Consider the following 71304-nt stretch of genomic DNA (forward strand, 5'->3'; position numbering starts at 1 on the left):
ATGCTTCCGGCATATTAAAATGGAAATGGCATGGTGAATCATCTTTAAACACGGGACTGCTTAATGATGTGCCTCCTGAGATTGAGCTGTCTGATTATCGAAGGCTGCCAAGTTCTGGTAGTGAGAGCCCTTCTGGGCTTCTCAACGGAGAGGGCGTGAAGGTAGAAGCAATTGCTGATTTAGACCTATTTTTTGAAAGGCTGTATAACTACTACTGTGAAAAAGGACTTTGGTGCATAATCATCAAGTGGGTGGTTGAACTGCTGAGCCTGGGTTTCACCATATGTTTCTCAGGGTTTTTCCTGTTATTTGTTGATTGGAATGGCCTTCGAAAGGTAAAGTGTGGGATAGATGCATTTGGGTCGGGAAAGAACTGTGATCTGGCTAAAGAAGCTCTTCATTCACACCCATTAACTCCTTTCACACTTTCCAAAGGTATTATTGTTGGGTATTTGGGAATATTTTCCATCTATTGGATCTTCTGTTTTCTGAGGTTCTTTACCCAATTGAAAGACACTTTGGAGATCCGCCATTTCTATTATAATAGGTAATTTTGATGATGGTTATTTATGTATTTATTTATATATTTTTAAAGTAGTTGGTTTCTAAAGCAATTACAGTGCATACTCACCAAGTTTGTTGTTTTCTTCCTTCTGCAGTCTCCATGTGACGGACCGGGAAGTTCAAACTACATCATGGGCATCAATTCTTGGGAAGGTTGTTCAAATACAAGGGTCACAGCAACTTTGTGTGGTGAAAGATCTCTCAGCACATGATGTGGTAATGCGAATAATGCGCAAAGAGAACTACTTAATTGGGATGCTGAACAAAGGTGTCCTTGCTTTCCCAATTTCTTGGTGGATCCCAGGAGCTGGTCCTGCCGTGAACTCTGGAGAGGATGGAAAGAAAAATTATTTAATGTTGACAAAGACTCTTGAATGGACTTTGAATTGGTGCATACTTCAGAGCATGTTTGACAGGTATATTTTCAGTGATTGATTCGAAGAAGGTGCATTTAGTATCAATAATACATTATAGTTATTTTTTTTTTTACATACATGAGACCTTGTGCATTGCTCTGTGGATAATGTTTCCGCATTCACTCACTTGAAAGTCCTGACATCTTCTAAAGAGATTGTTCTTTAAGAAGTCAAGAGAACTTATTCTATGGTTGGATCTAGGGATATAGAAGTCAGAATATAGAGTGAGAGAATTATCTGTGGAATAGCGCCTTTACTGTCTTCCCTCACCCCTTGCCCCCTCCCCCCACATCAGAAAAAAGAAAATCCAAGCAGTCGAATGTTTGAGTCATTTAAATGGGGAGATGCTAATACTTCTCACTTTTTTGTACCCTCTCCCCTTAGTTACTTTCCTTTATAATCATATTCTCTTTGTACCTTAGAAACAGCCATATCAATGTTTCTCTTCAGTTTAAGTACCAACTGCAAATGTTATCAACATTTGACAAGTTGAAGAGTAACCTTCATGTTTTTATATCCTTCAAATCTTATGTCTAAATGCTTTCAAATGTAAATGCATATAGAATAATTCAAATGGAGAAGACGAACAATGACAAACCTGTGTTAATTTTTTAGGTTTTGGTAGGGTGCATGAGTAAAGCCTCATGAAATTTATTAAAAATGTGGTAGAACCTCAGTCGATTTTACTGCTCTGTATATTACTAGATCACCATTCATTTACAAAAGATGTGCCCAACTGTCTCATATAGAAATTCATTTTTCTAAAACTTTGCTAAGGTTTTCTAATGGGTAGGATTATGATCTTACAAGCAAGCTTGTCATGTTAATCGCTATTATTCTTGTTTATTACCGAATTTTTCTGTCATTAGATTATCCAATTTATGGTAGGGACTGCAATGTGATTCTTATCTTTAAGCTATTTCCACCGCCGGGGAGGGGGGGAGGTGGTTGTTTGGGGTGGTTATATATCATTATGATTGGCAGCTGCATGATAAATTTTTTTTATTATTATTATATGAACATATGGCTTTTTAGCTATCACTCACTCAACTTGCTGCTGTTACTCTACTAAGTTATGAATACAATTGCTGAATCACTCTAGCTTTTCTTTTCTTTTTTTTCTACATTTTTTCCTTTACTGCTGAATCACTTGATTTTGGTAGAATACAGAATTAATCTAAATAATAATATATGAATTGCTTAACTGTGTACCGAGCAAAAAGAAAAGAAACCTTTGGCCCAGCAAACTCATATAATACAAGGGAGAAAATAAGAGATAACACAACTTATATAAAATAATGTTATGGTTCTGCAGAAGTCAAACAGATGGACACTGAATTAGAAAAGTTCAGCAAATATATGGGGCATGGAATGGGAGGGGCATAAATTATTACTTTTTTGATTCAGCTCCTGGTTGTCATCCTTCTTGTTTTGGTTCATCCATGCATGAAATGGAAGAAATTTCTTGTTAGGTGGTTTACTTAATGGTATATTTTGCATCAAATATAGATGATTTTAACATTCTTGAAGCTTTTCTAGATTTTTCATGGAGGAAAATGCAACCAACATTTTTATTCTCATTATTTCGGCTTTAGAACATGTAGCAGAAAGTGCTACAGAAAAGAAAGAAATTGGGTATGTTTGGGATCTTTTCATGTGCTGATCCATAATCTGGTTTGCAGAAACTTTTGTGTCCGGAGGGACTTTATTTCTAATCCTTCTTCATTAAAGAAGAGGCTAATGGCAGTTGGGCTTGGGATGCTTCTATTGTCACCATTTCTTGTCATATTTATGTTGGTATACCTCTTCTTGAGGCATGCTGAACAGTTCTACAACCATCCAAGTACTGCATCATCCCGAAGGTGGTCTACCCTATCAAAATGGATCTTCAGGGAATTCAATGAGGTACAAGTATAATCTCCTTCCTCCCCCTGAGGGCTGCCTGTAGGTGGTTAAAACTTAAAACCCCTAGTCAAATTCCTTGTTCCTCTTGTGCTAAGTAATCCTCTATGCTGACTATTCTGTTGACCTTGTAACAATTATTAGAAATTATCTCAAAATTTTTGCCAGTGTATTGATTATTTTGATTATTTCTATCTATACAGATGGATAGGTTCTCCAACACCTGAGATTGATTCATTATGATCTTCATTGCCCGAACATATGTTTGAAAGTGTGTCAAATTTTATTTTAGCTCCTAGAAATTTACTATGTGAGTGGGCGAGCCTTGGCGCAACGGTTAAGTTGCGCTATTGCAATCTGTTGGTTGCGGGTTCAAAACTTGGAAACTGCCTCTCCGGCGAATCAGGGGGTAAGGATGCGTACATTTGCCCCTCCCAAACCCTGCAGTAGTGGGAGCCTCGTGCACTGGGATGCTTTTTTTGTTTAAAAAAAAAATTTACTATATGAAGTTTTATGATTGGTATTTCATATGTTATTTTCAGACACCAGTGGCATGAATGGCAATTTCTATTACTGCAGGTAGCACTAGTAATACTTAGAGTTCTAGTTTTGTGCCCTTGCAGCTCAAGGACAGTTTTCCTTTTGGTAGAGGATGAACCTGCGAATTCTATTGCAGATGATGAGTAGGCTAGAGGAAGGTGTGGAAAAGTATATGGGCTTGTAGCCTATGATGCGGGCCCTCCTTTGGTCTAGGCCTTGTAATGGTGTCTAAACCCTTGTCAACAGATTGCAAAACACCATCCCAAAGGTAGGATCACAGGTTTGCAAAAGGAACCAGAATTTAAAGAATATTATATCTCCCAATCAATTTAACAGATGTGGTTGAAATTTAGGTCGAATAGGGTTTTCTATTACTATCAATTAATCCCAAAATTGGTGTTGATCCAACTGTCGGATTGTAAACCATAGGGTAGTTTCAGAATAGCAGTTAATAGTGTTCCTAAAATCTAGGAACTTTGATATCAGTCAATCAGCAATTCGGATGACCACCAAATTCTGGTCGAACCACCTTTTTTAGCATAGAGAATCTCCTCCTAATCTCCGCTAGATCTAAGGGGTCAGATTCCCCTAGATGACAGTCTCAATTGGAAGCAAAAACACTCCCAAAACAGGGGTGCCACCAGCTATCAAACAGCAGCCAAATGATGTAAAAATAAATCCCAGATGTTACCCTGTGAATCACGCTTATATTTAGTGAATAAAAGGTTATTGAATCCCACAGAAAATTTAAGAAAAGAGTTGAAGAACAAAGGGAAGGGAAGAAGATCAGATTCCCCCCCCCCTCCGATCAAACTCAGAATCTCACTGAGGTTGCTGCTGTCTCTCACAGCTCCATTAAAGCAAAAAAGGCCAAATTCTTTATTCATCATAATCATGTGGGGAGCCCTTAGGCTCTTACACCTATAGATAGAGTTGAGTAACCAACTGGGACAGTAAAAGAGAAATTAAAAAGGAACTCTCCAATCATAAGGAGATGTTAAAAATGTCATAATATTGAGAAGAAAGGAGCTAGCCTATGAAGAGGGGCATAGACATTTCTTAAAACGTTTGTGATGTAATTTAAGTTGGCAAAGAAGGTGGAAGTGGAGATAATAAATAAAAAATTGTGTGCAGAGAGGATAAAGAGGGGATGGATCTGTGGGAAAATTGATGAGTTTGGGGGGGGGGAGGGTTTAGGGAAACCTAAGAGTAAGCATCACCATGCTACGGTAGAAGGGCAATGGGAGAGACTACTTATGCCATTGTCTATTTGCAGGAGCAAAGGATATATTACAGATAAAACATAAAAGAAAATTAAACCTGGTATGAGGAAACTAGAGAGATGGGATTTAGATAACCTTAGTTTTAAAACTATCCTTATTTGTTCTACCATACTAAACAAGATACTTCCTGGATTCTTTAAACCCTGTGCAAGAGATTGGAGGGACATTCAGTTTCAAAGCAAAATCTCACAATGCATCTCTATTTCTGGTAGAAATTTGTGTTTTATCTTTTGAATTCCTCTTTTACATTGAAGCCTGAAGGTGATTGAATAGGCCAATATTTCTTAAAAGAGGGGGGGGGTAAAAGAGGAGAGAGAGAGAGAGAGAGTAGACCAGTTCAAAGTAGCCATGATGTTATTCTTTGAAAGTGAGCATGGAGATAATTTTTAGGGATATATTCCTTAAAGATGCGACTAGGTAAACTTCTGGGAAGTTTGATGAGGTGCTGAGACTCCTTTAAGTCATGTCTTCTCCATGTTAAGCTATGTATGGCGCTATTACTTTGGTTCTGAGATTCCATCAATCAGAATTGAATTACTTTGTCATTGATGCACTTGATTAATTCATTCAGACTTTGGGCCCCGTGTTAGTACAGGAAGGGGATCTGAAAGTTTGGACTACTACTCTAGCTGGTGCTTTTGTGATCAATTCGTATTAGGATTCTTTGACCTGAAGTCCAAATTCTCCTGCGAATTTTGTCAAAATTGCGTAAAGAGAATATTTTAGCAGCAGGGCATCTACAATTTATATTGTAGAGGAGATTCCAAATATACGTTTCTTATGCAAGCAAGGGGGAATTAGTGAGTCATTGCTAAAGTTTGTGGAGTTTGCTTTCATTTGCTCTTTTGCTAGATGATTTGGGGAGTAATAGAATAATATTCAGTGGCATTGTCCTTAATAAAAGAAGGGATTGAACACTTAATTCTCATGGTCACTGTTTCTGCTGCATGTAAACTAATTTTTATGTTTTCTCTGGAGATTGGGAGGATTTAAGCTCATACTGTGAGTGTATTTCCTTATCTTGAATTGATGATCATTATCTCATTTATCATCCTTTTTAATTTTTACCTGAAAAAAATGTTTAATCTTGATATTTTTACTTTAACATATCAATTCAATTTTTTAACCTTGATAATATACTGTCTCGTTTGTTCACTTCAGGTTGACCATTTGTTCAGACACCGAATCAACAACAGCTTAGTACATGCTGATGATTATCTGAAACAATTTCCCTCTCCTATTGTTTCTATTATAGCCAAGTTTATCTCTTTTGTGGCTGGTGGTTTTGCTGCTATTTTGATCATAATTGCATTTCTAGAAGAATCTCTTCTAGAGGGCCAGGTAACAATAGTAATTTTCACCATTATCAGATAGTGTTGCAGGGTTTTTCTTTTTGGGTGAATGCGACTGTTGGTTATTTATTTAACACTCGCTTTTTTGGAATAATTAGATATATGGTCGTAACTTGTTCTGGTATGCTGCTGTTTTTGGAACGGTTACGGCTATTAGCCGAGCTATGGTGACCAATGAGCTTCAGGTCCTTGATCCACAAGGGGCTATGTCTTTGGTAGTCCAACATACACATTACATGCCAAAGAGATGGCGTGGTAAAGAAAATATCGATATGGTCCGGATGGAGTTTGAAACCTTATTTCAGGTAAGCTTTTTAAGGTGCTGCTTAATGCTCCCCCCCCCCCCCCCCCACCCCAACTATAGTTACTTGTTTAATTACGATTCAGTTACATTCTTTTACTGTATGAACTTCGTTTTAAAGTTTGCACATGTTATTCTTGTGTTCTAATGTTTCTTGCCGTTAGTCTCTTTGTCAGGACCTGTGCCTTTATCACAATTTCTTACTTTTTGGGCATTAATTATTTCCATGGATAACCATCAAATTACTTTGAATAAATTCACCCTTGAACAGATTCAGATATGCCTAAATCCTTTCTATCAAATTTTCTTTCAAAGGAATTGATTAATCATTCATGGTTGAAGGTTCCCCCACACCCCCTAATGTAAGACCTGATCCCAGAAACACAAAAAGAAAATTATGTATTTTCCCTTTATTATATTAATATTTGTATTGTATTGAATTCAGGGACAGGGACAAAAGAAATAGGGAAAATACTTAATTTTCTTTTGTGCAGGCTGACTTGAATTAGCTTTCATCGAAAATTTTGAACCGTAGAGAATTCCCAAGAGACAGACAGCTGGCCTTCTAATCTGTTTTGAGTTGTATCCAGGAAATCACTTTGTGGTACATCAGGGGGCATTGAAACCCATTTCATTGGACAACTTGCTTGACTGTGGGGGGCACTGCACTGTAGACCATCTGCTATCACAGGAAGCGTTAAGGACAATCCGAATATTGCACCAAAAACTCTGCTTGTGTTGTCAATCAACAAGCTACACTGACTAGTCACATCATACTTGACTGTGAAAATATTACTTTGAGATTAGAATACATTCTACCTTGAACTTCACTAGGGTGGGTATCCCCAAGATATTTCTTGGTCATAAAATTATACTGTAGGCTGTCATCCTCAGGCAAAGACTAGTTGGGCTCACTGAGAAAGCTGGTTCTGACTTCTGACATTAGTTAGTCTTCTTCTCTGGGTTGACATATATTCTCCCAGTTGGTCTAGTAGTGGTTTTCTTATTCATCGTCTTCCTTCAACACAACTAAGGTTTTACTGGAGAACTCAGCCCCATCCAAGATGCTAGAGATGCAAACATGATTAGATTTTCTCATAATTACTGCAAATTTTAAGTCCCTGATTGAAGTTCTTTTAGCTTATGAATTCTATGGTTATTATCACCCACAAAGACTGAAAATAAGTCCTGCAAATTTCACCCAAATTTGGATATGTTATATCAAATATTTCTTCTATTCTTTATTCACTTTTTTTTTCTTTTTTTTTGGGGTGGGGGGAATGTTTCACACTGTTTAGATTATGATTTTTACAATATTTCCTATTCATAGCTGCATCTTCCAAGAAAGACTAAAATCTATGTTGGTGTTTTTTGGCGATGCAGTACACTGGAATGATGTTATTTGAGGAGATGGCGTCTATTTTTCTCACCCCATACTTGCTTCTATTTGTTGTTCCAAAGGTAGTATTGTTCGCTTAATTCAACAAACTAATACTTTTCTCTGTGCAACATAGTTCAAAAACTCGGGTTTCGGCCTGACCGAAATTTTCCGAAACAGTTCATTTTTATGCTGTGAGTTTCAGTTGGCCATTTCGGGAGGCAAACAGCCAAAATGATCGAAATTTCGATTGAAATGACCAAAACAGTGCTGAGTCCTTAATTCACCTGTTATTTCGTCCGTTTCATTGAAATCACCAAAATGGCGAGTTCTTGAACTATGCTGTGTGATACACAACACCTCTCTCTCTCTCTCTTTAGTTATTAATTTAACAGCTGCTGACCTAATAAATTCTGTCCATTTTGCAGCGTGTGGATGACATTTTGCAGTTCATTTCTGATTTTACAGTGGATGTTGAAGGCATAGGTCACGTTTGCAGGTTTATGTTCTTCCATTTTTTTAAAAACCTCCTTAGTTGAATCCATCACATCTGGGGCCTTCTGCTATCACCAGCCAAGTTAAGCACAGCATTCTGCCGCTTCTTGCTCTTAATATTGAAATTTCTAAAATTCAACTTTTTTTCTCTCTTATTTCAACAATACCAGCTTAAGTGTCTTTGACTTTGAAGCCCATGGAAACAGTAATTATGGTTCACCATACAATGCATCTCACTCTCGAAGAAGCTCCCAAGGGAAAATGGAGAAATCATTCCTAAGGTATGCTTACCATGTACTTTTTAGAAAGAAGTGATCTGGTAAACTATCATCCTTCTAATTTGCTTAATTTTTTTTTTGGGCGAACTAATTTGTTTAATTTGCACTAATTATGAGTATATATAAACTAGCAAAATTTGCACAGAACTCATGGTTGAGCTGTAGTATATCGTTTCTTAAACTGTTGATATCCAAATGCTGTTAATCTTACAACATTTAATAACTATAATTATTGTGCTACCTATTTATCTGTATCTCCTTCTAACCCCCCCCCCCCCCCCCCAAAAAAAAAAAAAAAAAGGTTCCTCTGACTAATTCTTCTTGGCATTTGCCCAGCTTTCAGAGTAGCTACCCTACCTGGGAACCTAATGCTCAAGGAAAACAGTTCCTGTCCATTCTTAGAAATTTCAGGGAGCAGAAATGGCAAGGGCAGGGAACTCAACAGGCATATTCGCCTCACAGGACATGGCAAAGGAGTGAAGGTGACATGCTTAGTTTTTTTTCAAGGGATGTACTTACCAATAATAATGGGGGTCTTCCCAGAGCAGGCTATCAGTTGGGTTCATTCTGGCCAATCGGTGCAGAACAAAAGAATCACCCTTATATACTTGATTGGTATTACACATCTCAACCCCCTCATATGGCCAGTAATTCAGAAGATGCTCCAAATTTACAGTGTGAGATAACAGTAGAGCCATCTAGAGATATCTGGAAGCCATTTACCAACCCTACTGCACAATATGAACCAAGATTTGATGCAAACTGGGGTTATCCTCCCGAGGACCGGATACAGAGTCAGTTGGGAGCCTCCACCTCAGCCCCTTTCTTCCGGGAAAGTGTGCTTCAGCAAAATGACTCTGGTGATGTTAAGCCCTCTACTGATAGCCATTGGTGGGCCCGAAGTGAACCACATTCAGTGGGGCCCCAGACAAGTTTCCTTGAGCCTCCTAATTTTGTCCATCACACTTCCGATGATCCCTATGTGCATCACACTTCTGACGATCCCTATGTGCATCACACTTCTGATGATCCCTATGAAAATATTTCGGATAGAAGCTCGGTGCAGGAGCAGCACTTGGACTGGAGGCAGTCCAACTCATTGTCTAGGACAGCATATGTGGACGACTACGGGGATGATGGGGATTTCAATCTCCCATTCAATGTTTACAATAAGCCATCAGGAAACTTTACTATGAGTCAACAGCCAACCAGCAGTGAGTGACTGCTTGCAACAGAACCTCTTGTTCTCTTTTCAATATGCTCACAGCATGTGTTTGGATTGCTTGCTATTCAAGTGCAGCAAGGTGATCTGTGTGATACTCAAAACATGAAGCTTCATATTCTTTGTTGTATATAAATTCCATTGGAATGACAGTTCCTGTATGGTTCTGCTTCTGCCATTGTGCCTGGTAAGGTGGCCAAAGGAAAAAGGAGCCACCGTAAACTTGTGACAAATGTAAACAGATAAATTATTATTCAACTCAATTCATTCCTTTTCAAATAATTTGGTTTATTTGTACTGTTGTTGATGCCCCTTGTGAGTCATTGCTTGTCGTAACATCCAATTCAAGATCCCAAATTTATTTTATTTGTGTATCCAAAACTGGATTCTCTTAAGAATCTAAGAATCCACCAGGTGCTATAGTGCCTTTTTTTTTCCTGGCAAGTTCGTTACAGTCGGCAAAAGAATTGACTGTGCTCTACCTCTCTGCCTTCTTGATCGAAGTTCACATGACAAGCTGCTCTGTGCACTAAAGCTTGCCAAACAATGGAAGGATACAGGGTCTGAACCTGAAAGGTGTATCTAAAACAATAAGTATTTAGCCTAACAAAAAATGTAAATAGATGTTGAATATATCATGCATATTAGTTATTAAATAGTTATCTAAAATTAGCACATAATCCAGATTAAAACTATGCCCTTGGGTAAAGATTAAATTAATGCCTCTTGTGGTTGAGTCCTTATTTGATTTCATGAATGGATTTACCTCCAAATATGATGCACAAGTGTCTATTTGGTTGAAAGTGAAGCTAGTGAAAATAAAATAAAATCAATATTTTCCTTCTCATTTTTTTTATGATATTAGTTTTTTTTTTTTTTCTCACTTTAATCTCAACCAAACACCCCATTGTAAAGTTTCTTTTTTTCTTTTCTCATTTCATTTTTTATCAATTTGACAACTAAAAATTGTTATTCAACTTCACTTCCCTTCAAGTCAATTCTATTCAAATGGGCCCAAAAGAAGTGATTCAAAATAAGATACTCTTCAACATTAATCATGAATCAGGGTTTTGATTTGTTTAAAATTGGGTGCAGCTTTTTATTTGTTTAATTGAAAGTGTTTAAAATTTTATAAATATTTATACCTTAAATGGATCCTCAAAGGCCTAAAACCCTACTAGTAGTTGTGGGTGTAATGCTGCAATGATTTTAGTTTGCATCAGATTCTTCATTTTGTGTATAGCTAGAATTACCTTTTAGTTTTTTCAATTGTAAACCACGCAATTGAATGCACCTATAAAGAGTGATATGAAGCTAATTAGAGGAACTAAAAACAAAAAAGAGGTTGACCATGGGAGAAGAATAGTAAGAAAATAAATAAATGGCTTTGGTTAACAACAAGAAGAAGCAAGAGTTTACATAAAATAAGATAATATGGAAGGACCACTCTCTTCTGGTGATCGAGCTGATCTATATAGAATTAGTCCATGTATCGATAAGTTAATAACTTGCATACTTTGTTTATCATGGAAGATGCTGAGGTATATTCCAATTCTACCTTTTGGTCAGATCCTACATGCTAAGGTATTTCTCCTCACATGAAATGACCTTGATGTCCTCTAATATATGATAATGTTTTGTCGCACCACATTGGTGTGTTCTTCTATGCCGCTTGCTCAAAGAACCCCTTTTCTTCATTTAAAATGAAATCTAATGGAATGTTACAGTTTTGAGGGGTGGTGCATTGTGATGGTAAAAAAAAGCTCGAGCTGCTTGCAAGAAACACAGGTTTAAGTCTGAAATATTAATAGCCAGGTCTCAGCATGCTTATTTATAAATTTTTTTCCATCATGACCTCAATAACTATCATGTGAGATCTAGAAAATTTTGATCACTATTCGAAGAACCAAGGGCAAGAAAGGGAACACAATTCGGATTTTGGAATAACTGAAAAATTATGGTTCTATTAAAAATTCACTTTACTTCGCATTTAAATCACTTGGATTTAAAAATTAAAATAAAAATTACATTTAAAAAGCATCATCACTAATTTTTCTTCCAACTAAATGAAGCCTTAAGGGAAATAAATATCTATATATGGTGCACCATAAGTTGGGATAAGAAATCAAATTTGAGGTGACACATCCATGACAGCCCCAATCTATCTAATGAAGAATTTACCAGACCATTGACTGTTATAGAAGAGGACAAGGCATTTTGGTAAGGTTATTTGGTACAAGTATGTTCCCATAAATCAAACCGATTTATCTCCCCCCCCCCCCCCCACCCCGACCCCCAAACCTAAGAACTAGGTTACAACATGGTGGTATTAAAAATCATTCCATCACATTCTTAATAATTATGCCATGTGGTAGTTAAGTTCGAGCTTAAATTTGATGGACATGTTAATCAAATCATCATTTAAACATTATGTCATTATAAGCTTCATAAATTTTAAAAGACCTTGAATACGATATACATGCATATTCTTGAACTAAACTATCATGTTTAATAGGTGACCTATAGGCGTGGGTTTCCAAAATTACCCAACAATGATTCATGGTTAAATAAAAAGGAAACTAGTTTTAAGTCTGAGAGTGTGGCCTATACCAGCACTTCCATGTGTCTATCTCTCTCTTCCTCAAAACAAGGGGCATAGGTATCTTTACATAGACTCACGGGAGTGTTGACATAGGCTACACTCCCCAATAAAGTTCTTTTTCAGAGAGAGAGAGAGAGAGAGAGCATGGGGTGGTATTTTTGTCTTCATAAAGGGTAGGGTGGTCATTTTGACCCATGTGTCAACACAGGGGCCACATTGCCTTTTGCCTTTTAGGGTTCTTTCAACCAACCCCCCCCCCCCCCCCAAAAAAAAAAAAAAAAAAAAAAAAGGGGGTTGGGAAGGGGAGGGGGGAACCTTCCTTTCAATGTCAGAGTGCAACTCACATCAAATTTTTTATTATTTTCAATTACCTACTCTGAATATATAAATCTCATATTCCCATGTGGATGATGTGGTGTATAGATTCCTCCCCACATTGGCAGTGTAAAGAACCATCTCCCAAAACGTAATGGGAATGAATGAAACCTTTTTCCTTTTTTATTATTTTATTTTCTTTTACAAACAAAACTTTCCAATCATGTCTTATGGATAAACAGAATGTACAATTTATTTATTTATTTATTTTGGTAGAAGGGAATGTACAATTTAATTACTTCAATAAAAGAAAGCAACCGTATCTCCAATTTGCCCGTTCTTATTAATAATATGTGGGCTGTCTAGCTACCAAGTTACACCATGATCCAAGGAGAGGACCACAATCTTAACTTCTGGTCAGTGCTGGCTTTCTACTAAAGGAACTAAGCTGTGTGGGATATTATGAGGATTTTAATCACATTATTATGCATCTGACATCCACTAACACCAACAATTTTTTGATCGTTTGTTACTTTCGTTGGTGCAACGGTAAGGGTATTCTATTGTGACCAAGTGATCACGGGTTCGAGTCTAGAAACAACATCTTTGCAAAAGCCAAAAGTAAGGCTGGCGAGAGCATTGTGCACTGGGTAATATTGCCTAAAATGGAACAGTCGATCTCGATTCCATAGCTGGATTTCTAAGGTTTAGGCCAGTTCCCAATTGATTCTGGATGATCGGAATCGACTGGACCCGATTTGGATCCCGATTTCAGGTTTTAAAAGCATGTATTCAAGTGAATCAGGAAACAGTCCAATTCAATTCGCAAGACGTATGGGCTATTTACTGGGCTTGGCTGGCCAAACCTATTGGAAAAAGGGTCTTCTCATTCTAGGCCAAAGCCCATCCCGGCCCAGCCAATGTATGAACCAGGCCAAGCCAATCAGAAATAGGAATCCAGAACCGCTTATCCGAGTAGGAAAGAGACGGAACAAAGTAAATATAATAAAGCCTTGCGCAAGCGAGTGGCGTGTAAGAGTGGAGCTTCCTCTGACTCTGACACTAACCCGTCGTTACGGAGAGCGGCTACCGACACCCAATTAGGCGATTACCCACATCTCTTCTCTCTTTTGATAAGATTCTCTCTCTCTCTCTCTCTCTCTCTCTCTCTGTGCAGAGCAACAAGTAGTACAACTTGGCTGGCATTGAAACTACGTTGGATGTTAGTATAATTTTAAGCGTTCGTACTGAAAACGATGCAAGAACTAAAATAAAGGATCTTCCGTTTTTAAATTCTTTATGCGCTTCCTTCTCCAATCTCCACCATGGGTATGGATCTCTTCTAATCTATGCATGCCGTTTGGTAGTTCTGAGATAGAATTTTGAATTGAGAACTTCCTTTCGTCCTCAGTCTGAATTCTCCAGATCCGAGTTGTAATCTAGAAGGGGTTTTAAGGTCTGGAGTTTTAGAGATCCTTAGATGGGGAGCTCAGAGGAGAGGGTGGTGGCTGTGATTATGGTGGGCGGGCCGACTAAAGGTATCACAATTGGGTTTTGTTTTCTTACTACTTTTTTTTCTGGGTTTTGGAGGGAAAGTTGTGATCTTTAGATTTAAGGGTTCTAGTTTCGCTCTTTCAGATTTTGCTTTGTTATCATGTTTGGTTATGTTTGATTGTTGCAGGTACTCGCTTTAGACCTTTGTCTTTGAATATTCCAAAGCCTCTCTTCCCTTTGGCAGGACAGCCAATGGTACACCATCCGATTTCGGCCTGCAAAAAGGTTGGTTCTATCTTCAACTACTCTGCAAATATATACTTTGGGAGATCAAATCTTTCTTCTTGTTCATTGCTTCGCTTCGGAATTGAGATTGTTCAGCATTCTTGTAGATCCCGAACTTGGCGCAAATATATCTCATTGGCTTCTACGAAGAGCGGGAATTTGCCTTGTATGTCTCCTCAATCTCTAACGAGCTCAAAGTCCCAGTCAGGTAACGTCATTTGTCGCTTGTGTTTTTCCTACTTGGATTGTCCTCTTTCTAAGTTCATCATTGTTCAAAAGAAAAAAAGAAAAAAAAGTCACATTATATTCGTTCGTGGATCTTACCCGCTTTGTTACTGCTACTGCTACTGCCTTAGATACTTGAAAGAAGATAAACCACATGGTTCTGCTGGTGGGCTTTACAACTTCAGAGATCTGATTATGGAAGACAACCCGGTTTGGATCTTGGAACCATTATTACCTTTGTTTTGTCATGAAAGAATTATATGAAGGCTTTGAATAATTGGCCAATTTAATCTCAATCGAATCTGACTTTACTTTTCACCCCTTGATGGCAGTCACATATCTTCTTGTTAAATTGTGATGTTTGCTGCAGCTTTCCTCTGCCAGAGATGCTTGGTAATTCTCTTCTCTTCCTACCGATTTGGTACTCATTCAATGACTTCTCTCTCTTCCTACTGATTTTGTACTCATTCAATGACAAGTTCGTCTTTCCTTTTTATCTCATCAATGCTCATTACTTTCCCTTTCTTAATCGCATGTACTGTTTCCTTATTCTTCTTTCTGGTTTATGATTTATCTTTTATATTCTGACTATGTGAAGAGGCCCATAGAAGATATGGTGGTATGGGGACAATTTTAGTAATCAAGGTTGGTCCAAACTGTCATGTTGCTAGAATTTCAGTCTTTATGTATAATTAAATTATTCTTCACCATGCCAGGTTTTTCTCTTCTTTGTGCAGGTTTCTGCTGAATCTGCCAACCAGTTTGGCGAGTTGGTAGCTGATCCTGTCACCAATGAACTGCTGCATTACACGGAGAAACCTGAGACTTTTGTATGTTGAATGCTGTAAAATTAGCCATCCTTTGTAGCATTCCCTTGTGTCATATGATATTTTTGACTTAATGGCTAGTTCTGAGTTTCTATACCTCTTTGTCATGTGGTTTCTATTTCCATGTTTTGCAGGTGAGTGATCTAATAAACTGTGGCGTATACATATTTACACCAGATATTTTCACTACCATTCAGGATGTTTCCATACAACGAAAAGACAGAGGTTGGTAATTGGAGGTCTTTGGAAATAGTCTGATAATGTGGCTTAATTTTCTCGCTAGTGAATTTGTGTTTTTCTTCTATATAAGCATTGTTTTTGAGCATGTTTAGCTCTGGAGAAGAACCTTTGACATGGAAGTGAGACAATATTTGATTGTTCTCCCCTCCCCTGAACTAACTTTTTAACATATTATTTGCATAAACATAAACTTCATGGCCTTTTTATATTTGGGCTTTTTCTTTTTCTTTCAAAGTGGATGGGAGGGGGGGGGGGACTGTTTAATAATAAAAATATAGAAATAGGATAGGTATAATTATCTCTTGTAGTAAATATCTGATTTACACTTTGTTATTGCAGCTAATCTACGACGTGTGTCCAGCTTTGAAGCCCTCCAGTCAGCAACAAAGTATGTGTTCTTTGTCTTCTGAACTATGCAAGCTTCAAATGTTTGGTTCTTCTAACTTTGGGTTTTAGAGATAACCTTACACATTGAGTTACTAGTTCCCGTTTGATTAGCATTTTAGGCCACTGACATTCTTCTTCCTGATTATATTTGTGGAATCCGATGTTTATACTAGCTGTGTATATATATATATATATATATATAAAATAATCCCCTGTGACACATAATTTAATTCTTAACATCCTCTACACCAACTAGAACTCTGTAGGATATGTCGCTGATTCATGGTTATCCCTTTGAACACCTGAGTTAACTCACTCATCTACCACTACATTGGCTAACATAGGCATGATATTCAGTGAGGATGCCAAAACTTTGGGCGTGCTTAATTGGTTAACTTCCGAAGTGCAATACTCTCTGTTAATATCTATCTAATCAAGATTTATCCACTGTCCCTTTGCTTTAGAATTCTGGGGTGCTCTGTTTGAACAGATGGGATTGTAATGGGCATAGTTCAAAAACTCGTTTCGTTTCGGTGTTTCGGGCTGACCGAAATATCCGAAATTTCGGATATTTCGGTCGAAATTTTGCATTTTTCTGTTTTGTTTCGGTAGGCCATTTCGGTGGGTTTAGGCCAAGTTAAGGCCTGAAACTTCATGGAAACCCTATTTTAAGATATATAAACACATTTAAATGTTTGAATTGCAAAAATAGTAACCCAAAGTGGTATTTTGGATTTGCACCATTGATTGGCAATGTATGGTTGAATCCTAATGTATAACTTAGTTAATTACACATACACATTGTTTAAGACTTTAAGTACTAGAGAACATAATAAATTAATGATTAATAAGCAATTTAAACAAGTAAATTGACTTGGAAGTTGGAAACATAAAGTGAATGACTCATAAGTCATAACTTAAGTCATAATATTAAGTACAATAAGTAAATAACAAGTTAAGAAGATGATATCAATATGACAATATCCCCAATAGTCCAATACAAGTCAAGTAGTCATCTAGTGACTCAAATGTTTACAAATATTCTAATAATAATTACTCCAACGTCCAGGATTGACCCCACTCATAGTCCGATGGAGCCGATGTGCATTGTTCTTCAACTGTAGGACAAATGAATGCCACGTCATAGTATGGGAGAAGAAACGACCAAGACCAACGAGGAGAAAAAAACCCAAAAAAACAGAGCTTGTTAAGTCTCAGTCGAAATTTCGACCGAGACTAACGAGTTTTGGTATTTATAAAGCTACTTTTGAAAAAAGAATCTCGATATCTCACGAGATTTTGATTTTGTCTCGAGATATCGCGAGATGGTCGAAATTTCGACCGAGTTTTTGCATTTTTTTTATTCGAGCTTGTGTTTCGTTTCGGTCAGGTCGAGATACTCGAAATATTCGAGATCTCGACCGAGATTTCGCGAGATTTAGTACTATGGTAATGGGTTTTGCCAGCCTCTTTCTTGGGGCTGTTGTGGTGGAATTATAGGAGAATGTCTCCAATAGGGAAGAAATTTTTGTTTCTTATGCCTACTTCCATAATTTGGAGGGTGTGACTTGAAAGATGTGGAAGGGATTTTGATAATGATGCTAAGAATGCTAAACCAGTGTAGTGTTGCAGCCAAGGCTAAAGAAAATATCATCTTTTGGGCTTGCAAAGAATTTTCTGAATGTTCCGTAACTTGCAACAGAATTTGCAGCTCTGGAGTGTATACCTTCAGGTGCCGGTATGACTTGATCTCAGAGTTCTGCTATTGTCCCTGAACAGACCACCAACCCTAGAAGAAGTCAATGTTTTTATGATTTCTTTCTTTGGGGAGGGGAGAGTATTGAACTCATAATCTAGGGATAGCAAGTATTGCATAGTTCCCATATAGACTAGAGTCCTGCTTATAGCTTGAAACCCCTTGAGGCTTTGCCCCTCTTCACGGAAGGAGCAAAGAACCAACTCAACAAAAACTTGATATCACTAGAAATTACCCAATCCATACCAAAGAGACATAGAAATGGTACCAAACTCCTATTGCAAAATCAAAACTGCCCCAAAGCTGGTTAGAACCAGAAAAACCAATCAAGAATGGAACCGGCCTCTTTTTTGGTCTGCAGTCAGATACCGTTTTAAAAACTATGACTATATTAGAGGGTTACTCCCCTGGTTACCGAATGCCATTTCCATCTAGTGACAAGGCTACAATTTGGACCATTTAACTCAACCATCAATACTATAGTGCAGTTGAGACAACACAGCTCCACCTGCAGTGAAATCTAGTGCCAGATACCCAATTCAACAGATAGCAGCATCTTTTGTTGTGATTCCAGAAACACGAGTCCTGACTTTGAATGTTATTTGACATTTAGGCATGAGATTTTATCAACTTTCTCTGTACTGTGTGCAGTTTTGACTCAATTATACTCAATGACAAAATCCCTTCTACTGTAGTATTTGAATGTGTATCCCAAACAAGTTCATGTGATTTTCAAAGCTTGCCCAGGTGCTCTGAAAATCTGAGAGCTGGAGGGTCTGCCATTAAGCTATTGGCTGGAAAGCCGAACCATATGAGGCCGTACTTGTACTAGAAGCTCGTTTCTTCAGTGGACAGACTGTACTTGGGTTCCTCAGGGCACACTTCCCATGGCTTGAAGTCTGGGCTTGGATGGATCTGGTCACTGAAAAGTGAATCGTGAAACTCCCGCACAGTTTGAAACCTTTGAAAAAAAAATCTAAAATAACAGAGCTAGGAAAAAGAATAGCTGTTAGTTTCAGGGTCGATGAGCTATTAATGGTACAGCAGATAAGTAAAGTTCACAAGGAAAGAATACTTATATGTGATCAGGTTCAAACAATTCATGTATTAATATAGGAACGTAGACAACAAACTAAGCCCTTGACAGTGTAATGAAAAATAACATCAGAAGATGCGTGGCCTTTCAATTAGTGAGCTTTGGTTTTCTTCGCAGCGCACAGAGGAAGGCCTTCCTGAATAGCCCTAATATCTGCCACATGGCAGATCAGTTGAAAAAACCCAATTTTTTTTGGCACTTAGGGCCCACAGTCCCCTGGTCACATGTCAAGTTTCAGGCCAGATGGGATTGGTCACATGGCAAAGTAAAGCATTAAGAATTCACTTGTAAAAGGAATCTCTTGAAAAATGGTTGTAAACAGACATACGGCTGAAAATAGAGGAGAAATGCCAATAAATGGAGGGGTATATGATCGAATTTGGCTCTAAAACTTGCTGCATGGGCAATCCAGGCCATGCTCTATTTATCCAAGTCGCCACATCATCCTTCCATATGGAAAAATTAGGCAGACTACACAGGATGGCCTTCTCCTATGGGTTATTCAAAGAATTTTTCCTTGTGTCCTAAAATTAAATCCATCAGGCACAACCTTAGAAGAGAATAATTATAAGCATTACTAGTGTTGAGATGTTGGGAGTTATAGAGTAATAGTCCCACATCGGTTATCTCATATCTGCGAGGTTTAATATTTCAGGTTTGGATAGAAATTCGAGCAAAACTCTTCATGTTTTGGCTGGCCATTTTGTTTGGCCATTTCGGTGGTCAAATGGCTATAGTTTGGCCCGAAACTTTAGGGAAACCCTAATTAAGCATTTTTTAAAACATGGGAACCTTTAAATTGTAAAAAAAAAAAAAAAAAAAAACTCAAAATGGTAGTTTGGATTCGTACCCTAGGTTGGTAGTGTACTCCGTACCCTGATGTATAATTTCTCAAATATAACCTATTCGACACATATTTAGACATTTAGTATTAGAACGTACAAAATTCAATGAAAATAACTAAGATATGCATTAGGCATGAAGAAAAACCATATAATATTACACAATGTCAAAGTGTTATAAGTACAAGTGTACAACCAAGGTTAAAACACCCCTACAAAACCGTTCCTTCAACTCTATGTCAATACCACAGAGTTTCGGGAAGCCTCGAAACCTTTGCTTAAATGTGGCAAATCCTAGTTGTAGATGCATTGGGCCATTGGCGTAGTCCCCAACACTTTGTTCCACCAAGAAATGTAGGTGATCTTGACCAAAAATACCAAACCGTGTTTTTTTTTTTTGAGTTTTTCCCCTCTAACAGTGGAAAACTGAGTTGAAAATAAATTTTTGATCGAAATAGTGCTTTTATATGTACTATGTTGTACTGAAACCAAGTCAAACCAAAATTTCAGTTGAAACCCTCAATTCCTACTCAGTCGCACCCAATTTCGTTTCGACCTATGTTGAAACCGAAATATTTCACGAAATCTCGGTGGTTTAGACCGAGATTTCGAACTATGGTTATTCAGGACCTTGGATGTGTCTTTATATACCACTGGGCTATCTCCACCTAATAGCTTAAGCTTTGGGTTGAACCCCCAAGTGGTATTTTGTGGGCTATCCCACTTTATTTAGCATAGTATCAGAGCAAGGTTCGTTTGTTACCCTTCCTAAGTTGTTTGTCCATGTGTAGAGCCGGGTATACCGAAGCTACACGTGAGGAGGAGTGTTGAGATGTTGGGAGTTATAGAGTTATAGTCCCACATCGATTATTTGGGACTTTGGATGTGTCTTCATATATCATTTGACTATATCTACCTAATAGCTTAAGCTTTCGTGTTGAACCAATGGTATTTCATTGACCATCCGACTTTATTTAACATGATTTTTTTTAGTCTATTCATCAAGCCAACGTAATGAACCTATTAATCATAAAGCTGTACCTATCAAGAAAATGCACAGTCGTGCAGAAGTAATTGGACCAGTCTCGCAAAAACAATGGTCACACATAATTTTGGGCAAATCAGGCTGGCAAGATCTATGCTAGAGCATGAAATTTGTAGAACAACATGTGTGGAGCATTTACCATGCTTAGAGCAATGGTAAAAGGTTCAGACTGTCAGGGCAAATCCCCAAGTTCAAGTGTTTAGGGCGGCACAAAAATGCCAGAGGTTAGGACCGACTACAAACTCACCCCTCTTAGGACCCCGCATAGGCGAGGCTAGAATTGGGTAATGGCCCCCTTTTTTATATCATTTCTATGAAACAATTCTGGTCCTAAGATCAACAAGAAAGTACTTGAAGATAACTGTTATGGGAAGCTGACTTATCATCAGTCGGATGTTATCACCACATGCATTGGAATCTTCCTCAACAGGTTCCACAGGCTGTGCTTTCCACTATTGCTAAGGTACGACTTGACTCCCTTCAGTAGTAGTAGCTTCAAGATTTCCTAGAAGAGAATTTGCCCAGGCAATCGGGAGCCAAATATACCTAGGAAAACAATATATTGCTGACTATTAGGTGGAGATCGCCCATGGAATACAACTTGGGGAATTCAGTCCAAAAGCTTAAGCTATTAGGTGGAGATAGTCCAATGGTATATGAAGACACATCCAAGGTCCCAGATAACCGATGTGGGACTATAACTCTATAAATTCGAATATCTCAACACTCCCCCTCACGTGTAGCTTTGGCGTTCCTGGTTCTACACGTGGATAGACAACTTAGGGAGGACAACAAATGGACCTTGCTCTGATACCATGTTAAATAGATGGATAACCCAAGAAATACTACTTGGGGGTTCAACCCAAAAGTTTAAGCTTTTAGGTGGAGATAACCCAATGGTATATAAAGGCACATCCAGGTCCCAGATAACCAATGTGGAACTATAATTCCCAACATCTCAACAAGTAGAAAGAAAGAAATCGATAAGGGACTCATAAAAAAGGAAAATGTAGAAGCTTCTCTCCTACGCTAGTTTTCTTGAGTTGATCAGATCTGTCCTCTAGTCCTCATATATCTATTGGTCTAGTATCTTCGGGGTTGTCTCAGTCTATCATCTAGGAGCTGGAATCCCTCATGTGTTCCTTCCTTTGGAAAGGTTCTGACACTACTAGATTACTCCACCTCATCAGCTGGGCTTCGGTCTACCTGCCCAAAGAAGAGGGGATCTTGGTTTGTGAAGAATTAAAGAGGTCAATAGTGTTGGTATTCTCAAGTTGATCTGAAAGATAGTAGTTAAGCAAAAAAGTATTTCAGTGGATTGGATTAACTCTAGGTTGCTTCGTAATGACTCTCTTTGGACTCGCATCTCTACTCTTGACGCCTCAAGGGTCCAGAGAACAATCTTGAAGCTCTACCCTCTTGCTTATGGGGCTGCTATTTCCCTGATTGATGATGGTGCCTCTACTCGCCTTTGCTTGACCATTGGCACCTGAGGGATGTTCTCCTCCTCTTAGTTGGAGCCAAATGCATTCATAGTATGGGCTTGAGTGAAGATTCATTGGTTGTGGTCTTGTGGATATTCTTTGTCATGGTGATTGGGCTCCTTCGCCCTCTATCTCCCCCTTGTTGACCATCATCTGAAACGCTCTTCCTTCCATCCCCAAAAGATCCATTGGTTTTGGAGATATTGTTGTTTGGTCCCCTTCTTCTACTGGCCTCTTCAGTTCCAAGTCGGCGTGGGACCTCATTAGTGCGCGTGGCCCTTTGTCTTCTTGGCACAAGTTGGTTTGGTTTAAGGGTCACATATTTTGCTACAGCTTTACTGTTTGGCAAACTTTCTCCAACTGCCTCCCAACATCATCCTTCCTTATTCATCGGCAAATCCTTGCCTCCCCATCCTGTTGCCTTTGTTGGAATGCTATTCAAGACGTCAATCTTCTCTTCTTCGCTTGCCTTTTCTGCTCTTCGGTTTGGAAAGGGCTCCAGGCAAAATATTGGCCTTCGAGTAGGAGGATTTTGGTATTTCCAAGGAAATGCATTTGGGTGGACAGGACTTTTGTCGGGAGACTATCTGTGATGTGGTGATGGCAAGCTTGCCTTTAGGGCTGCCATCTATCATATTTAGATGGAGTGCAATCTTAGAAAATGGACTCCGAATTCTAGATCCTTCCAACAGACTTGGGACTCTATAGCTTTTGAAGCCCGTACTAAGGTCTCTTTCAGTCCCTCCAAATATGGTAACACTCCAAGGAACAGGCATATGGTTTCTCCTGGGGCCTCCCTCTCTCCTTGCTGCAGCCTCCTTCCTCCCTATCCTGAGAATTGGGGCTGGTTCTTTGTTGCTTTGTCCTTCTCTTGTTTTGTTATTCTTTTCCCAAGTTCTCTGGGGCTCCTTGTATCTTTCTCTCGTTTTGGTAATGAATTATTTATTCATCCAAAAAAAAAAAAGAGAAATTAAAGCCTTCCCTTTTAGAAAAGGGTGAAAGAAACTGGAAACCAAGAATATTTAAGCAAATCTAACCAATCTTATTTGAGAAACCTGGGTTTGATTTCTTTGCTTTCCTTATTGCTTGACGCAGCCCAAGGAAGAAGAAGGCTTGGTGGTACTGTTCACAAGGTGTTGTGTGGGTCCCTCAATGGACAACTTTGGTGTTGGATCCTGTTGGAAGATCTTTGTTTGATACTGGAATATTCTTTGGAGTCTAAAATAGCAAGTTTCTATTTTGCTTAGTAGTTGTTTATTTCAAAGTTAGTACCTCCTTTTTTAGTAAATATGCTAATTAGTCGTCATCATTTGGGACTTGCTATTTTGTGGCCAGTTTCTAAACTCTATTGTTTCTTAGTTTAGGATTTTCTATTTTATGGAGTTACTAAATTTTCATTGTTGCTTTGTTGTAAATGATCTCATCACTATATTAGAGAGTTTCCTATTTGGTTGTAATGATCACAGCTTATAAATAAAGAAGGGCACACCACTCACTAGCCCACAGATTTGATGTTTTGAAAACTAGCTCTATTTGAGTGTGTGTACTGTGGTGAATCAGTCCAAGCCCTCGTGATGAAGCAAGTGGCAACCCAAGGAAGTGAATCCTTGGTTTGGGACTGGTGGTGAAGCCTTTCCCACAGGCCATTGGTGGTGAAACCTATGGGAAGAGATGAAAGAAGATCTGTGTGACAAGTGTCTACCACAACATTTCAGATCACGGTTATAGGGTAATATAAATTCTCTTCGTCAAGGGAATTTAACAGTGGCAGAGTACATGGAGCAATTTGACTCTCTCTCTTCTCATACTGGCATTATAGAGAATGACATAAAAGTACTATCTCGGTTCAATTGGGTTTAAGGGCTGATATCAACAAAGCAATTGGTGTTACAAACATGGTAAATGCTCGGATTGTTTTGAGAAAGCCATCCGTGCAGAGGAGTTAGCAGCACTTACAGGAAGAAGGTTTGGGTATCAAGCTGGGGAGATCAAGGAAAATTTTCCAGCACCTAAACCCACCACTACAGCCCCAATACGTGCCACAGTTTTTACCGATTTTGACAACAAAGGGAAGGCACCAATGACCAGCAACAAAAAAAGCATACTGTTATCATTGTCAAGAGTTTGGACACTGCATTTGCTTGTCCACAACGTCAACAAGTGAATGCGGTTACTAAAGTAGAAGAACCTGATGATAATGGTCTTGATTTATATCCATATCCACTTGAGGACGGGGACATTATTGGGTATGAAGATGAAGACACCGATGCAAACGAAGGAGGGTCTTATGGCATTCATATCTTAGTGGCTGAAACTGACGTAAAAGATTCTACTGAATAGGTCTACGTTGAAGAGATCAAAGTAGACAAGGCTGAAACAGTGGAAGATGAGGTGATGGTGGAGAGCACTCCACGAGAAATCATCAACATTCAAGAAGATGTTCTTGAAGAGGTGGAGCTTGTGCCTCAAGTACTCAATGAGAAGGTTGCCAACGTTGAGGACTCTATGAATACGACATTCACAGCTGATACTGATTCAGTGGTCAAGCACATAGAGTTCTTTATGCCATCATGGATCTTTGAAAAGAAAGCTCCACGTCTTGAAAACTACATTCCTAAAATCTACAAGCAACCAGAAATGGACTTGTTTTATTAGGAATAAGTCTAGGGTTTGGTTCTATACTGTTGGGCTTTTGGTCTATTGAGTTCTTAATGTAATAGGTCACTTCTATTGGCCTAAAACATGGGTAGTAAGATTGCATGCGGGATTTCCTTTATTAGGACTTTGCTTCTTATATTTAGTTTATTTTTAAGTTGTTTTGGGTTAGTTCAATTGAACCGGTTCTATATGATTCAATTTAAGTTGCAAGTAATTGTTATTAAGTTTTTTAGTTGGGCTGGATTAGGATTCTATAAGTCCAGTCCTGTTTAGGATTCTATAAGTCCAGTCCTGTTTTGAGTCTGTTTCCTTTATTATTTCATTTTTCTAGTCAATTTAGGTTACCTTATTAGTAAAGGATAGGGTTAGGCCTATTCTTTTTGGTGTAGGAGTCTAATTTTGAGTCTTCTATTTATGTTTGTAAGGGAGGCCAGCATTGTACATGAATTTAATAAAGAAATTGCAGCTTTTGCTTGCTTCTTCATGTTTAAAGGTCTCTTGTGTTTGATCAAGGAACCCCTTGTAGTTTGTTGTTTGATCCAATCAAACCACCTTGCGGTGTGAAACCCAGGTGTTATCTTCTGTTGTTTTTATTATTCCATCATCTTCTTCATCCATTAACAAGTAAGTATTTTTCTATTTTCCTGCAACTAGAATTCCTATTTCCAGAATATTACATGCTACATGTTTTTTGAGATTAAGCAATCCCACCGTTTAGAATCTTTTCAACTCTTAACCTAATGTTTTTTTTTTTGGGTGAATAACTCTTAACCTAATGTTCCATACCCTTATTCATGAACTCGATTTGAATTTCAGCATATTCTGACCTGTTGATTTTGAATTAATAAGGTTTTTCCTATTCTGCCGCTACCTCATTCTAGCTACTGTTTTATGCATTATCAAGTACTGGTTTTATGATCTGATCTGTTATTGATTTCTGATCTATATGCAGAATTGATTGACAAATTCAAATCCTAATTCTGAGTTCTGTCTGACTTCTGAAATTACTGTTTTGCCATTTTCCTACTAGTACTAGGATTGGCCTAGAACCTAGATCTTCTGATTTACCCATTCGATTGAACTCATAATTTCAGCAAGTATTCGGTCCCTGATTTACTGAACTCGATTGGAGTTATAGGACCATTCAACCATCTGATTTTGTGTTATTGATAATCTCCCCAAATCTGAATTGTTTCTCTGTGAAAAGATCTTGTTTGGCTACTGTTTTGATCATTTAAATCCAGTACTACATTACATATCCCTTTCTTTCTTCTTCTTTTCCCTACTTTTTCTCTTTCTTCCGAATAGTTTCTGCAGGATTTGCAGCAACTATTCTCCCTCTACCATGGCCTTCTCTTTGGTGATTTCTAAACTTTTTTTGTGTTGTAACTAATCCTCTATGGTTGCTCTCCAAATTCCTTTTATTTTTATATGATGTTTTCATGTATGTGATAGGTTGTTTGACAGCAACAGAGTTTGGTCTTCAGTCAACGAGTTCTGAGAATTCAGCCATATTCTTGGGCTAAAAATAAACACTGTTACTCCCTTTCCCTTCTACTCCCTTCGACCTAAATTGGTGTCCATCATATTGATAGATCGTGACTTATACTAGTTTTCAACGTACTATTTTCCGTTTTCTACTACTTTTTATTTTCTGTCCAACTCATATTGTCTGTTTCAGAATATACTTAATTGACACTCCCATTGCTGGTCTTGCAGGGGTTGTCTATTTCACCTATTACTTCTTTTCTTCTGAATTTCCATGCTGATATAAGCTCTGTTAACAGGACCCTTCCTTCAGATTTTGTGAGACTGGATCAGGATATTTTGTCCCCTCTTGCTGGCAAGAAGCAGCTATATACATACGAGACCCTGGATTTTTGGGAGCAGATTAAGACTCCTGGGTAGATCAATTCTCAATTCTTATCCACTTCCCATTTTCTCTTTCCCTTGAGTTTTGAATTGAGCCACACCATCTAACTTTATATTTGACCTTGCAGAATGTCTTTGAAATGTTCTGCTTTATATCTTGCCCTATTTCGATTCACCTCTCCTCATCTTCTGGCAAGTGGGAATGGCACCAAGAGTGCTACCATCATGGGTGATGTTTATATTCACCCATCAGCAAAAGTACATCCAACTGCAAAGGTAGTTTAATTGTATTCCTGCACAACTTCTGAGCCCATTTCTTAGCATTATTATATATTAATCATTAAGAGAACTTTTGGTCCATTGTTTGTGGGTGGTAAAATCCCATTTGGATGTTGCTTTTTCTTTTGGACCTATTTATTTTATTCTCTTTAAGCTTATTTCAGTCTTTTCTGTTGGAACAGATTGGCCCAAATGTCTCCATTTCTGCAAATGCTCGAATTGGTGCTGGGGCAAGGCTCATCAGTTGCATCATCCTTGATGATGTTGAGATAAAGGTATGAAACTGGCTTACGATATGATTCATTGAGCGCATATATCTGAGCCTGATCTGAATTTCTTTCTTCTTATTTGTTTATAAATATTCTGACAGGAGAATGCAGTCGTCATCCATTCAATTGTAGGGTGGAAATCATGTATTGGTAAATGGTCCCGTGTGCAGGTCCTCTCTCTCTCTCTCACACACACACACACACGCAAGGAATTTTATTTTTTTTGGTCATCCTCTTTTGAGGTCTACATCTAAACCCCTGAGTTTTGCTGCTGAGCTTTTCTGTTTTCAGAAAACACCATCTGTAATTACACATCAGAATAGTAGGTAATATCTTGGAATGCTTTTAAGTCCATATGCATTGTATAACTTTGCCAAAGAGGAATATTTTGCCATAGCAGAGTGCAGGAAACAGCCTCTCTGCAAAAGCAGGGGTAAGGCTACATACATTATGACCCTCTCCAGACCCCGCAGTGGCGAGAGCCCGTGTACTGGGTACGCTTTAGCAGAGTGCAGGAAAGGAATTTCTTTTAGAGTAACATGCTAGAGGGAATGCTGGCAAGGGGGAGGGTCTATCCAAAAAGGCACATGGCCGCGAGTTGTATGAACTTGCTACAACCCCTCACAAAGCCACAACCTACAAAAGAAAAGCCCCATTGCAAGTTGACCCGATCAGGCACCCCATGTGGCACAAGCCATGAACCGTATAGATCCGAACCAACACCTATATTTGAAGTATTCCAAGTTATATCAGGAAAAATAGGCTAAGAACTGGTGCGGTTGCTTTTTCCTATCCCCCCATTAAGGACTGTACTAGGAATATATCTGGGTCCACTAGGCTATGAGATTCTGAATGTGACATTCCAAAATCATACTTGTCAAAATATGTGAATCTATCATATCCGAATCGTCGATCCAGGGCTTGCCCTGGTGGTTCGCTATTCCCTTGGGAGAACTGCATCAGGAGCTTGATCGGTGGTTCAAGTCTCCTTAGCAACACCAAGTCCACATTTACTTGCTTTCCAAGGAGTGGAGCCCATGTGGGTACCATATTGATCCCTTGTGGGTCTTCCCTTGCCTCCTTGTGGGACCCTGATGGCCAATTGGCCCTTGACAACTGCAACCAAAAAAAAAATCATATCCGAATCAAATTGGCATATCCCCCACATATGTTTGGGATATAAAACTTAATCCTGGGAGAATTGCAGGATAGTTAAAATGACCCAATTGCCAAATAAGTTCAGGCCTGGGCCACTAGTGTTCTACTGAAGGAAAATATAATGACCTTGACAAAGATTCATTCCTTTTAGCACGCTCTTTCTGAATAACTGCAATTGACCTACCTTCTGTAAACTGTTTCAGGCTGAAGGAGACTATAATGCTAAACTTGGAATTACCATCCTAGGTACTACTGCTTTTTCTCTTTTCTTTATTCTATTATCCATTGGTGACTAGAACGCATCATAACCTAATAATACACGAGCAATTGTACATGTCAATTCAGGTGAAGCTGTGACTGTTGAAGATGAAGTAGTAGTAATCAACAGCATTGTCCTCCCACATAAGACACTCAATGTCAGTGTGCAGGAGGAGATCATTCTATAATTAGGAAGAAGGCTTCACACAGGGCCTTGTTGCCACAGGATGCCGTCTTTTTTTTTTTTCTTTCTTTTTAATGAGTATTACATTATTACTAGCATTAATTTTATCTTAGTTCTAGGTAGGAGGAGATGATTTTGACGGCTTTTGCCCCGACCTATGAGGTTATTTGTATTTAGGTAATTGCTTATTTGTAGATTGATTCTCATGCAATTAAAATAAAAATGTGATTTTCTTTTCGTTGTCCCCTTTTATGCTTTGTGTGAGGTGATAGATTATCTCAAGGCATTATACTTTGCCAACAGCTGCACGGTTCAAGTAATACGAATTGACAATTAGATCAGTCTCCACCAATCACAATCCAAATTGCAATGGGCCAAAATCAGCCTGAACCCTTGAAATTTAAATCATGAAGAAGCAAAGATTTCCCAAGATCTGTGATTTTTGGAGTTTTTATTCAATAAACTTGGGGGTTTTGCTACAAGAGGCAAGTTTCATTGATTTACTGCTATTTTACTGACTAAAACAAGGAAATAATGGCCAAAATGGAGATTAAATATCAAACAAGACTGATTCGGAAGAAAAAAAATGTAGGAATCAGGATCGGGCTTGACTGATCCTATTCTGTTTACTTGAATCGTGAACAGCTTCTTGTGCATTATTACTGAGTTTAAGCAGAATAATTTTTCTGGAGCTTCTCAACTTTGTGAGATTTACAGACATTGTCTTGTGACCTTTCTTACTCCTCAACGCTTCTGAGCAATGAGTGATGCATTGAAGTTCTGTTCAGGGATGGGTATGAAGCCCTATCCTGTTTGTGCTCCACAAAATGATCTCTACAACCCTAATCTCATCAGAAACATTTATTTCGAGTATCTCTGCAAAAATATTTGCTGATAATACAATTGAATGGTAACCCAAGGGTCTAATGACTTGATCTGCAAGATGATGGCCTGTGAAAATGCTCATAGAGAGCTCATTGAATTTGTCTTGTCATGTTCACCTCTTGAAAATTATTTCTAATAATTAGGAAGAACAGATTTTAAGTGGTTATACTCAATGGAACCCATGCTATGCTTGCATACTTATTTCACTGTAACTATGGTAATAACCGGCGAAATCTTGTTTCTGTCTAGGCTCTGAAGTACACATACAAATTATTTGAAATTTACATTCCAGTAGAATTCGCTGTTGTTGGACTGGAACTGTTACAATTCAGGAAAGCAAAAATAATTTTCACCAAGGACTTCGGTTTGTCAAAAGAATGAGATCTGAAAGCTATTAGTAAGGAATCAGGATTGGTGTCATTATCTGCATTTGTTTTTTACACTTTTTGCAAAATCACTTATAATACTAAAACTCATCAAGTGATGTTAACTTGACTCACCAAAATTTCTGTTTGAAGGCATCCTATGGAGGCCAAACCAAGTATCATGTTTTCACATAAAAAGGGCGTACCCAGTGCACGAAATTCCCGCCACTGCAGGGTCTGGGGAGGATCATAATGTACGCAGCTTTACCGTTGCTTTGCAGAGAGGCTGTTTCCAGAGACTCGAACCCGTGACCACTTGGTTCCCCCATTGCCACAGAAGTAAGATGGTGCATAAAAATGCATCATTGTGTAGCCAATTTTGGTTAATTTATGAAAGTCACACACCCCTTCTCAACTATAATTAAGGCAAAACTAGGGTTGCATCCTTGGGCTGAAACTTGACGAAGGAATTCCCTGTCCACCCAGTGGTTAGAATGCCAAATAATCTTGCCCATGTAGCAAAAAAGTAATGGACGTGTGGGAATGAGTTCCTGTAGTGAGCATGTAGGAACATCATATATGCCTCTACATATATCTTTCTTCCATTAATGATCTAATTATAGAAGAATCAGGTTTGATGAGGTGGATGGAATACACATTTAATTCAATCATTCATAGTCCCGTGCATAGCAGGAGAGATTTCGCTAGTCAATCTTTCTGTTGGGGTTGGAAACAACGTTTTGTTTCCGACGTGAGCACCTTACAAAATCGTATGCGGCATACAAAATCATGTGCAAGATCAATGATAATAGAATATAAAAACAAGTATATACACACAAGAAACAAGAGTTTTACGTGGTTCGGCAATACTGCCTACGTCCACAGAGTTGAGATCAAACTTTTACTAAAATCAAGAGAAGAAAAATATAGTACAATCCATATGATTTGACACCCAAACCCAAGACCCTTGGACACCTTTCTCTCTCTCTCTCTCTCTCTCTCTCACTCACTCAGTGTGTCTCCACTCCTGACTTCTCTCTTATATATCTCTACTTTTGGAGGACACTTCTCTCATTTTATAGACGACTCCTCTACCTTGCTTTGGAAGACTCCATTTTCTTGGAGACACCACCTCCTCAAAAAGACTCTTCACCTTCCGCTGTAATGGAAAAACTCTTACCTTCTTGAAGAATCCACTACTTGGAACACTCTACACTCTTCCACTATCTTGGAAGACTCAACCTCCTTGAAGACTTCTCACATTCCCATTAGAAGAACCTAATGGACAATTCAACTAGACCATTGAACCAAACCCATCAACCAATCTAGATAAAAGCCACCAAACCCAAAACTTTCTAACAAGAGCAACCCATGGTTTAGACTTTTCAAATAATGGAAACCTTTAAATATGCAGCTTAAATTCTCTAGGATCTTATTCATATATGGTTTCTAAACAAAATATGGAACATTTTTTGGGCTTAACCATTATGACCCCATATCAAAATATTCAATTGGAAACTGCTCAACAAAATACTAGCAACCAAATGTAAATTAGGTTTCAAGGATTTGAATTCTTATGCCCACTATGCAGAGAGGAACAAGAGGGTTTCAATGTATGTTTGTTGAACAATATTGACCGATAAAACAACTCCTGAGAAGCTTGTTTTCTAGCTGCCTTCTTCCTGCAGCAGAAGAAAGAACAATCATGGGAGCACTCATCGACCATTTGTCTGTCTGATCTGTATTGCTTGAACTACGGCCTCTGCCTATGTTTCAATAAAGTATGACATCTTTACTATCCAAAATAAAAGGAAAAAAATCCACACAAACGACTAACTGTAGTTTTATCTCTTAAAACAAATCAAAACATATTCACCAAAGACATATACACTCACATATGAAACCAATCCCACACATGTTTTGTCCCTACTCCAAGTACGGGTGTCAAACAGTTCGGTTTCGGTTTGGTTGAGACTACAATATGTACAAAAACCGAAACTGAATAGTTTAAAAAACCTCAAATTATTTGATTTTTTTAATAGAAATTATAAGCAATAACCTGCAACCTCAGCAATGTTTTGCTTCTCTATTTAAGTATCCATAACTCATTGAAAAGGTCACATTTACTGAGGGCAGCCACGAATTTTGAAGGGAATCTGGAGCCAAATAAAGGTTAATAGTAAACCCAAGACCCAGAAGTAACTGCCCAAGAAGCATATATAGTTATATGCACCATCCTTCTCAAGAAATTGCATGCTTCGTGTCTAATGACCCAGAAAGGTAAGAGTACAGAGAATTCTCAAGTAGATTTCAAACACTTCAGTGAACAATCAAACATGCCAGGAAAACTTATGCCCCTTTCACATCCTATTATAATATGCACCAAAATGAGAGGTGATTGATGAAGCAGAAGCATCTGGGTAAATAAGATTAAGTGTTAAGACCATCTTACAGAATGGGCGACCGATGTAGTCATCAGTTCCCCAAACAAAAGAGTGGGAACATGTCTGTATTGCAAAACTGATCACATTCCTGTGGCACTGAACTGAGTAAATCTTCCTGTACTTTTACTTCATCAAGCATCAAGCATCAACCTCCTACCAATCCTTCAACAAGGTGTCACAGCCACCACTATTTGTTTGCAGCCTGCTGCAGCTTCGACTGGATTAGATATTCCACGAATATGTTCAACATAATAGCTGCTCTTGATCTTCTATTGGATTTAGATTTGGGAAAAGGATACTGGTGTTCATCCCTGCTGATCAGGTTCTGGATCAGCCAATTAGAAGATCAAATAAACACCCATCCAATAAAGACAATTAAGATTTCAGTGCCCAAAATGCAACCTGGGCCAGAGGAATGCCAGAAGAACAGGTCTAGCAGTATTCCAAACTCATTGCTGAAGCCTCAACTCAAGTTTGTAAGCCTGTATTTCCATGGGTGACACCATGACATGTCCCTCTTGTGCAACGTCCCCCAACTGCTTGATGTACCCAAGCATTTCTGTATCATCGTGTAAGAGATTTAAGGAAGTTGCTTTCACATTCAATACCGTGAGATCTGTAAACATGTGGAATAGATTAACAGGATTATCAGCCATAATTGAGCACTGGGGCATACCCTTCTGACAGTAGTATGCAGAGTCCCATTGTCGTCTCTGTATGATTAAAACAAATCTAGAACCCCCATGGAGCTGCTGAGAATCCTTTAAAGGCTGTGGAACCTTGAAACTCACGATATGCAAATCATGGGGCAAGGGAGCTGACAAAGGGGAGAAGGATCTAGGCGGGAGCTGCACAGATGCTTCCTGTGGTTTCTTGGCAATGAATGCATGCATTGGGTAGTTCAAGTGGGCTCCAACACAATAGGATAGAAGTGAGGGATTGAGGGGAAGATGTGAAGAAACAGGATCTGCAGTAGAGGAGATATTGGATTCCTTAAGAATGTGAAACAGAACATTCATTGGACGGTTATCCATGACACCCTGTCCGAGCCCACGCCCATCATCTCTGACCAAACGGCGGTCCAACATAACCTCAAGCCAACCATTTTTTAGGCTTGCCACACCAAGCGATTGGCGAGAATGGACAGAGAACCGTTGACCAGTTAAACTCTGCATGAAGGCAAGTGAGGGCATTGGGTAATAATTTCCCTGCAAAGGGATCTTATCATACGTCTCCCTCCGACTCATCTGAAAACCATTTAAATCAGAATAGAAAATCCGTCTGTTGTCAAGATCCGTCTTGAATCTAACTATCAACTCCTTGTCATTGAAGTTCTCACCATCATCAAAAAGCTCAACGTGATATTCCTTCTCCACAAGAAGTTCCTGAATAGTGTTATCTCCATTGTAAATTCGAGTGCTATGAGAGATGGGGGATTGGTCCCATTCTGTCTTTGGATAAGAATAAAATTCCTGCATCAAAGGTCCCTCGGATATCACCATCTGCCCTCCAGCTTGAACAATTGGCTGAGCCTCACCATCAGGTTTGAACAGGTAGGCACCACTACTAGGGCTAGTGTACATACCTATTTCTTCTCCTACCACTGTTTGGGAGCCATCCTTATGGCTCATTTGATGCAACAAACCAAGTTTGGCATCGAAGGTAAGTGTCATATGGCGGTTCTTGATTTCTGCCAAGTCACCATCTAATTTTGAGCAGGTGTATTGAGTAGAACAAGGCAACTCATTGGAAGATGTGGAAAATTTTAGTTTAGCTGGTTTAGCCTTTTCACATCCAACAAATCCATTAGCAATGTAGTAGGTCTGCAACCCCATAGCTGGAACGGAAGCTTGCCAAAAGAGACGATGCCTCCCAGAGAAAATCTTGCCTTTGTTGTGCTGCCACTCCGGAGAAACTTGGCTTTTCACACATGACCAATTTGAGTCTAGAACAGTTACATCAGGCCTGTTAACAATAACCATAAGGATTTCAACTCTGGTTTGCTCCAAGGGATTAAAGACGACCACTGACTGTGCACGTCCTTCAGGAGGGCTGATTATTCTACGCACTGGCTGGACATCGTACCTTGATCGCACATGCTCTGCCTCAAACTGAGATGGATTCTGGTCTGATTTTTCATGGCGGATACCGAGTAGCACTTCAACAGCTTTAGACATGAAAATTTGTAGGTCCTGTAGAGATGTATGCATCCGTTGTCCATAATCAACTACTACATGATCCTTAGCCGTGCCAGTTACCCCATCATGATGCTGAAAAAGGGCTAGATTCCTCCGTGCGGCTGTCAACTTGTAGGAAAAACTAGTAGGGAACTTTTCACATTGCGATGTCTGACAGTATCCTAGTAATAATGCAATCATCATTTCTGATGCTCGCAGTGTCTGTTCCAGCACACGATCAACAGATTTGAAGAAAGGCCTAGAAACATAGTAGCCACTCCAGTAATCCTGTTGGCGGTCAGCATATGTAAAAAAATCACCCGATAACGAGGGAAAACCTGCAACCTGTCCAGAGCCAACCTCACCTGGAAGGGTATAATTAATTCTCTCTGCCTCCTCACGAAGGGTTTGGAAATAGTCTTCCAGAGTACCAAACTTCACTTCACTATTCAGACTGGGATTAGAATTGATATAATCAAACAACAACTGGTAATTTGTAAACTGAACTTCTGCTTCATCGATGCTAATATAACGAAAATCATCCCCAAGAGGAATAAGAAGTGTGTTTGTTCTGAATAAAGTTGATTTTTTCTTGTACTGATCCAGCAGTTTTAGTGCTTGCTCATGCACATTGTCCTCGTTGATATCAACTGGATGTTGTTCCCATGGGCAGAGCTCATAAAAGAAGCCACGCCTTCGAGCAAAGTCAAACTGACAACAAACAGCAGGCTCAGGCCCACAAGTGTGTGGAATATCATAGGAATAGAAAGGCATCATGTGGACAAAAATATCAGTAGTTTCCTCAACATCCCAGCTCTGTCTCCACATGTATTCCAAATTCTTATGCAAAGCAAGTTCCTTCTTCAGCTCATAGTGGGTCCTTTGTATAAGCATGTTCTCAAAACCCATACGCCGGAGCAGATATGCCATGGTAGGTGAGTAACCAAATGGATCTATGGCCCAAGCATTTTTCGGAATAGCCCCAATAGTGTCATTTAACCACATATTGCCTTCTGTCATCTGATACATAATATGGATATAAATATCAGAATGGAACCTTAATCAGGCCGAAGTCTACTTAGAAAATTTTCCAAAATAGCTTAACAAAGAAACATAATAGTATAGACACCTACTTTACTGGAAACCAATATTAAAATTAGAATTTTTTTTTAATTAAAATTAGAACTTGCAAGGATATAGAGCACTTAAATTCAGGAAGCAGTGCCAATGTTCAGAAGACAAAATACAGGGGGATAAACTTCCTTAAACCAGGGGTTTAAACACCAACAATTAACAATCCAGTAAACCCTTCAAAACAATTATATCTTGTGGACACCATACATTCTTAGAAAACACAGGAGGGGAGGGGAAAGTAAAAAGTGCCCATAACCAACATTATGTTCCAAGATGCAGCATTCTTCAGAAATTAATGAAAGCAACCTCACTTTAAATTATCTTGTTCACATGACTAGCTAAGTAGAATTATATAAACGAAAATAACAACATAGAACTATAAGTGCAAAGTAATATACAGCAAGCCGTTTGCTTAACCACACCCAAAGAATTCGGCATAAGGATTCACACATCATCTTTGGACGTGTGACAGAATCAGATCATCTAAAACAGTAACCAGAAGTAGAGAGCCAGCGAGAGAGAGAGAGAGAGAGTATCACCCTAATCAACTCCACAATTTTATCAATATAATAAATAGAATTAGTATGACAATTACATAATACCCCTCTACACCAAATATGACATTCTTAACAGGACACAACCTCAATATGCCACTGAATACAGACTGTACATTATAAGATCAGTTACAACAAAGGCATTTGTAGAAGAAGAGTTTTTTATTTCCTCTTAAATTATTGCTTATTGGCTACTACCAACAGTTTTATTTTGTAGGTTTATATGAAATCAGTGCATGATAAAACATCAACCATGAAGTCATCATAAATATTACGAGTTTATTTCAGTTCAGACACATGTAAAAAGTGAAAATTAAAAAGAAAATGCTTGAGGCACTAAATGAACCCAACCAGGGAACCCATATCTAGACCGACATCTGTACCTCCGTATCGCATATTGTAGATATCTAAGTCGCCATCTCAGGAGTACTTTCTATTAAGAAGTAAAGCTTTATGTTATACCATAGGGGTATTCTTGTAATGGTTTCTTATTATTTTGGTCTGGTGTGTAACACATTAGCCAGGGACTTTATTGTGATTTTCTTTATTTTAGTGTTTATATATACAAGACATAGCAACCAATTGGACTGCTCTCTATTTTCTTCCAATCAGTAGTTCTTCTTTCCCCTATTCTCTTCTCTCTTTTCTTCTTCTTCTCCTTTGCTGGATTTTCTTTGTTTTGTTTTGTCACATGGTTTCAGAGCAAGATAACCAATAACAGTATACCAATTATTGTTGTTTTGAGTCTCTAAAGATTTTCGTGCTTGCATACAGCAGCGACTGCTGCTTCTATCTCTAATGTGTTCCCTTGTTTAATGACATATACAACAAGGGATTTCTATATGCTGATGAAGGATATTCTGTGGTTCTGCTGTTGCTGATTTCTCTATGCGGCTGATTACTCCCACAATGAGGTCTGAAATAAGATCAGATAATGACTTGCAGTTACTCTGTTTTTCAAGTTTCTTGATCTGGAAAAGGTTTTACAAGATCTGGTGATCCAACCATTGAATCATAGTGATATTTTGGGATTAGTTCCCTGCCCTAGAAGAGGAGATTGACCAGAGTTTGGTCTTCATATGGTCTACTGATTTGCTGTTATTTGGATCCCTATTTTTTAGGATCTAATGTTTTTATTTCTGGTTTGTGTCTGCCGAGCTCCATCTGTCCATTGGATTTATTCCATATTTTGGGGATGTTTTTTCTCATTCAAGGTCTATAGAATATATTCGATCCAAGTTGTGAGCAAGATCAGAGCTCTTAATTTGTTGATGTTGAATTTCTCCTCTATTCCGAATTTCCTGCCCTGCGATATGACTTCCTTGGCTTGTTGTTCTGATCAGTATGTTGCTGATGGTTACTGCATCGTTCTAAGATATCCGCTACTGTTTTGGTTTCTATTTTCAATTCCGGAAATCAGAAAACTGTTATGTTATTTCAGTCTGAATTCTGTTACTGGTGTGCTTAATCTTATTGTCGTTATGGATACATTCTATTTACTGTTTTGGACTGCCAAATCAGTTGCAGTTTCTGTTCTGGAGTTTTCTTTAGGTATCCTAACTCTAATAAGATATTACCACCTGCTATCAGATAATACCCTTAGATCAGGTTTAGATTCTGAACAGCTGTTCCCCTCCATATATCTGACCTTCAATCAAATTCTTATCACATCTGAGTTATTGATCTCTGTTTACTGGTTTATATGAAATTCTGTTTTCTAAACCTGTCACTGCGGCTCTGGTTTTCTGGATTTCTGCAATTCTGCTCTCTTGAAGGTTTGAGTATCTTTATGCTGCTCTGTGGAGATCTAATCTAATCTATTGCTGTGGTACATATATATATGTCTGGTATCTTGTCATCAGTTGTGTTGTCAGATCACTGAAGTTATTGGCTCTTGATTGATTCAGATTGTTAATTCAAAAGCTATTAGTTCTACATTGATGCGACATGATCAGCTTGTCTGCGATATCTTTGAAAATATTTTTTCTTACCAGAATGTTGTCTGTGATATCTGTGATCATATTTGATAGAGATGCAAGTTTTGTGGCCCACCCAAGCCAGCCTTGAGCCCGACAGGGCCTGGGCTTGGGCTTGGTGATGTGGAACCCGGATCAAAATACCCTATTGAGTTTGCTTATGGGCCTACCCAATCACTAAATAGCCTAACTCAAGATTTGAGTGGCAGAACTGTAAATATTTTAAAGTTGCAAGGGTAATGAAATGCTTGGTAAATAGATGGAATCTTAAGAGGGTATTTAGGTAGACAAAGAGAAAGGATAAGAAAGAGAATTTTAATTAATGAGAAGGAGCACTCTAGGAAGAGGAGATAAAATAAGGACTCAAGGGGTTAATAGAAATAGGCAGGGGTAAACCTGGAAAAACAATTATATGAAGGGCTAGAAACACAACATGAGGTTGTCCTCAACCTTTGAACATGAACAGAAAACCAACGGCAGAGAAGGAAAGTGATTTGAAGATGGATCTCCCTCTTGAGGTACTCAAATCGATGTGAGTTTTCGGGCAGTGAATCGCAACTACCAGCCCTCCCAAGAGTGCTAAAAATCTAGTCGAGAAAACCTGCAATAAGACAGCTTGGTGGGTATGAACCTGGGTCTGGCGGTGGTTTTGAAGCAACCTGGTTTGCAGGTTTCAATTCATACAGATTAGGTAATGTTCTGCTACCAAAGATCAGCTTCAGAATCACTCCAGTTATAAGTACCAACAAACCAAAGTTCAGGTGGGAGAAGAAGATAAGGCACAAAGGAGATCAACCCAATAATGTGGGGCTGACGCTACGGCCCAGAAACAGAGTAACAGTATAGGTTTAACGTAAACTGAAATAAAAGAAGAGGAAGAGGAACAAGAAGAAGATAGAAGAAGAAAGAAAGAGATATCACATGCGGAACATGCGGAATAGGGGAGAGAGGAAGAAGCTCGCACACGTACAGCCACCAGGCTTCACAAACTCACAATTTCGTTCTATTCAATCTGGCAATTAATGGTGGTTACATGATATAAATAAAGAAAAATCAAAAGACTCCTATTCTAACTCTAAAACTGAAATATAACGGAACACTACCACTACCTAGCTTATTCAAAGTAAAACAAAAGACTACAAGATAAATCCAAATAAATAAATAGACTACTAATATCCTACTAGACCAAAGACCCAAGACTGGACCCGGTTCTCGATATGGGTTCTCAAACGAGTTCAACACAGTCCAAGGAAGTGCTCTTGCATCACTTGGGCTTTTCAACCGGTGGGTTGGGCCAGGGTTGAGATTTCCAAGCCCTGAATAGGACCAGGTCAGGCTTGGGCTGAGCCCAGCCTGCCCCGACCCTGTATATGTAACTATATATGTATATAATTATATATAATACTATCATACATATAGTCAAAAACAGGGCTAACCCGGCTTAATCAGGGTCAATCAGGGCGGGGTTGAGCTAAGGGGACCTGAGGTTGGGCTGGGGTTTTAAAAAGCCCACCCGGTTGCACCCCTAAGATCTAAGATTACTATCTCCTGTGATGGTCTAGTTGATGCCCTGAGGTGTTCGATAATCTGTTCGTCTTGCAATTGCTACAGATATCAGATCTAAGTCTGAGATTTGATATCCTTTATTAATGGTACTGTAACTTCTGTGTTGTATTTATTATTGGAGTATATTTTCTCTGCTCAGATTTATTTCAAATTTTCAATCTAGCCTATCTGGGATCATAATTGTTGCTTCTGCTCCTTCGATATGATATGGTTTATTTATGTTAATCCAGGTTGTTGTTGCGATGTGATTTTAAGACTGAACAGGTCCTCTCTGTTCTCCTCCTTGGGTTATTTGTCCATGTGTAGTGCTACACGTGAGGAGTATTGAGATGATGGGAATAATCAAGATTTCTTCCGATTAAGATTTCTTCTTATTGAAGATTTCTATCTAAGTTCTTCCTATTGGATTTTCTGGCCTGCATTAATGAGTTCCATCTTCTACTGCTGATATTTTTTGGCCTGTTGTTATGTTTTCTGGCCTGCAGCGATGAGTTCTTCATTTTGTACTGCTGCTATTTTCTGTCCTTAGATGGTATTTTCTGCCACTTATTTTGTTCATTGCTATCTAGATTTCTTCTTAATGAAGATCTCTCTATTGCTACTAATGGCAGCTAGTATCACTGATCAGATTTCAGCTGGTCTGATCTGTTTATGTTTAATCTTGTGCAGAGACTGGAAGATTCTTCTTCCTGCTGTTCTTTTGTTTGCTCCATATCTGGGTATGGTTGCTGTCACTGACCTCCACTGATATATTTATTTAATGGCTCTGCTAGTTATTTATGTTCTAGTTTTCAAGCTGGAATGTAGGAGATATGTATGCTCCAGCTTGAGGAGAACTGTTAAAGCTTTATGTTACACTGTAGCGGTATTTTTGTAATGGTATTTCATTATTTTGGTCTTGTGTGTAAATAAACATAAGCGTTACTGTAGTGTTTATATATACAAGACATCCCTACCAATTGGACTGCTCTCTATTTTTCTTCCAATCAGTAGTTCTTCTGATTTTGCTTTGTCAAACTTTCTACAAAAAACTTAAACCTAGGACTTTTTTTGTTGTTGTTGTTGTTGTAGAAAGGATCCATCTCCAGGGTCAAGAAAGAGGATGGCGCAAATCAGCAACTCCAAGGTAAAATTTCAAAATCAGTGAAAAAGAATAATTCTTGTGAATCAATTTTAATTTCTCACATTCCTCGTCACTCTAATAACTGCAACACATTAATATAAAATAAAACATCCATTGTATTCTTTGATATAAAATTGATTAAACATTCTGTGTTGGAAGGATAAAGTAAGGAATGATCATATTAAAGCTGATTTGGAAGTAGTTCTGATACATGATAAGCTATGAGAAAGTCATTTGAGGTGGCATGGCCATGTTCAACGGAGGCCTTTGGATGCTCCAGTACGGAGGAGTGATTTGATTCAAATTGAATAAACTAAAAGAGCCAGGGGCAAACCTAAAATGACCCTAGGAAAAGTGGTGTAGGAAAGACATGCATAGCTTAGGTCTTTTTCAAGTATGACCTCGAATAGAGCTGATTGGAGGGCAAGCATCCATGTAGCTGATTTCATTTAGTTGGGATAAGGCTGAGTTGCTGTTGTTGTATTCTAATATTCTTTCTCAATAACTACAGCTTCAACAATTCCTGGAGGCCCGCAATTAGTTAATCATGGCCATAGTTCAGTACTTCAGTTAATGGTCATATAGCAGAGAGACCAAGTTATGTTGCAAACCCTGAGATATTATTCTGATGAGGAATGGACATGAAATGGTTTCACAGAATCAGCCACTTGTCTCAGTCATTTGGGATATTATTGTGAAAAAGGAAAGAGTCACAATCACTGAGTTTTACCTTAGTAGTTATGAAATGAGCCAATCACTCAATCCTACACTATGGTACCTTACAGAACATAAAAATGGTGATATTTTTCCTTCACAGATCAGGAGTCTAGATGCCTGGATTCTGGGCCTAAGTAGTTACAATCACTGAGTTTTACCTCTATGGATATATGCATTTATCGGTACAACCCTTTATGTAGGTAGCTTCAATATAATTTACATCATTTTTTCCTTATTTCTAGTCAAATCTGCTTTGAAACAAGCATATTTACATATTAGAGATTGCATGAATTTCCAGGTACTCAGATAGTACAGCATGCTTATCTTAAATTTCACAATTTAGGAGAAACATATCGACAATATGTTCTTCAAACAGGTTCCTATTAATACCAATACTTTAAGTGTTACCTATCATCAAATGATGGCCTGAAATATTCAAAAGAATATCTGAACAAATCCCTATCATATGTTAATGCCATACAACACATTGCATGTTCTTCCTATTGCCAAAAACCATCAATCCCCACCTGGCCTCCAGTAACAGTTCCTGGAGATAATTTTCTTCTTCCAGAACTTTACTGAAGTCTGCATTTTTATATCATTTAATGTTCTGAATGGACAAATTTCAACATGTAATAGTCAAAATGAGTGCGATGGTTCAAGTTGAAGGTGTACCAAGACAAGGGGAGGACCAAAAGTGACTTCAGTTTTAGACTTTTAGTGGTGAGAAGACAGTCTTTATTAGTTAACATTAGCCTAAAAGAGTGAGTAGTGGAACATGATTCATGCAAGCCCCCACACAGCACAGACGAGGACTAATTGAACTGAGTTTAGCTGATAGTAATAATGTGCTAAGGTAATCACTAATATATTGTATCCCACTTACTACCTACTTTTCTGTGAATATCATTAACTTATTAGAATCAGTTTCCATGAGTCAATTGAAGAGAGTGATTAAAAACCATAGTTGTCAAGGTGTCACCCAGACAACGCCTAGGCGTCCAGGCGCCTTTGGTAACCTAGGTAGTTGCCTTGGTCGCCATGTTGGTGTCGCCCTGCGTCCAGGCCCCTTCCAACACCATGGGTCGCCTAGACGCCGTGGTAACTATGCTAAAAACCAACAAAAAAAAATGCTACTTAATCACATCTATGCATTAAATCCTGAAATAAATAGTGAACCAAGAAGAATGAATCCTGAAATAGGAATGCCAAGAAACCAGATAAAGCAGAAAGAATCATAAAGAAAGCTCTTTTGAGTTACCTGCTCAATGATTGCATAATAATGCGAATTAGCCTGGAAAAAAAAAAAAGAAAAAATAATTGATGAGATTTGATTTTTATATGTAGAAATTTAGATAAATAACTGGCTAAAGATTCTAAGAGCAATCAAAATCCAGAGCATCATATCTATCGACTAGCAAAGTCTCAGAGCCAACAAGAGTCGTACCAGAAAAGCCCTAATTGATCCCATTGCCCCTACCAACCCCATCCCCACCCCAAAAAAAAAAGTTGATTAGGAGCCACAACTAGATCTAACTTAATCCCAAAAATCTATCAAAAAAATCGACTAAATCCCAGAAGTTGGTGACGGGGCAGAACTTCACAATGATAACTTACAAATACAAATTATGTCTGTAGTTGTATGCTTTTCTCACAATTAAGGCTCCATTTGCTCCAAAGACATGTGTCAGAACTACTTTTTTCTTTATAATTTTGTCTTTTCTTCACCTCACATGACAAGGAAGCATGTTTGGGCATAGGAGATTGAGGGAGGGGGAATCAAGCTACATCATGGAGGTGCCCTCCCTGGGTAGCCAACAATATGATTGACCAAGATCCAGCTATTTTTTCTGGAAAATGCACACCCAAAAATATTAAGTGGAAGATGACTTAGTAAGGAGAATTAGCAAATTAGCAATATAGCCAATGTGCTGGGATAGACGAGAGATCCCCGTGGTGAGCCAAGGAGATTCTCCAATCCCATTAGATACATACAATGACTTTCCATTTGAACTGCTCTTCCAATGGAAGCTTAAAAGTTAGAACAGTTGATGGGATCATGGACATAGCAAAGTCTAAGGGTTCTTTGACCAATACTGTGCTTTGGATCTAGCATTTCTTTGTGCAACTTTAGTTTCTCCTAGACCTTTTTTATTTGAAGATCGCATTTTGCATCTAGCATTCCTCTGTGAGATGGTAGTATGTATTTGTTGTTCCCTCTTGTAGTCTTAGGGATGGCCATGGTCCATCTTCAATCCTCTTTGGAGGCTTGTACTTTTTTTTCCTCAGCCATCATAAATGAGTAGTTATTTAGCTCAAAAAGGAAATCAGATTCTTTTTATTTCTGGTGCAGTTCCAGTAAGATGTTTTTCCCTGAAACAAATGGCAAGTAACCTCGTACCATTATCTGCAATAGTGCAATAGTTGTCAGTCAATTTAAAAGGCGGGCTTTAAAGAATAAAATGAGATAGCCTGATAACAGCAGATGGATTCACAAATGACACTAGCATATTGAACATTGGTAATGTGTAATGATCACATCAATCAGCCCACTATGACATCATTTTCTGACAGCTTCTTTTTCCCTTTTTTGGGGGTGGGGGGGTGGCTTACAATAAGCGATGGTCTTTACTAGCTGCACTAGCTGGCCCCTTGAGCAAAACATTGTGACTTGAATGGAAGAGGATCAGAGGAATCAGAATTCAATACCAAAGTCATGGATTTATCTGATTGGACTCTAATCCTTGACTATTTATGAGCATATACCAAGACTGCCAAAGGGTCTATAATTCAAAAGTGAATCTGTACTGGTCAGTCAACATCTTTGTTGTAGTCAGATTTTTTTCAATTACTGTAAATTTAAGCATTAAATAACATAAGCAAGATTTTACAACTTTTTTCTCTCCTCCTTGGTAAATAGAAAACCTGCAACTTTGTGGTTGATTTACAGACTACCTAGTTGCTAAGCTGGTCTTGAACCACCAAACTCATGATCTTAATCCAGTGTTAGCAGTAAGCTAGCCAATTCAACCACAGGATTGGGCCCCTATAACCTGACTAAACTCTAGCTAAGCTGTTTCCTTGTTTTTTTTTCCCCTTAAATTCTTCCAGATAGGACAGTAATCTTGATTAACACAAGCATTCATGCAATTCTTTCTTTATTATCAATGCAGCACTCAAGTTATTTTCTGACTTGATAGAAAACAAAGTGAAGTGTAAGATATTTGATTGCTCATATATACACTGAAAATCCAGATGCAACAGTCTATTTCTCAGCCGATATTACATCAACGAGATGCAGGAAAACAAGATGAATGGAATCAAGATGTAATCTTTATAAAAAGACCAAAAAAAAAAAAAAAAAAAAAAAAAAAAAAAAAAGAAAAAAAAAAAAAGGCACAGCTGGTCGTATAGAAGCTCAAAATTTATTACATATGTGCATGCGAGCATTACCTCATCGTTCATTACCCAACCACCTCCAACAATTTCTAACTGCCCATTGTTGACTAAATTGAAAAAAGCTTCTCTTTTAGCCTCTGAGGATTCTCTCCACCATCTCTCCAAATATGACATCTCCTCCCAAATAAATTTGCGGCGGCTATCCTACAATTCCAGTTCCAGAATTTCCTTAGAAAACTAACATATCAAAAAACGTATTTAACAAGAAGTTAAATGCGAATACCAAATTAATTTAGTTCCATGTATCTAGATTCCAGCCACTTCATTCTAAGGACAATTTTTTTTTTAAATAGTAGCGTAATTACCGTATCGTTTCTCAGTTTTTTTTTTCCATAAAACAACCAAATCCGGAAGTTAAAAGGAAACGGATTATCACCTTGGAAAGAGCTTCCACAATTGTATCCAGTATATGCCGGGTCTGCTGAACGTAATATTCTTCGACAGTGAGCTTCCACCCAGGATCATTATGCGAATGCGGAACTACAAAAACCTTTAGCTTCTCTGAATCCCACTCATCTCCCTTGTAAGTCACCCTCCAACCCTGCTTCCAGGGTCCTCCATCCACATCCAAGAACTCGATCCTATCGTAGAGATCTTTCGTCGTGATATCGACAACAGCGGCGGAACCGACCTCATTTCCGCCCTTCGACAATGTAGGTTTCCGATAAATTGGTTTTTTAAACTTGGGTTGACGATAATTTCTGGGTTTGAAGGGAGAAGAGATAGGTTTTGGGATGCCATAGCGAAATACAATGGCGATGAAGAAGAGAACAGAGATCGAAAGTCCAATGGTGAAGAAGTTGGCGAAAATAAAATCACGAGGAGATGATCGCTTACGGGGAGACTTCCTGGGCAGCTTCGATTTAGATGAGTTCGATAATGGGAGGAGAGAGCGAGCCCAACCTCCCCGTCTGCTGCTTGTGCTTCCGGTGCCGGAGGAGAAGGCCATGGAAAGATCCAACTGTGTCGTTGTTGTCTCAGGTGTGCAGAACGCTTTGGTAGCCTGGTTGGTGGTTGCTACGCCTCGCTAGTGCCCCTCACTCGCTCAACTTTTTGAAATTACATCTTCACCCAATCCAACTGAGAAGGACGAGACCATTTCGTACTCCTCCCGTCATAGACGTTGGTTGGAATCTTTCAATTACAGAAAATAAGAGACAGCTCATAGCCAAGTTCCTAGCCCCTCTACATAAGGCCGTTGGATAAGAATCTTTTTATAGGAATGAATCCAATCTATCCATAGGTACTGATATCCATATCCTGGGGTTGACTTGACTCCCAAGTCACGAAAGCCCAAGATTGGGACACGCGTATATCTCGGGCAAATTAGAAGTATGTGAGGCTTGTGAGCTGATAATAAGGCTAACAAATGATCCCAACCATCCATTCTGTGGACTTTTTTTTCTTCTTCCCGTGGTATGCACTGAGTTTAGACTTTTTTTTTTTCTTTTTTCCATTATCACACGCCCCTACGGGGGCTTATGTATCGGAATGTAAGAAATGTATGGAAAGAAAGAAAAACAAAGTAAGGCTTTCCCTTCCGATGGTGAAGCAAAAAAAAATAAGGCTTTCCCTTCCGATGGTGAAGCAAGAATTCCTTTTTCATGGGCGGGCATCAACTTTCGACCCTAAACAATAAGGGGTGCGAGTTTGTGATGGCATAAGAATCCTGTTACATCTTTATCAAAAAAATAGAATCCTATTACATGGTCACATCACCAATGATGAATGTATTCTTCCTCTCCCACTGGTGAAAAAGGAAATTGAACTTTGGCCATGATTTTATGTGTCAGTCTATCTCTTCTTTTTCATATTTTTTTCTTTTCTTTTTTAACATTCCAAACATGAGAGTATCGGTAAGGTTGCTCCATTGCAACTTAGCGGTCTGAGTTCAAGTTGGGAAACAGTCTCTCCCCCGAAACGGGTGTAAAGCCACGTACATTATGACACTCCCCAAACCCCGCAGTGGCAGGAGCATCTTACATTTTTGCAATATAAGTGACTAACAGTGAAAGGTCAATTTCTGTTTTTCTATTATCATATAACCGTATTTCTTAGTTGCAATTTGCAGGTTGAGTTGAGAGGACAGCTCCAGTTCAGTATAATTGCTATATATAACCACAGAGTACACATTTCCAAACTGAAATCTGAGAAGAGCCTCAAGATATACATGTTCAACACAGAAAATATCAAATTCCTGTTGATTTAAACGTCTAACTGTATTGAGGGGGGGAAAATAATGTACAGGTCTGAAGATTTTGGAGGAGGAACAATTACAGATTGCACAATTCTGTCAAAGAAAATCTCCAGCAGATCAGTACTGATATGTACAGGTATGTACATATTGAACATTTAAAGGAGGAACAATTACATATTGAATAAACTGTCAAAGGACATCTCCAGCAGATCAGTACTGAGACTCTTGGACAGCACTGCAAAGGAATCTAATAACTTGGCTAGAGTTCAGATTATCAACACTTTACTGGTCTTTTGTAAGTTGGTGGTAGGGAAGGGCAGTTCTCATTCATTTTGGCATATGGCTCAATGGTATTGTACTGAGGCAATTCCATGCGATACTCTCCGAGAATCTGGCAGAATGGGAGTCGACCATCCTCATCATTACACCAGCTTGGCAGGCTTGTACGATTATTCTCAAATATATTAAGCATATATGCATCACGTATCTGTAACCGATAATGCAGCCATGTCAGATGAAGCTACAAAAATAAGACATGAATCTTGAGACAAGACATTTGGTACTTACCGTGAACTCTGTGACCTGAATAGCGCTGGAAATGGGACCAAAGATCCCAGCCTCTTTATACATTTCAAGGATAAAGGCAACACAGGTTGTTGATTTCCCATCACTGTATATCCACTCATCTTGTTCTGGGATGACAAGTAATTCCTCAAAGGTTATTCCACGTCTTTCAGTCTCATCAAGAATTCCATGCAAGTCCAATCCCTGAATCAAACATGTAAAGGTGTTGAATATAAATACCAATAATTCACGGAAGTTGTCAGATGCATGTGAAGCACTAATTTCCATTAGTAATCAAAGTACCACGAGTACAGGGAAATGATCAGCAACACAAGTATTTTTGCTTTATGACCATATGTTGACCATCACCAAGTTATCAAACAAAGAATACAATCAAGCCATTAATTTACAAACTGCAAGAAAGAGCTTCCTTTTGGCACTTTCTGAAATGATAGTTGAGCAGGATGGATCCAGAAAAGAGTTCAAAATGCTAGAACTTGAATTTCATAGAGCAGAAGAATTGTGCAGCATGGCTACCTTCTTAATGATACCTGTTGAATCAGGCTTACCATGCTTCCACTTCGTGTATGTTCATTGTTTCTTCTTTCATTATTGGACTTTTTCTTTTTCCTTTTCCCTTCTTCCTTTTCTTTTTTTTTTTTTTTTTTTTTTTTGGTGTTGGGTTGGGGGGGTGGAGGGGTGGATTCAATTGGGGCACATTCTCCCTTTCAACAACTTCCTCCCCGATACTGTTGCATTAGACTTAACTTCTCCAATAGATAATAATTTGCATTCCAAAGTCATACTGACCTTCACTCTTTTGTTTTAAGAATTTTCTGATACATCTCTGTCTGGGTTTTCCTTCATAATCTTTTTTAAGGTCTATTTTTCTTTAATAACCATTACATTCTCACTGTAGGACCTTGCCGAGTATCGAACTAAAACTCCTCAGCATTGAATATTTACAGCAAGATAGGAGAGAGAAATCCATGTAAACCTGTACCGGCTGTTCTTTGTAAGGGTAATTATACGGTTCACACAAGGAGGCAATGCAGCTACTCGTCTCAGATCTTGATGTGGAACTGACCAATGTAATGCAAGAATGGCCAAAAAGGCAAAAAGGGCATTACTTTTCTATGTGGCGTAGCACTCTAGGACGAAATTGTCAGAATATGAGAGTAACATGGCAAATTGATATATACATACATCACAATATATATATATAATGATAAATAAATAAGTCTAATGATAAACAAATATATTGATATTCACAAAGAATCAACATATACCTCAGTTCCAAGTCGCTTGTTAAGAGCTTCATTCCACATATTAGCAGCATAGGCTGGCTGCATTCTAGACCACATGGACATAACAGAAAGTACCTACAAAAAAAGAGTATCACATTAAGCCAGATAAGATTAAGTTGGTCTCCCTGCATTCAAGCTAAAACAATTTAAGCAATGAATCCTAAGCAAAGAGCATCACCCAATCAGTCATAAGATGATACTTTTCTGCCTGAATGATGTCATATTTGCGAATGCAAACACAAAATGTGTAACTAAAATAGTAGATAGAAGCAATATCTAGTAAAATTTTGCTTAAAATGTGTAAATGTCTGTCTCTCTATGTAAAACATATGTATACGCGTAAGCGCACACCTAGAAATAGCACCAAAGAAGACAAGATGAGGGAAAGTTGACAGTCCTGCAATGTTCAAAGAAGACCGAGGGGAGGAATCAATTTGAAGGCTTCAAAGGAGGAGGAGAACCCAAAATGACAGGAGTTGAAGCAGAAAAGAAGGAAATAACTGGTCCAGTAAACAGAAGATATGGCCCTATATTAGTGGAATGGTTGAACAGTAGTCTTGCAGCCACCCCCATTTACACATAACATTCATTACATGCCATTCACAATATCCTTCTGCAGATAAAAGCTTTTCACTCATAAAGTCCCAATCAAACAAGAAAACTTGCAAGAAAATTCCATTTCTGCGAAAACCAGCAGCGATAGAATCTCAATCCCATATGCCTCTTGGAAAAGCCTACAGTTAAGCTAGCAAAAAGGTGAAGAATATCTTCTTCTTTTTTTTAAATATGAAGAATATCTTAAAACACATGATGTTTTATAATGACGCATACCAAGTGAGCATCAAGAGGAGGTGGATAATTGTCAGCAATGGTGTCAATCCAACTGAAGATCATGTTGTGGTAACCATATGGCTTCCCTGTCATGCTCTGAGCGTAGGCCCATGCAGTCGTAGCATTAAACTTTGCACGGACATCAGGATGCAAGGGAAGCAAGGCTATCTGTGGATTGGAGCTATCCTTGAGTGCCAATTCCCACCATTCATCCCATGGAATTACCGCTATAATTTCCTCTCCCTGTACCACACCAAGAATGCAATGGACTTATAATTCATCAATATATTGAGAAGTGTGTGATTCAATGAGACATTACTGTTAATGTGCTCAAAAAATTTTATACAAAAATATGAGACCCTAACAATTAAACAATGTTGAACAAAACCAGTCTATGAATCTCATAAAACTAATCAATTAGCACTACCTGCACCACAAGAATATGACTCGCAGCCAAATTGAGACAAACATATAAGTTATCATATGCTTTCTTGGCATGCAATTCCTACTAGTGACTTCTCCTGCTTTTTCTGACATGCAATTTGTAGATTATAATTCACATACCTTATCATTCTCATGCCCTGACTCGCCAACCCATAAATTTCCCATTTCATCTTTCAAGCAAACTGCTGTATGTCCAGCAAATGCACCTGTTACCCATTTCTCTAATGTCTCAAATCCACCCCATCGCCCACGAATCTTTGACAATACTAAGAAATCACCAGAATGAACATCCTCTGGTTTGATGGTTGCCTGCCAGGGCTGAGTGCGTTTTTCAAATGTTGCTCCCATGTGTTTCTTCAAAAAGGCTAAGTTAGCACTCTGACCCCAAGCAGTATTTGAAAATAGAGGCAAGACATCAAGCAGAGAAAGCAAGGTTCCCAACATTCCTGATGGCATTAGAAATACAGATATCCCATGCTGCCTCACCTGATCAGTAGTCACTAAGAATGTCACATTTACGTAATGGAGATATCAAACATAATGTGCAATTCATCAAATCAAGAACACAACCATACATATTCCAATTCTGCAGGCTCTTCCCACGAAGAAATTTTCAGAGTGTGCTCCCGAGCAGAGAAGTAATAATCCCATGTCACTCTATAAGGTGTTGCAAATACATAAAGGTCCATACAAGTCCAGCTGTGAGCTTCACTGGTCTGTCGAAGAGGGCAAAAATAGTCAACCAATGAACATATTAAGATGATTGACAATTGGTGCATCACATACACAAACTATGACTAAGTACAATATTAAGGACAATTGTTTCCCAAAATTCCAAATAAGTATTAGGCTTGTAGACCAGCACAGAAAGAGATTCCTTTCCTAGGTCGGGAATAATGCAGAAGTTCTTGACACCTGAAATACTTGTTATTGGTCCCCCCCCCCCCCCCAACTTGATGAATGTTCTTCTCTCTCTGATGCAGCAGCTAAGGCCCTCATAGCTGGATCAATATGATCCTTTATGGAGGCCTAAGTCCAGGTTTAGAAAGCCAAAAAAGGGTCTGGAAACAGTACAGGGGTAGTCTAGTCTTTCAGGAAGTATTTGTGTCCTATTGCAATCTGGAAACTTAAATATATGATGGGCCTACATGTGGTCGAGAGTCGAGACATACTGATTGGAGAGAGAGAGAGAGTTTTAAAAATTAGAGTTTCAGTGATATTACAGGACTTCTGAGCACGGTTATCACAGCATCTAGGCAACCAAGGCGTTGGAGGAGGCCTGGATACAAAAGGCAACATCAACAAGGCGACCAAGGCGCCTGGACGGCGACGCCCTGACAACTATGCTTCTGAGGCTGGCAGCAGGGCAGTTTTGAATCTGAATATTTTATTCAGTTTAGGAGAATGAATAGGAATTATTGTGAGAGTTATATAGGTCTTTTTAACAGTCTATAAATACATGGAATCACCCCCACTGATTAGCACTTTTTTAATAGAAATTTTGAGGCTTTTATATGAAGGTGTGCTGGTGCATGCGTGTTACTGGTGGACAAGCCTGGTTAATAGTTTATTCTCCTTCTTCAAATTCTGGTTACTCCCTGTAGCCAGGTGATCCCTCTCCTCATTATCCACAACTTGTTCTTCTGATTCATCTCCTTCTTCCTTGGTTTCTTCCATATTATTCAATTTCCTCTCTGACCAATATATCGATTTCATAAATTTGGTTATATACCTGCTGAATTTGATTTCTGATCATCAAGATCTTGGCTCAATTTGCATTTTAATTGATCAGTTTATCAGATCTAATATTCAGTTCGTACAATACTGTTTCATTTCTTGTTTATAGCTTGATTATTAAGCAATTAGGATTAAATTTAGAATCCTTACACTTATTTTAAAGATTCTTATATCATTAGATAGGCTTTCTTAAATTGCATAATCGACCAGAAGGTTAGGCTCCCTCCCTCCCTCCCTCTCTCTCACACATACACACACAACTTCGTGAAGATTTAATGAGGGGTTTGTGCCCTCTCAAAGTTGTAGAATTGAAAAACTTCACACACACAACTTCGTGAAGATTTAATGAGTGGTTTGTGCCCTCTCAAAGTTGTAGAATTGAAAAAATTTTCAACTACTACATATTTAACTTATATCCCCCAGACACAGAAAAAATCAGCAGCGTTCAAGTGATGGGGTAAAAGAATTTTAATCCACTACCGTATCAGTCTTCTATGTGTTTCTAATCGCAAACTGTAGGGAGGAAAACCAGGAACTATTTGCAAACTATCGGGGATGAAGAGTATGGTAACACTTTTCTGACTATGTAGTAGATTAAAATTCTATTCATCCCCACCACTTATACGCCCAGTTCATCCATGAAGATTCACTTTTCGGTTCAAATTTTCTACCATACTACCATAATCAGAGAATTTTAAAACTTCCCATACATCAAATTTAAAGAATTCTCTCACGGTTCTTTGATTGGCTCTCTGAATTGATCAAATTGACAACAAAACCAGGCATAGATAAAATAACAAGAAAAAAAAAAAATAGACGAAAATCCAGTAAAATAAAATAAAAGGACGCAGAAGAGACCTTAAGATAGAGAATCCCACCACCCAATTCCTGCTCGTCACTTTCACCACCGGTGAACTCGAACCGAGCTTCATTACTCTTAAAGCAGGCACCGTTCCACTCAATTGAGCCGTTGTTGGGAGCTACCGATCCAACAAAAGTGGGTAAAAGATCAACCGGACTGTGAAGATTATTTAGCACGGGCCATGATATCTGGCGAGGCAGAACTGGAAGCACGTCCTTAATCCTAAAGGGTACTTTCAACGCATCCCCAAAATTCAAACCAAATCCTAATACTACGGCAAACCATAAGAAGCTTGCCCACATGTGCCTAGTCTGCCGGCAACATAACATCGCTGATGACACCATGGCTTCAATTCGACCCAAGTGACTGGAAAGAGATGCAGATGAGCCCCTAGATTCCGATGGTTGCACCGTCTTAACTCGAAAGGTCAAGGAATGCAAACACGAGGAACATGTCGTCAAGCCATTCCTATTTCCTGCAAACGTACGATCCTCGCCCAACTTTTGGTATAAAACGGAAATAAGACGGAAGAGATCCAGGGCACTGTAGTGTTGTTATCGTGTGTGAGATTGCCCACGTGTAATCTTCTCCACAACGGAATGGATCAGCTCATCAACGGCTTTGGTATCTGCACATGGCCGCGGAATATGCCGGGAACCTAAAGTACCAGTGAAAAGTTAACGGTAAAGTAGTAAACATATCGCTAACCGGTGGCGTGGCTCCTGCGCCAGGATACAAGAACCTAGGGGTGTCAACTGATCCAATTCTTTAGCGGTTCTGGCTCTAAGGTGTCAAGACCAGATCCGGACCAATAAGCTCACCGGTTCCAACTCTGAGATCTAGGACCATTAACTACTGGGTGGTCTGGTTCCGGTTCCTAATCAGGTCCAAACATGCCCTTGTTGAACAGCCAAATGTAAAGCATTTTTCCAATTGAAATGAGAAATCTCAAGCAAGCTAGAATCTTTCAATATCAATTCATTAACTACTGGTGTGTGTCCTCTATGTGCAACAAATATGATAGGGGTAGAATACTAGAATTCGTGGGGCTAAGTGTTGTGCTTAGTCTGGGGTCATGTTCTAATAGCAACTGGACAACAATAGTATAATAAAAGTCACTTTATTTGTATGTTAAAGTAGCAAGGATCATTTTTTAACATTTTAAAATAGAAAAAATGGTGCAAGACAAGTTTAAGTGTATGCATTTCTTTCGATTCCAACGGTTCCATAACGGTTCCGGGGATCAGACCAGATCCGGACGAATAACCTATCACTAAGACCAGATCCGGACCAATAAGCTATTGGGTGGGTCGGTTCTGGTTCCTAGCAGGATGGTTTTGGTTTGATTACCGGTTCTGGTTCAAAATTGACACCCCTACAAAAGCCCAAGAAATTACCACTTCGTCTTGTGAAATAAAAAAATCTCATCCATATTGATGCCCATGCGTGCGTACTCTCGTTGGCCCTATGCACTATTTTAACTGTGTGATGTAAAAAATATAGAAAAATAATGTTGCCAGTGAAATTGCCATCCCACCCCTCTCAAAATAATAAAATCCCATTCATATTGATGCCCCTACGTGTGGTCTCATTAGCCCATATGTTAGTGCAAGGGTTACGCAACTAAGCAAATATCTTTTTGCTCAAAAAATTCAAAAATAAACTTTGATGAATCCAAAGGAGAAGTAAAAGTAAAAAGTGTGAAAAATATAATTGAGCAGAGGAAACAAAGCAAACAACCGCTAGCTCGATTGCTTGGAGGCACTGCAAGTTTAGTGAATGCCCCCTAGGAGGCTCAGGATTACAAGATATAACAATTTACAGAAATGAAATCTTAAGACTTAGAGGTACGTTTTTAATCTGGTGAAGTCTTTGAGGAGTGATAGGTCAAAAGACCACTCTCTGCGAGAACGAGCTAGAATGGTACGTGAATTAGCGAGCGGTCACCTAACGGGAAGGAGCGACCTCAACAGGTGCGAGACTAGATAAGCGAGATACGCGCTGAGTGTAGCCTGAGGGCACAACTCGTACCCATGTCAAGGTTGGCCACGACGCTCCCAGGTCGTAATGACCTAGCCCCAGCCAGTGGGAGGAGCGACCTCCATACTTCACATAAACAACGCAAGGCTTGCCATGAGTTAACGAGGCCTGAAATTCTCGCCCACGTTGCGCCTAATCGGGCGCGTGGGAAGTTATGGATAAACATTATCCCCCATGTCTCTCCTAAACATTCTCACTCCACTCCTAGGATTTAGCTTTCCTATTAGGGCACGATTCTGCCCATCGCCCACCTTAAGTAAGGGAGGTAACACACATTATGATCATCTGAATTAAACTTTGATTATCTGTTGCTCAGGATTCTAACTTAAGCATTGGAGTGAGATCACCGGCAATGCCCGGTACTCTCTGCTAATCTCGCCTTGCAAGCACAACATGCTCCGGCGAGTTTCTTGATGCAACAAGGAGTAATCACTTTATACTCGAATTTAATACTCTCTAAGTATGTTTCATATTAGATGATGAATCCCCAAGAAATATTCTATCATAGCTTTGACTCATATTCACTCTTGGCCGTGTTACACAACCAACCCTTCGGAGGAATGGCAATGTAAGAGGGAGTAGGGACAACATGTAGGAGAAATGGATGTTTGGGATTTTGAAGTATTTGGTGTTTGCTCATATTTTAACAAGAGATGGTTACTTATAAACATTGAAGAAGAACTCGATCGAAACTTGTTGAAATCACTGAGTTAATTCGGTTTCACAGGTTTTCGAGACGAGTTGAAGGGTGATTTTAAGAATTCAGGGTTTTGACCAAGACTCAGTAGTTTCGACTATGTTTCGACCTTGAACCAGGTCTATATAATACCTCATTTCGACAGTTTCGACCATGTTTCGACAGAAACCCCTCCAACCAAGGTTTCCCCATCAAGTGGAAAAATTCCCTAGTTTCGATCAGTTTCGACCAAAACTCGATTTCAGCCAAGTCGAAACCCGAGTTTTTTATCCGTGCTTATAAATCGTATGGGAAAAAGTTCCTTGCGTGGCAAAGGCCATGCCCATGTAGAGTGGGTGACGGAATGACCATTATGCCTCCATCCATGTATGGTGGAAATTCTGTCGCCCATTATGCTATCGCGTACTCTCATTGGTTTGCGCGTGCAATGTGGACCCTGCATCCCACGCACAGAACGGCAAGTCAAATCATATTTAATAGTATTCAGGAAGATCTTTACCTAATAAATCATATTTATTAGATTGCTCCATTGTAACCTAGTGGTGGCCGGTTCGAGTCACGAAGGAGCTTGAAAGAATAGTATATTTGAGGAACAAACATGGTAAGCCGGTGGGTACAATTTGTCAAGTATTTGGGTTGTGTGTATATGTCAAGTATATGAGGCCAGGGGAAGAAGGTTGAACACGGAAACTAATGTTAAGAATGAATGAATGCAGAAAGGGTTTGATATGGTAAATAGGGCACTCTGCGCTATGGAAACCGGCAAGAGACTTGGTTTTCAGATTGAGAAAACTAGGGTTTAGTTGAGAGTTTGAACTGAAGAGCCAAAGGGGTTCCGAAATGCGGGTTCTGGGGAGGGCTGCAATGGGTATTCGAACAATATTGAGATTTCCATGGACTCTTAAAGGGTTTCAGCTTTGTCTATTGGCTGTTCAGGTGAAACCAAGTTTCATTATGCTGCGAGTTAGGGGTCAGTACTCTGGTTGCAAAGTTTCCAAGGTTTAAGAATAGATGAAAAGGAAGGGGTATAGCTGTTGGACAAAGAAATTTTGAATCAACACTCAATAGCAAGATATTTGAAGAAAGGAGCAGATTCTCAAGAATGAGCAAGGTATCGTGCTTTTTTCTTGATAAACTGGGTAGGAGTACCATGATTCAACTCAATTCTCTTGGAGAACAATTTACATCTACTTGTTTATGTGATTGATGCACTTTGCTGACATACTTACAGACAGAGAGACATACTGATACTCTCAATGTTATACTGATTTTGATAGCTTCATAAAATTGATGTACTGTTTCTATATTTAAAAAATAGCCGAACGTATGAAAAGCTGAAATATTTTGGAGAATTAAATTCTACTGATAGGTTAACTACTTGTACTTCCTGCAGTTTGACAAGGTGCATTGGTTTGTCCCAAAATTAATCACCATGCATATATGCTAAAACAGCAGTGACAAGAATTGTTTTTTTTAATTATTTAAACATATGACAGAAAGCAGTTTAGAGTGGTTATATGGAGAACTGTATTGTGGAGCATTGTCCTATACAAAAATTCACTTAAACTTTGATTTTATGACTAATTCTTAAGTTTATTCACAAAATAACCTTTGAACATACTTGTGTATAAAATAATCCATATAGGACTGACCTTTGATTTTTATGAGAGAAAGAAGAGCAAAGAGGATACTCAATTGGCAGCCTCTACCAGAAGGAATGGCTAAATGGAATATCAATGAGTGTTTACTAGGGAGTCCTTCAGGTATTGGGAGAGTGATTAGACTTTGGAATGGAACTGTGGTATTATCAGGGCCCATTGGTGAAGGTGATTCTACAAAAGAATAGCTGATTCCTCTGAGGCCTAGAATAGGCTTGCAGATCAGTAAGGGATGGTCTCGGGTTATAGTAGAAGGAGACTTGGCAAATGTTATGAATTGGATGACAGGATTAGGGTAGAAACATGGCATTATGCACACATTATAAGATCAATCTGTCAGCTATTCAGTTTTGTTAGCAGCCTAGAATAATGTAGCACCAGTTCAACTAATAACAACTCTACAGGAGGATCAATTTACTGACAAAACCAGCAAGTGACAGCGCTTTAAAAACAAGTAATTAATTGTAACACCTAACAGCAAGGTGTTTCCAAGATTTAGAACTCTTGATATTCTGTCACAATACTTGAAGGATAGAATCTGATCACCAAAGAAGACAACAGAACTCATCCCTGGTCTGTCTAGCACATGACTATTAACACACAAAATCTTCAAGAAACCAAAAACTGACAGAGTTAGTAACTTGGGCATTCGAATAGGGCTGAGACACCCATCGACTCTTAAGAACGTACTACTCTTCAAAGGCCCAGCCTAAATTAGATGTTGGATGCTGAGAAATATCAGTAGTTCAAGAATTAGAAGGTATGCATCACAAAATGGTAACTCACAGAAACCACTGAACCAGCCATTAGATCAATCTGGAAATACTGTTGAAGGAAGGTCTATGTTGGGGCACACAATATCAAAACTTGAGAAGGATCTGATAATCAGATTTGGAGATCCAAGGTATTGAAGATGGCTGCAACATGGAATCACCCAGAAGAGCCGCAAGGTATGTCTTTTAAGTCTTGAGTCTTCAGGCAGTATTTCAATGGAGCAGCAACAAGGTGCTGTTCTTAGGCCAAATAACCACTTCAGCAGCAGCAACAGGTCTTTGATTGTGCCTCAGGTGTTAGTTATATCACAGAAAATAAATAGAAACTGAGAATAAAACAGAAAATAGAGAACAAGGGAAGGAAGAAGGGGATAGATGGTTTGAGTCTCACTTGCACCAAGACCTCTCACCTCACATAGGTCTCTCTCCCACACTGCTTCACGCTGTCATTGGTAAAAAGCAGGAAATTTTTCTTCATTAAATTGTGGGGGGACGCTCAATGGTCCATTACATATATAGTGATAGTTGCTATTACAAGAAAAGAAATAAAACAAAATAGTAGGTCTCTTACAAAGCAATATTGAGACTTGTACAAAATGCTAACTAAGATTTTAGCTATTAACCAAAATAGAAGGTACTAAAGACAACTAACATCTAAGCTAATAACTAAAGATTTAACGAAAATAGAAACTTAAACTAAATAAATAGCAACTAATATCTCCATCAAGGAAACCTCTACCCCAGCTGTTCATATGGGGCCCACACCACTGTTCACATGAACAGTATCTCGTGAACAATACCACTGTTCATGTGAACTGTACCGCGAACAGTTACATGTGAAACTGTTCTCTTCCTTGAACTGCATCAGCTCCCTCCCACTAAAAAAAAACTCGTCCACGAGTTTTAGTCAGTCTAGGGATGATCTTGGTGTGGTGGACGTCCAACTTTAGCCCCTCCAACACTATAATCATCTGTGACAAAACTTCTTAGCTTGCAGGGTGAGTGATTGGGCTTGTTGAGGGTTTGGGCATTTAAGAAATTGTTTGTTCCCGTGGAGATGTGAGACGTATCTAGAAAGTACGCTATTCAACTAACAAGATTTCTATGGAGTCTAAGGGGGAAAATACATTAATATCTTAGACCCTGAGGTTATTGTTACTTCTTAGTTTAGAAATTGGTGGCACGGCTTCAATTAGAAATGAAATCTAGGATTGTGAACTTCAGATGATGGAAATTGGTTGGATACATGAAAACAATGGAATGAAAAAACTGACAAGGTATTTTTTTCTAAGTTTAAGTTCCTAAAGCAGCTACAATGGGCTCTGAAGAATGAAGATATTAGGTTAAAAGAAAACCAGTTAGGCTTAAGGCATGACCTGAGGGGTGAGAAACGGGTGGAGGGAGGGGAGGGGGTGGCTGGGAAGGTGATATGGGGAGTTGTAGGGGGGGGGGGGAGGGAGAGGGGGAAGAGGCCGGGATGGGAGATTCAAGAGGAGATGGGGAGGGAAAGGGTAGGGAGAGGAGGTCGGGAGGGGCGATATAGAGGGCGGGAGTGGGGGGGAGATCCACAGGGCGAGGGTGGGTTGCACCGGCAGTGGAGAGAATTTGAGAAGGGGGAGAAAGGGGGAAGCGGTGATGGAGGCAAAGGAGGGAGAGGGCAGTATCGGAGCTGCAGGGGGATCACGGGTGATGCAACGATAGCGGCAACCATGCTTGTCACGGTGACCCAAGGCATTGGAGGGTTGCCTAGGCAACCTAGGCATGTAGTATATGAGTATATGACTGTGTAATATATCAATAATAATTTTATATAAATATGCTTATAAGACAACATAGAAGCCATATCAATGCAATATGATATGATTATGCTAATAATGACTTAATATGAGAAAACCAACATATAAATATATAATAAACAAAGCATTATATGATATAGCATCTTCATTCAAAAAGCAAAACAATAAACTTAAATCAACGTAAAATCCTGAAGTGTCAACAAGGCCCCCTTGGACCAAAGAGCCTAGATGCCTAGGTAGTGCCTACTGCCTATTGACAGCTATGGCGGCAACGAATGACTAAGATGCTTTTCGCCTCATCCAACAGTTAATAAGGTGCTAGCGTGCGAGATTCCATTACACCCTGCTAGTGTGTACATTTTCCAAATAAATAAATAACTAGTTTAGGCTATCTAAGTTTGAATCTTCAGATAAATATGTTTTTTTTTTTTGGGCGGGGTGGGGGGGGGGGGGGGGGGAGGGCGGAGTAGGGGTTGGTTTGTCTCCCTTCATGCACTCCAAGAGTTGCTGGGAACCAAACAACTTCTAAAGTTCCAGCCTTTTCTTTTTTCCCAAGTCGGAGAAGCTAATATAGAAAAGGGCCAATATACATAATGGTTGACAATTAGCTCTATCAACTTTCCAGCAAGAAAATCATTAAAAACAAAATTAATGAGGTTTTATTCATAGAAAAAAAGGGGAGTAGTGATGACATCTAATTATTCAATCCTGAAAAGTTGAGGTTGATTTTGTTAATATATCCAAATTTATAAAACTGATGCTTTATTTATTTGGAAAATTGTTTTCTTGTCCATATGTTGGCGTATAAAAATTATTCTTTGGTTCTTATCTTTGATGCGGAGCATTCAAGAGAGTGGCAATGGGTCTTCTCATTCCGTTCAGTTATGCATTTGCCTGTACCATCTCATCCCATGTTTTTTTTTTCCTGTTTGATAGATATGATAAACTTTTAAATCTTGTGTTGGACTTGATGGGATTATCAAGCAACTCAGCCTTATCCCAACTAAATGGAGTCAGCTACATGGATCCTTGCTCTCCAATCAGCTCTATTCAAGGTCATACTTGGTAGAAGGCCTAAGCTATGCATATCTTTCCTCACCACTTCTCCTAAGGTCATTTTAGGTCTGCCCCAGGCTCTTTTAGTTCCTTCAATCTAAATCAAAACATTCCTCCAAACTAGAGCATCCAAAGGCCTCCGTTGAAGTTTGCCATGCCACCTCAAACGACTTTCTCATAGCTTATCATGTATCGAAGCTACTCTCAAACTAGCTCTAATATGATCATTCCTTACTTTATCCTTCCTAGTTTTGCCACTCATCCATTTCAACATCCTCATCTCCGCTACATTGAGTTTATCTATATGTTGCTTCTTAACTACCCTACATTCCGCACCATACATCCTAACCTGTCGTATTTCCTTTAAGTTTTAAAGGAATACGTCGATCACACAACACTCCGGATGCACCTCTTCATTTCATCCATCCTATTTTAATTCTTTGTGAAACATCATCTTCTATATCACCTTCTTTATTTATGATTGAGCCAAGATACCTAAAATAATCACTTTGCGGAATCTCCCTCTCATCAATTTTCATCACCTCATTATCCGTCTTAGTGTAACCAAACGTCTTCGTTATACTTATCTTAAAACCTTTTGATTCCAACGTTGATCTGCATAACTCTAACTTGGCTTAATCCCTGTTTTTGTCTGATCTACCAAAACAATATCCTCAGCAAAAAGCATACACCAAGGAACCTCATTTTGAAACTCTCTGGTTAAATCATCTATGATAAGCGCAAACAAATAAGGGCATAAAGCCGATCTTTGATGTAACCCAATTGTAATTGGGAATTCATTATCTTAGCCCCCCACAGTTCTTACACTTGTCACTGCACCATCATACGTATCTTTAATTATGTATACATTTTACTTGAAACACTTCTCTTCTCTAGTACTTGCCAGATTAACTCTCTAGGGACTCTGTTATAAGCTTTTTCTAGGTCAATATAGACCATATGGAGATCCTTCTTGTACTCTCTAAATCTTTCCATAAGTCTCCTAATTCGGTAAATAGCTTCCGTCGTGGATCTTCCTGGCATAAAACCAAATTGATTCTTCGTTATAGTAGTTTCTTGTCTCAAGTGGGTTTCAATAACCCTCTCCTATAATTTCATTGTATGACTCATTAGTTTTATGCTCTATAGTGATTGCAGCTTTGAATATCATCTTTAATTTTGTAAGTCGGAACCACGATGCTTCTCCTCCATTCATCTAGCATTTTCCTTGTGCTCATAATCTTATTAAACAACTTGGTTAGGCAAGATAAACCACAGATTCTTAAGCTCTTCCACACTTCTATTGGGATCTCATCAGGGCCTTGTGCCTTGCCTACTTTCATTCTCCTTAATGCCTCTTTTACTTCAGACAGGGTATCTTTGTATATATCTATGACATGTGGTGTCTTGATAGATAATACAGTCTTTCGGGACACAATTACTTCATTTAGTAGGCTGCATAAATAACCTTCCTATATCTTCTTAAGTTCCTCATCCCTTATTAGTACTTGATGGGATCATCAATAGCTTAAAATAATACATCATCAACTGATTATGCATTTGAACAGACGAGTACGATCTGTGCAATTTTTCCCATCCTCCTATTTATGTGAAATGATGTGAAAATCCAGAAAAGATTTCTTTGATGTCAGGTAGATGTTAACCAAAATTTGTAGAATATACTCTTACAGGTAGGCTCTTATGTGTCAACTATGAATTTAACTAGTTGTGTTGCTTTCTTCAATTTAGTTGATGCAAAAAGGCATTAGATTAATATTCTTATTATGGTCATGTTATATTTGGACAAAAATGACAATCTCATTGCTTGATCCTTTGTTCTACAATTAAAACAAAGAATCCTGATATGATTAGTAGAATGCATCATAATCCTCTTTGAGCTTCTATATTGATTATTGCCGACTTCCAATTAGACCAGTTGTTTATGAACACAAACTTATTAGTTATTCTTTCTCTGAACAAACAAAAGCTTATTATCCCGACATTATTTACACTTTGAATAATAATGGCTCTCATGAGTTAGCAATATTCAGCAGATCAGTTGTGTAAAATTCACTTACAGTCACCCCATAAATCCATAATATGTCAAATCCTACTTGTAATTCAGTGTCTAGTTATGGATGCATCTCTTCTACATGTTTGTTTGTCTACCAACATGTCTCTTGAACAAAGACAGAATGCAATCTGCGACCATTAGATTGCATTGCTGGAATGGTGATGCACTCAAAAAAAAATTGTCGTCACGTGTGAGTCTTCATTCAATTACTTGCTCCGTCCCCTTTACTTATCATTTTCTTGCATAAAAGGCCTTAATTATGTGCATGCTTTCTGGACTTAATGTTCAATGATTTGAAGTTCATTGTACTTGCTGGGTAGTTGATCAGTGGTTAGTATTTAGTAGACAGAAACCTAGATCTAGGGTACAAAACTCCTTTGACTTTGCCAACTTAATGAGGTAGCATATTCCAGACTTTGTAGTGTTTTACCATGTTCACAACCATTTTGCTAGTATTGATTCATTTGGAAGGTTTGGAATTTGAAATCTTCTGTATTCACATTTTTTAACATCAAGTTTCCTAATTTTTTCAATTGATGAGCTTCATTTCAAAACGTTAAATAATTATGGAAAATAGCATAACAATGATCAATGAGATCAGTCTGAGGTGATTCTTCTGCAATTGTTGGTTTGGATAAGCTGCCTTCTGGTGGATCTTGGAGACACTTCCGCTTTCTTAGAGGTTCAGATGTTATCAACTTGGTAACTGGAACATGAACATCTCAAACTGTTTTTGCAGAAAACTAATGAACACTAGGATACTTTCAGTCCATGGAAACTTATCAGAGCACATGATATGTTACTGGTCTAAAAATTTTACCTTCCCTAGCCCATATACAATATTATGTTTGTACTAATGCCACATCACAAAACCCATGTTGGTCGATATATGAAAGTTCCCTCAGGTGATGTCCAAAGTCTACTTCAAACCCTGGCTATCCTTCACTAGTTACACCAGCAGTTTTGGAAATTTCCACCAAAATTTTGAAGAAACTTTTTAGTTTTGCTGAGTGTTGAAATTGATGAAATTTTAGCAATGTACTTTGGCTTCACCAGGGGGTCTGAATACCCGGATTTTTTTCCTCTAAGGTTCCCTCACCCATACGGTTGTGAGGTTCTCTTTATGGATGTTCGACACGTGTCAGAGAGAAATCCAACGGTTGTGAGGTGAAATACACTTCACTTCACGATGGTGGTTCCCAAACAAAGAGTGACTCTCTCCTCTATCCTTTCTCCACTCTTTCCTAAAAACCACTCTCTTCTCTCTCCTCTCTCCTCTCTCCACTCTATCCTCAAAATCACTTTTGTACATCTTTAATAAAGTAGTCAAAAGTAAATAAGAAATTAGAGAGGGAATATTCCCTCTCCTTCTCCAAATCGCAAAACCAGAAACGAAAAATGGAAAACTCATTTTAGGGTTTCAACAACTCCACTGCTGCATCTTGCGACAGCCAAACCAGAGGGCCGGCGAACTCATTCCCTGCCTAAGAAGCCACCGTCAGCGGAAGGGGAAGATTGGGGTTGGATATGGCCACGATATGTGGAACAGACATTGCAGCAGAGGCCAAAGTGTAAGTGGGATGGGATAGTTCATTGAATGTATCATACAAGTTTCTACTTCCTACTTTCTAGTGCTTTCTCTCTATGTATTAAGATAATGAGAGAGAGAGAGAGAGGAACTCAGAATCAGGGATGATGAAGAGTGCAACAAGAATCTTGAGATTCCATACATCTAACGTTTTAGAGATAAGGAGCAGAATAGTAAATACATGATGATGTATGTTATCCAGGATCTTTGGGCCTGGAGAGTCAACCTTTCTGATCTGAAAACAAAGATTAAATCATTTTAAGCCAATCAAAAGAAAAGATGGAGATAATTTTGCAAATCTTTTTGATCTTCTTTTTCAAGTCGGTCTCAAAGCAAAAAAAAAAAATGCTTAGAACGCAGAGTTGCAATATTTACTATCCCATCCTACTTACACTTGAACTATTCCCTTCTCTACACCTACGCCACCGCCTACCATGGTTTCGCCGCCTCCCTCGACCCTGACCTAGCCAAATCCATTCGCCTATCCTATTCTGTTCTTGGTGTGTGCGAGGACCAAAATACCAGGATTCAAGAGTGTTGCTGCAGATTGATGCGTATAACAACGGCAGCCATGGTCGTGGTTCACAGATTCTTCATAGAGGAGACGTGAGAGTTGCAGTTTCATTGAGAAACTGCAAACGTGGAGAGAGGAGAGAGAAGAGAGTGGTTTTGAGGAAGGAGTGGAGAGAGGAGAGAGAGAGAGAGAGTCAGTCATTGTTTGGGAACCACCATCGTGAAGTGTATTTCACCTCACAACCGTTGGATTTCTCTCGACACGTGTCGAACATCCGTAAAGAGAACCTCACAACCGTATGGGTGAGGGAACCTCCCAAAAAAAAAAAAAAGTTGGACGAAGGTTGAACATCATCAGAAACTTCAATCTTTTTTCTTGTATGAAAGGAAAGCAAACACCAAAAAAGAGGGAGGGCAAGTAAATGAGAGGAGAGTGCTTCAGATATGAATGATTCTGTGCTAATCTAGACCTGACCACAATGATGTAAACTGTGACACTAAATATCAACTAGGTTTGATTTTATGATTGAAAAATCTATTATTGACATAAATTGTGATACTAAATATTAATTGGGTTTGTTTTGTATGATTGATTTATTTCCAAGAAATGTGTCATGGGTATACAGAGTTGCAGACTACAATCTCTATGTATTCATGGAAACTTGAAGTAATTGTGGAATCACATCACAAAGCAATATCAAATGGTGATGTCAGTAGAAAGGAAAAGTATGCTGCAATTCTTAAACATTGTACTTTAATTAAAAAAAAAAAAAAACCCTCCTTGCTGTTGGTTGATTTGTTGAATGTGTAGTTTGATAGCTGATTACCTGGATTTAAATCAGACCATTTTCATAAATGAATCTTATCAATTAAAGATGTTGTTCTCATAAATATTGTACATGGCTATTTGCTTCCCAGAAAAAGAGCAAACCGAATTTAAGTTTTCAAAATTTCAGAAAGCATTACAGTTTTACACAGAGATCACAACTATCATGATAAAACATCCCAGAGACCATGGGACCATCTTGTGTGATAGATTATGATAAAAGCTTCAAGTACCCAATGACTAAATGTGGCACCTTAGTCATATTTTTCATAAATAGCTTTGAGCTAGCCGAGGTGAGCTTATCCATGATTAAACCTTTAGCCATTAGACATTCCATGTACCTACGTTTTAAACTCTTGGCTATACCAATCAACAGTGAAAGGAAGAATCAGGTTATCAAGCTTATTTTCTAGTATAAGCAATGTTCAGGTGGGACATATTGGCTATGTTGATGCACAATAATCTTGATTACCCGATTGAAGCCAGAGTAATTATATGGCCTTGACTCAAAGAGGATTTACATTTCTAAATTAGTTTGTTCTTCTCATGATGTGGGAAAAAAAGGAAAATTGATACAAAATTACCTTAACACCTCAAGAAGATCAATCGCATTCACAGTTTCACACTCCTGCAGCTCATCATACAAGGCAGCAGCAGTAAAGAATGGACTCCAGGAGACTTCAAATGAATCATTAGGGCCTAAAAATGAAAATCAATTTGAACTTTCATTTCATTGTCCTATATTTTTCACCTCTTGTGTATATGTACACTGTACACTGTACACTGATCAAATCTCCACAAGGATTTCCTCAGCAGGGTTTTGAAAATCAGATCGGGATTCGGCCGGGACTGATTCCAATTTCTGGTGTTCTGAATCGTAATATTTACGCCAAGATTTCCTCAATTTCTGCCATTTCAAGCCAAATTTAGGGTTATTCACACTGATCCAGCCGATTGTGATCCCATCTGAATGGGAATCCCTGCCGATTCTGTCACCGATTCCTGGTTTTAGAAACCTGTTCCTCACGAACCATCACCATCTGACTCACTGGAAGACGAGTTCCCTGAGCTTGATTTTTTCGAAAAGAAACGCGACGGCAAGTTTGGGAACCTCACTGGAACCCTTTTCACCGGTGAAGATGATCCCGCAGTTGCCACCTTCTTCTTCTGCTGATTCCGAGCGATGTCGACGCACGCCCTGTCCACCATATCCAAGAAGTCTTTAACAATTTCAAATATCTCGAGTGGAGGAGCCCCTTCAGCTTTGGAGGACCCTGATTGGTAAAACCGTGTTGTTCTCTTCACAAGCTCCATCACCCTTGTTTGCTCCTCTTCCACAACCTTGAGCTCTTCTTCCGCAGCCTCTAAGAGTCCTTTCATCTCTGTCACAAACCCACTTTGATCACGAATGCTGAACTGTCCTAAGAACTGCCGAATCTCAGCCACGCGGGATCTGAGAGCTGGGCATACCTTGGCGAAGGCATCGTTGTCTATTCTGGCTGCTTTCTTCACGTTTGAGAAATCCACACTGAGTCCTCCAACCACCGGTAACCCAAGCTTTATATACTCCCTCTGTCTTTCTTCTCTCGCTGCGGCACTCTGGGAGCTGCTCCCACTGTCAGAACGGCTAATGCTGCTTCGGCTGTTACTTCGATTAAAGCTGTGGTTGCGGTTGATCACACAGCGTTTTCCTTCGGCCCGGACTACCTCTTCCACAACGAAGTGAAGAAGCGAAGTCGTTCCATCAGTGCTTTTGACATCGGAGAGCTTTCTCAGTGCTGTGAGATTGAATGCTTGTGCATCGCCTCTGGCAGTTCCTGCGTTCATACGATTGCCTGCCTTGAGGATCGCTTCAAGAAGTTTCATGAAGAGCCCACGAGTTCTGAGCTCCTTGCAAGCTGATTCAAGGCTCTGTAGAGATTCTTTGACTTGTAGGATTTCGTGGTCGTAGTTGGACCTGAAGAGCAGGGCATCTAGACGGGTGAAAACAGAGGGAACGGCTTTAAGGATATAGAAGAGGAACGATTCAGCGTCTGCAAGTCTTGTTGGATCGCCACTGAATTCAAGAATCTGGGTTTCTTCTTCTTCGGTCGGAGCGATTTTAGTAAGTTTTTCAAGGGTGTCCGCATTAAGGCCACGGCCCTCGAGAAGGGCATCGTGAATCTCTTGACGAGATATGGCAAGAGATCTAAGGACTATCGCTATATTCTGAGATTTGCGAGGATCCAAGATGAAGATCTGAGCAGGGGAGCTGGAATTAGAGTTGTCCATGTCAGATGAGTTCCTGTTTCTTGTAGAGGGTTTCCGACTGTGTGCAGAATAACCAAACAACGCTTCCATGAGATCCCCGTCGAAACTGTAGAAGAGAGATAAAAATCAGTCCCTTTGGAAGATTAAATTTATAAAAAAGGTTGGAATCAAAGGGGATTGGGAAAAAAGCTGATTTTTGTGATTTACCTGAATGAACCGTTGTTTATATTGTCCCACACCATGGAATGATCGGAATCGGTATTCAACTTATCCCAGTGCAAAGGCTTCAGCTTTGTCTGGCCAGAGCGCTTCTCTCCCGATATAGACTCTGCTATGCTATCTTTTGGATGATGTCCAGGTTTCGATAAAGTCGAAGAAGATCTTGAGTGAGGTGGTGGAAGCGGTGCCGACGGTGGGGGAGGTGGTGGTTGATTTTTCTTTGCTGGGATTGCCGGAGGAAGAGGAGGTGGTGGTTGATTTTTCTTTCCTGGGATTGCCGGAGGAGGAGGAGGCGGTGGCGGTGGTGACGCTGATGGTGGTAACACCACCGGTGATTTCTTGGCTGCACTATGTCCATGTGGGTGTTCCCCATCTCCTTGGTGAAAATTTCGGCTGTTGGATTTGAGAAACTTCGCACTAAGCAAAGGGGTTTCCTGAATTGGCCCAGATTTCCTGTCTCGACCTCCATGGTAACCCACCTCTCCTTCTTCTTCATCTTCTTCCCCTTCTGCGTTCTTCTCATGTATCACATCCCTAGAGAAACTATTAATTGGGAACAGACCTTCATGCTTCCTCCAATAGAGAACATCCAAACCATTTTCATCAACAATCAACCCTTTGAGATTTCCATCGATACTGTTGAACTCATTGCGAGGTAACATGGCCTGTTCCCGGGCAGTAACCCGACTAATACTAATCTTCTTTTCAAGCCGGGGGCCATGACGTTTAGCAATATACTTTTGGAGGAAAAAGAAGAATATAAACGCAATAACGAGGGTGCTGGCAGCAGTAATTCCGACGGCCTCAGCGATGGTACTATCAGAAGTGGAAGAATTTGAAGACGAAGAGGGCGGAGGTTTATTGGGAATAATGGGTTTTGGAATTACAGGCGATGTTTGTGATGGGAAGAATGTTTCGATGTTTTGAGGAGAATTCAGCTCAGAAGAAATTGAGAGTGGAAAAAGGGAGAGAATAATGAACAAGACTGAAGGAAGAAGACGTGGCTTCACCTTCGCAGCCATAGCCATGGGAGCAAGGAAGAGAGAGAGATACAGTTTAGAGAAGCGGAGGAGGAGTGGCTAGAATTTTCTGTAAAATTAGGCAATGGTAGTTGTTGGTAATTAATTAAGTTCGGTTTTTTTGTTTTAATTATTTATTTAATCTCTCATCATAATCCTTGCCGCGCTTTTTTTGTGTTTGTTGAATGACTAAAATATCCTAGTGAGAGGGACGAACATGTGTTACCGAGAAGGCGAGAACAGGGAGAGTTTGAGTAATTCGGTGGGGGCACCTTGGAAATGGGAGACAATGTGGAGTGGGTGTGACGTGTGAGACTCACAGTGAGTGTAGGTGGAGGTGGTAACTCCGACCCGACTCCGAGTCTCCGTCCGACCTTTTTGGGGGTGATTGGTTAATTTGATGAATAATTCGTATTAGTTTATCTAATCTTGTCTAACGGTTGGAGTGGGGTTGTTTGTCTGTTTCTTTTTACTAACAAACAACAGAATACACGCCACATACAGAAGAGTACCGAAAATTAGAAAGAATCGGTCAAAAAGTATTCCTAAAAATCAGCACAAAAAAAATTCCTCTAGAAATATTGTTGCGGATCGGAATTGGATATTTTAATAACACCCATCAACTAATTGTACTTAAAACTTATTACCAAAAAAACTTGTACTTATAGGTATTGGATTCCATTCCAGAAACGGGTCAGTTTTTTCAATTCATATGGAAGAGAGAGAGAGAGAGAATGCTAGCTTCCATAAAAATCCTCTGCAGTACTGCCGGGTGTGTGGTGCACATCCTACAGCATAGCAGAGACCATGTGTGTCATGTGGCCTCTGCTGTGTCAGAGGATGTGCACCACACACCCGACGGTACTGCAGAGGATCCTGGTCCATGCTAACATATTGGATGGGACTGTTCTGTGACACGGCAAGGCGTTCGGCGCACATTGGACGATCAAAGCACCCGGGCATGCAGTCCCATCCAGCGCCCGTATATTGAGCAGCGACTTGATTATGTTCATTGGTGGACGACGGAGACCAGAGAGTTGAAAAACACTTGTTAATTAAACAAGCAACAACCACTCATTGTGAGAAATGACTTACTGTCATCGTCTCCATTCCTACCTCTACTTGACGTCTTGACCACCTGTGGGGCTGTGGAAGGAGACAGTTAATATTTTCCGTCATTAATTACTTCTTCTTCTTCCTTCTTGCAATGTGGGACTTTGCGTGGGTGAACATTGGGCCTTTTTTGTTCAAATTCGCTCAATTACCAAAGAATCAGCAGGACACATGCTCAAGAAAAGAGAAAGAGAGAGAATAATGAAATGCTTAAATGAGACTTGGGGTACCCGGCGTTTGAAAAAACTGCACCTAGAATACCCAACATTTGGAATTTTATATTTTGAGTAGCTTCATTTCTTAGAGGATTTTATGGTAAGGAGGGGAGAAGAA

General features: G+C 39.1%; 5 protein-coding genes and 1 long non-coding RNA gene across 6 annotated transcripts in view; 3 read left to right on the top strand and 3 right to left on the bottom strand.

Moving 5' to 3' along the window:
- Positions 1-10010, top strand: part of LOC122654369 (autophagy-related protein 9-like) — a 13842-nt gene extending 3832 nt beyond the window's left edge. The window contains exons 2-11 of the mRNA XM_043848435.1: positions 1-547; positions 660-980; positions 2663-2885; positions 5867-6046; positions 6156-6362; positions 7742-7819; positions 8165-8235; positions 8402-8512; positions 8846-9464; positions 9519-10010. The exon at positions 1-547 is cut by the window's left edge and continues 103 nt beyond it. Coding sequence (XP_043704370.1) covers positions 1-547; positions 660-980; positions 2663-2885; positions 5867-6046; positions 6156-6362; positions 7742-7819; positions 8165-8235; positions 8402-8512; positions 8846-9464; positions 9519-9731 — 2570 coding nt within the window. The 3' untranslated portion in view covers positions 9732-10010. The remainder of the gene's footprint in view (positions 548-659; positions 981-2662; positions 2886-5866; positions 6047-6155; positions 6363-7741; positions 7820-8164; positions 8236-8401; positions 8513-8845; positions 9465-9518) is intronic.
- A 3813-nt stretch (positions 10011-13823) lies between these two features.
- On the top strand, positions 13824-29012 carry LOC122654371 (mannose-1-phosphate guanyltransferase alpha). The gene is made up of 15 exons (XM_043848437.1): positions 13824-14186; positions 14330-14427; positions 14535-14635; positions 14784-14862; positions 14985-15045; positions 15251-15297; positions 15390-15482; positions 15614-15704; positions 16059-16107; positions 26775-26891; positions 26988-27135; positions 27321-27413; positions 27509-27577; positions 28769-28811; positions 28911-29012. Exons 1-15 carry the CDS (start codon positions 14129-14131, stop codon positions 29009-29011), a joined length of 1248 nt encoding a protein of 415 aa, XP_043704372.1. The 5' UTR covers positions 13824-14128; the 3' UTR covers position 29012.
- On the top strand, positions 27620-28171 carry LOC122654372. The gene is made up of 2 exons (XR_006331899.1): positions 27620-27808; positions 27913-28171. It is a non-coding gene; the product is annotated as an uncharacterized LOC122654372 (long non-coding RNA).
- A 3647-nt stretch (positions 29013-32659) lies between the features above and the next one.
- On the bottom strand, positions 32660-46364 carry LOC122654368 (alpha-mannosidase 2-like). Its single transcript, XM_043848434.1, has 4 exons — positions 45784-46364; positions 45402-45551; positions 43210-43242; positions 32660-35898 (listed from the first exon to the last, which is right to left on the bottom strand). Exons 1-4 carry the CDS (start codon positions 46354-46356, stop codon positions 33151-33153), a joined length of 3504 nt encoding a protein of 1167 aa, XP_043704369.1. The 5' UTR covers positions 46357-46364; the 3' UTR covers positions 32660-33150.
- A 1378-nt stretch (positions 46365-47742) lies between these two features.
- Positions 47743-53773, bottom strand: LOC122655869. The gene is made up of 7 exons (XM_043850243.1): positions 53346-53773; positions 51326-51466; positions 50871-51236; positions 50307-50549; positions 49458-49550; positions 48172-48372; positions 47743-48091 (listed from the first exon to the last, which is right to left on the bottom strand). The coding sequence occupies exons 1-7, from the start codon at positions 53691-53693 to the stop codon at positions 47879-47881; spliced, it is 1605 nt and encodes a 534-aa protein (XP_043706178.1). The 5' UTR covers positions 53694-53773; the 3' UTR covers positions 47743-47878.
- Positions 53774-67119: 13346 nt separating this feature from the next.
- Positions 67120-69903, bottom strand: LOC122654181 (formin-like protein 4). Its single transcript, XM_043848167.1, has 3 exons — positions 68828-69903; positions 67401-68726; positions 67120-67186 (listed from the first exon to the last, which is right to left on the bottom strand). The coding sequence occupies exons 1-3, from the start codon at positions 69865-69867 to the stop codon at positions 67180-67182; spliced, it is 2373 nt and encodes a 790-aa protein (XP_043704102.1). The 5' UTR covers positions 69868-69903; the 3' UTR covers positions 67120-67179.
- Positions 69904-71304: the final 1401 nt, after the last annotated feature.

This window comes from Telopea speciosissima, chromosome 3 (genome assembly GCF_018873765.1).
Source record: "Telopea speciosissima isolate NSW1024214 ecotype Mountain lineage chromosome 3, Tspe_v1, whole genome shotgun sequence".
Taxonomy (NCBI): domain Eukaryota; kingdom Viridiplantae; phylum Streptophyta; class Magnoliopsida; order Proteales; family Proteaceae; genus Telopea; species Telopea speciosissima.

Coding starts and splice junctions, on each gene's coding strand:
- LOC122654181 (XM_043848167.1), bottom strand. CDS start 69,867: ATGGCTATGGCTGCGAAGGTGAAGCCACGTCTTCTTCCTTCAGTCTTG. Junction 68,727..68,827: donor ATAAACAACGGTTCATTCAG/GTAAATCACAAA, acceptor TCTCTTCTACAG/TTTCGACGGGGATCTCATGG.
- LOC122654371 (XM_043848437.1), top strand. CDS start 14,129: ATGGGGAGCTCAGAGGAGAGGGTGGTGGCTGTGATTATGGTGGGCGGG. Junction 15,046..15,250: donor TCCTCTGCCAGAGATGCTTG/GTAATTCTCTTC, acceptor GACTATGTGAAG/AGGCCCATAGAAGATATGGT. Junction 16,108..26,774: donor GCCCTCCAGTCAGCAACAAA/GTATGTGTTCTT, acceptor CTCTGTTAACAG/GACCCTTCCTTCAGATTTTG.
- LOC122654368 (XM_043848434.1), bottom strand. CDS start 46,356: ATGGCCTTCTCCTCCGGCACCGGAAGCACAAGCAGCAGACGGGGAGGT. Junction 45,552..45,783: donor TTGTGGAAGCTCTTTCCAAG/GTGATAATCCGT, acceptor CTGGAATTGTAG/GATAGCCGCCGCAAATTTAT. Junction 43,243..45,401: donor GTTGGGTAATGAACGATGAG/GTAATGCTCGCA, acceptor TTTTTTTTCCAG/GCTAATTCGCATTATTATGC.
- LOC122655869 (XM_043850243.1), bottom strand. CDS start 53,693: ATGGTGTCATCAGCGATGTTATGTTGCCGGCAGACTAGGCACATGTGG. Junction 49,551..50,306: donor CTCCTCTTGATGCTCACTTG/GTATGCGTCATT, acceptor CTTTTTTTGTAG/GTACTTTCTGTTATGTCCAT. Junction 48,373..49,457: donor ACAAGCGACTTGGAACTGAG/GTATATGTTGAT, acceptor TGTTTGATTCAG/GGATTGGACTTGCATGGAAT.